Source organism: Zingiber officinale, chromosome 8A, assembly GCF_018446385.1.
Source record: "Zingiber officinale cultivar Zhangliang chromosome 8A, Zo_v1.1, whole genome shotgun sequence".
Taxonomy (NCBI): domain Eukaryota; kingdom Viridiplantae; phylum Streptophyta; class Magnoliopsida; order Zingiberales; family Zingiberaceae; genus Zingiber; species Zingiber officinale.
The window spans coordinates 74,918,145-74,990,233 of record NC_056000.1 but is presented as its reverse complement, the minus strand read 5'-3'; the positions used below and the strand labels follow the sequence as shown (position 1 = coordinate 74,990,233).

The following is a 72,089-nucleotide window of genomic DNA, read 5'->3' as shown; positions in this document are numbered from 1 at the left end:
CTTCAAATGGTTCTTCGACGACCATCATTGTGTCCCAATCCGTGTCGAGGAAGCTCTTCATCTTCACCATCCAAAAGGTGATGTCCCCAAGGCTTCCTCCTTCAAATTTTGGAGGGACAATAAACCCGACCATCTTATGCTTCCTTGGCGGTTAGTCCAACGGAGAGCGTCCTCGCTCTGATACCACTTGTTGGAGGATCGGTGGCCGGCTTGAAGGGGGGTTGGATAGACGGCGCCCCCAAATCGTTAGCTTCCTACACTATTGTTAGCTTGCGCAGCGGAATACAAACTAATACAAACAAGCTAAACTAAATACAAGATAAAGAAAGGAAATGCAAACCAAACCGCTAACACGTTCAATGTAACGTGGTTCGGAGATGATGCTCCTACTCCACGGCTGTCCGTAAGGTGGACGATCCCTCAATCCGTCGGTGGATTAGTCCCCGGAAACTCCGGCTAGCACAATCCTCCTTGTCGGTGGAGAAACCTCGCCACAACTCGATCAAGAACACTTGGATTGCTAGAGCACTAGATGACTACTAATTAGGCTTTAACCAAGTCTAATTTCGTCAGGTTGACCGGCCATCCCAAGCTCCCTCTTATAGAGCTTGGAGAAATCAGCCTTACTGATTTGCCCGTTACCAGTCGACTGGTTCTTGCACCAATCGACTGGTGCCAACCCAACGTCTCTCTCAACGGCTATCTATCAGTCGACTGGTCCCTGGACCAGTCGACTGGTCCTAGCCGTTTTGGGCACAGAGAGCTTCTGTACTCACCACCAGTCGACTGGTCCCAGTACCAATCGACTGGTACAACCCTAAACTTAGGGTTTCCCATCCCGAGTACATTTCTCTCATGCACTCGTACCCTCACGACTCACTTGACTCTTCTTTTGCAGCCTTGACCTCTTGCCTTCAAGCCTACTTCCTTTGGCTCTCGTCCCTCGGATGCATCCAAGCCCGCGGCTCGTCCCCAATGTCATCATTCGCGTATGCCTCGAAGTCGCTTCCCTCGGCCCTTGTCCTTACTGCCTTGTCCACGGTCCCTCGGATGCTCCATCATTCACCGGACCCGAAGCCGTCAACCTGAGTCACATGTGTCACCTGTAGTCCTGCACAACTCAAGTACACATATCAAATAACGAGGGTAAACCTAACTTAAATCCTTTGCCCAAACACTAAAATACATAGTCCCGCGGACCATTGGGATTGCTCCAACAGCTAGCACATAGTCCAAATCGATGATTTTCAAGTCATAAAGGATACTTTGTCAATGGATTTAAATTCGAGACCATGAAACATGGGTGTTACAAAGCAACATCAAATTATGATGTTTGTGTGTTGGGGAGCATCCTCAATGAGTATGAAGTGGACTGCTATGGGGTGTTGGAAGAAATTCTGGAATTGAAATATTATGGTCTTAAGGATGCTATTGTATTGTTTAAGTGTCATTGGTATGATACATCATATAAAGGGATGAAAATACATAGGTTGGGTCTTGTAGAAATTAATCATAAATCAAAGTTAAACACAAATGACCCTTTCATATTAGTTGCTCAAGCCCAACAAGTATACTATATTATATCTCCCGCCATCAAACAAGAGAGGAATGATCGGGTCACAGCATGCAAAGTGAAAGCTAGAGGAAATTTTGACATACCATTCCTTGAAGGGCAAGATGAAAATGTTTCACCTATTGTTGAGGTTGCTTATCAAGAAGAGGAGATATCCTGTCCACACCTTGTTCTCATAGATATAGATATTGATGGTGCTAACATTATTTGTGATGTTGATGAAGAGGAACTAAATTCAATGGAAATTGAGGAGCTTCGTCGTGTTATGAATGGCAAGCAAGTTATTCTAGATCATGAAGAGCTGGAGGAAGAATTGAAGATTTTGAATCAAACGAAGAAACAAAAGATGAAACAGATCACTACTCTAATAATAATGCTAGTGAAATGGAAAATTATAATTAAATATATTTACTATTTTTGTTTAGCAATCTTTTCAATTTTATTGTGTTGATTTTGATCTTCATTTTGAACAAAGTGTAATAAGATAACTTGGTTCGTAGTGTACTATTGTTTTTGGCAATTTTCTACAGAGAGTTAAAATTGATTCTGTTTTTGATCTTAGAGGTAAATTAATTCAATTTTTGGCTTTATACCTTTTACTGTTGTTTACTGCTATTAGTAGTGAATATAGATTTTTTCTGTCATCAGTTTTTGCTGTACTATTGTTCACAAATGCTGTTAGTAGTGAATAAGATTACTGCTGTCAGTTTTTGTAATAAGTACTATTGTTTACTCCCATTACAGTAAACAACAGTAGATTTGTTACTGCTATTATCTTTGCTGAATTCTGCAGAAATTGTATTTAGTGCTATTGTTACTGTAGAAATTGTGTTTACATTCTGTTACTGCTATTGTTACTGTTGTTTGTATTATTGCTAATGTTTATTGCATAATGTTTACTGCTGGTTTTACTGCTAGTATTTTGCATACTATAATCTGTATTGCATAGTGTTGTTCACTGCAGAAATTTGTTGTTCACTGCTGTTGTTTTTACTGAATTATGCAGAAATTTGTTTACTGAATTTTATTTGTTTTTTACTACAAATAAACAATACCTGCAGAAATTTATCACGTTTGCTATTGTTTACTAAATTTTACTGCTATTGTTGTTTATTGAATTTTATTTTGTTTACATAAATTTGCCAAATTTGTTGTTTTCTGCAGAAATTTTATTTGTATAGTGTAATATGTTCTGCATAATGTTGTTCACTACAAAAACTTATTGTTCACTCCTGTTGTCTTAGTTGAATTCTGTAGAAATTTTATTTACTAAATTTTATTTATTGTTTACTGCAAATAAACAATATCTGTAGAAATTTGTTGTGTTTGTTGTTGTTTATTGAATTTTACTGTTGTTGTTGTTTACTGTGTTGTTTACTAAATTTTATTTTGTTTACAGAAATTTGTCACGTTTGTCGTTTTCTACAAAAAATTTATTTGCATAGTGTAATCTGTATTGCATGGTGTTTACTTCACTTCAGAAATTTGTTGTTCACTTCATAAATTTGTTGTTTACTGTAGAAATTTTGTATACTGAATTTTATTTGTTGTTTACTACAATTATCTTTTGCTGAACTTTTTCTTGTATTCTCTTTTGCTGAATTTTTTATTTATGTGATGCAGGATGTCAAATAGAGGACGAAAGATATTGGATCCAGCAAAGGAAGATCAAGGGGGAGAGGACGACGTAGATGACAATCTCTTACAATACAAGATGAGTATGTAATGTATATTTTTTTTATTAATGTATTATAAATTTGAATAAAACATTGAGTTACATAATATTTACTTTAATGATGATCTATATAGGCAATATGATACAATGCCTGAACTTGACAATATAACAAATGAAGTACAAGTGCGTAAATTTTATCTTGATAATGTATTTATTAAATTACATATATTATATGTATTTATTTGTCCTAGGATGAGGTGGAAATACAAATCTCAGGAAATGATGTTATTAATGATGCTCGATATAAAGAAGGTAGTTTATCAGTAGTTCAACGAAGAGGACCTAATCAGGGTCTCAGATTCCATCAAATATTGATGAACAAACTAAAATAAACATGATTATGTATTTAAATTTAATAAGTTTTCTGTCTATTTTGTAATAAATTATTTTTCTTGTTATAATATTATTATTTTTGTTGTATTTAGATTTGTTGAAATTGATGTTCCTCATGAAATTATAAATGATATCAAAGGAATGATTAAAGGAACGTGACCAACATGGAAAAAGGTGCCTAATGATACTAAGGATTTGCTTTGGGAAAATTTTAAGGTAAGCAATATATTTTAAATTCTAAACAAAATAATCTCATTTTGTATGAATTAATTCACCGTTGATATTATTTATAACCATTGATTGTCTATTGAATTTGGTGCAGTTGAGATATAAATGGGATAATTTTACAGACATAGAAATGAAAAAGGTATGGAATGAAAATGCAAGTGAGTGGTACAGAGCAATAATTCATTTAGCTAAGAAAGCAGCATTATCATCAACACAAGAAGATTTAGGAAGGGAACCAAATATATTAGATCTGATAGGTAGTGGACTTGAATGGATGGAGGCTAATATCTGGAATGATCTAGTTAAAAATTATTGGAATACAAAAGATCATAAGATCAAATGTGATATTACACGTAAAAATAAAATGATAATGAAGGATGAGTCTATTACCAAACATACCGAGGGTTCAATTTCTTTTGGAGCACACCGCGAGAGAATGGTAAATCTCTTTTCTATATGTTTATTTCAATAATTTATGCATCACATTTATTAAATTTAATATTTAGATTTAAATTAAATATATCTCATATGATCTGGTATATATTGACATATGTTATATATGATTGTAAAAAAAAAAGATTTGGGACGAGAAGTGGATGAATTTGAGGTTTTTGAATGAATGCATAAAATGAAACAAGGTACCGGAGAGTTTGTGGATAACAAATCAGCCCGAGTTAGTGTAAGTTAACATAGTTAATTATTCATTAATATCATATTGACATCTCATTTGTTTGTTTTATTTTTATTAAACTAATATAAGTTATTATAATATGGATAGGAACAATATAGAGAGCGACTAAATGTTGATGATCACTTTACTCATCCTTCATTCAATCTCAAATCATGGTGTGATGTGATGGGTAACCAATATAAGGGAAGGGTGTATGGATTTGGACACAATCAACACTTTAGAAGATCATACAATGAAAGTTCCAATGAAATATGCTCCAATGAGAAAAACAAAGAACTATCACAAGAAATTAAAGACATGCATGCTACTAGTAAGAGGATGGAGAAAGAAATTATTGAAAGTAAAAACAAATTGAAACTCATTATCATAGAAAATAGGCAAAGAGAAGATAAACTTATCAAGGAAAGTAGACAAATGGAAGAAAAGCTTATAGAGGAAGGTAGACAAAGAGAAGAAAATCTCAAGAAGATGGTTCGTAAGATGATTCAAGAGGTGAGATATACAAATTATTTGTATCCAGAAGGATCTGGTCCCCGTGAGTGTCGTGATAAGTGAAATAAAGATTAGATTTAGTTAGATAAATAATATGAATATTTGGATGATGTGAAAATTTTGGATTAAAAATTAATTATTTCAAATATTTTTAATTTATTTGAAATGTGTGATTGTTTCTGCTAAAATAATATATAGATGAGAAAAATAAAAATATAATATAATAAAAAATTATTGATAAATTTAAATATGAATTTTGTAAACATATTTATAAACAAATTAAAATTATTTTTGATATGTTATTTGAGATAGATTAATAACAGATTTAAAACCAAATTAGAGACGAAATTTATATACGAATTTATAAACATGATTGTAAATAGATTTATAAACAAATTAAAATTATATTTAATATATAATTTGTGACAAACTAATGACAAATTTAAAATAAAATTATAAATGAATTTTATATATGAATTTATAAACAAGATTATAAACATATTAAAATTATATGTGTTATATAATTTGAGACAGACTAATAATGGATTTAAAATAAAATTAGAGACAGAATTAGAATTTGTATTAAAAATAATTTCATTTGGTCAAATTAAAAACAGATATATAAATGATTTTCCAATCCGTTTATGAAATTAGAAACATAATAGTTCCGTCTCAAAATTAGCTACGGAACTTTCAATAATGGAATTTTGAGACGGAATATTCCGTTTCAAATATTGTTTAGAGAAAAAAAAATGGCCTTTAGAAACGAAATTTTTCGTCTTTAAAGCCCTGATTTCTTGTAGTGGTGGGACCCCCGAATGTGGGTTTGAAGTTAAGAAAGTCGGTTGATGTGGGGTCAAAGTGAAAGAGGGGTCAACGCCCGGAGTTAGTACGAGCGTGCAACTCAATCGAATAGCTTAGTCGATCAGACCTTAGTCTGATCGAATCTCGAGTTCCCCCTGGCACGATGGAAACGTTCTTGGTTCCATTCAAGGTAGAGTCCCCAAGGAAGCAGAACCAAATCCTCCTGGTCTAATCGGGTATATTCAACGCAAGGTTCGACTGAACATTATTTTCGAGCAGATGTCGAATCCCAACATAAGTCCACCCCGCCCCAACATAGTTGGATCTATGGAGCTCAGCTCTCCACTCAGAGAAGCAAGGTTCCCAGTATAAGTCCACCCGACCCTAGCGCCGGGCGGATTTACTAAACTTAGCTCACCACTCAGAAGTGAGGCTCCCAGCTTATATCTGCCCGACTCTAGCGTCGGTCAGATCTACGAGGCTCAGTTCCCCACCTAAAAACAAGGATCCCAACTTACATCCTCTCGGCATCAGCGCCAGTTGGATCTAAGGGGCCCGACTCTCCATAGGGTTCTTAGCATACAACCGGTAGACCCTAGAGTCAGCCGAACTTCTTATAGGAGACAACGTTGCCAGAGAATCGCAATAACATATCAGAAAATAACAATTGCTCATCAAAGAATATTCCTCCATTTTAACATATACATACAATGAAACATTCTTCCAACCATGGGGAAGCTACCGTACACCCTACACTACCCGACATACTTTGACGCCAGACATTCTCTGTTGCCTCATTATTACGAAAATTATGAGAGACAATATAAAAAGGGAGTCTTCTCCGTTGGCGAGGTACACGTTACATGCGTACAAATATCATAACACACACACACTATTCTTCTTCTTCTCCATTTTGCTCGACTACTATTCTGACTTGAGCATCGGAGTGCCTGCACTAAGGACCCCCTCCCTGATTCTTGCTCTAACATTCTCATTGGCTCTATCTATGGTGTGCATAGGTCCATAGTTCCTAGCTCCAGGATTATTTAACGTCATCTCCTTTCAGCTCAGAGTATTCCCACAATCAACACCCAAGCTACCTCTACACCATATGCCTGTTGGAATGTATACTGAAAGCCTAAGCTTTATAAACATTTATTATGAATAAAGAATCACATTTGGTCTAATTGTCTACATTTGTTTGTAGTTGTTCATTTAATTTATATTGTAGATAACATAGTATGTGGTGTCACATACAGAAGATGATGTTATCAGTACCTTATAAATTATAAACAGTAGCTCACGACCAAAATGGAAAAGGAACAAACCATTAGAAGGTCGTAGTGTAATTAGATATTAGTTTATCTTGACTATATAATTACACTAGTACACTCAGAGTGTATTGAGTAGGACCATTTGAGGTCGTTTCTTTTATACTGACTTTATAAAGGAACAAAGACCTCAGTTATTATGGAAGTGTGTGCTCTTAATCCTAATATAATAACAAGCACATATATTTGATATTTATTTCTTTAATTTATCAATGGGTGAGATTTAGTTCGTTGAATCAATAAACCCGATAAGTTGGGAAATGGTATTACTTATAGTGTGTGTTGTTGATTATAGAAGTAAACTGTGTCCTAGAGATACTAGGTTGATAATGTCCTCGAGAAGCTCATAAAGATTGTCATGTTAAACCCTGCAGATGGACTTAGTCCGACATGACAATAAGGTTGAGTGGTACTACTCTTGGACTTAGATATTAATTAAATGAGTTGTCAGTAACTCACTTAATTAGTGGACATTCGATATCTTAAACATAGGGAGACTAACACACTCATAATAAGAAGGAGCCCAAAAATGTAATTTGGGATTGGTGCGGTAGTTCAATGATAGTTCTCTAGTGGAATGAATTATCATTGATAAAATTAAGTTGTGTTCTGGGCGAACACGGGATGCTTAATTTTATCGGGAGACCAAAACCAATTCCTCCTCTCGGTCCCTATCGTAGTCTCTTATTTATAGAGTTCTATACCCACCTATACCCACCTTCTATACCCACCCAATGGGGGCAGCTAGGGACCGGCCTAGGTATAAAATTGGGTGGCGGCCCTAGCTTGAACCCAAGCTAGTAGGGCCGGCCAAATAAAATTAAAAAAAAATTTAATTTTAATTTTTATTATTATGTGGAAGATATATTTTAAAGAGAATTAAAATTAAAATATCTCTCTTGTAAAAGATCTACAAAAGATTAAAGAAAGAGATTAGATCTCTTTCCTTATTTGTAGATTGGAGAGATGTTTTATTTTTTCTTTAAAAATTATTCACATGTTGATAAAATTAAAATTATAGAAATTTCCTTTTATCAACCATGAAGAGATTTTAAAGAGAAATTTTATTTTTTAAAATTTCCGGAAACAAATTAGGAAGTTTTAATTGTTGATTAAAACTTGTCCTCTTTTGTTTCCAATGATGTGGCCGGCCATCTCAAGTTAATTGGGAAATTTTGTTTTATTTTTCTCAATTAATTCATGTCAAGAAAAATTAAGAAAATTTTATTGTAATTAAATTTCCTAATTTGCCTAGGCCAAGGAATATAAAAGAAGGGGTAGGGGTGCCTTCATGCGATACAACCTCTATTGTTTTCTCTCCCTTTTTCCTTGGTGTTGTGGCCGGCCATTACCCTCTCCCTCTCTTCCTCTTGTGGTGGTCGAATACTTCATCTCTCTTGGAGTTCTTGTGGTGGCCGGATACTACTTGAAGAAGAAGAAGAAGGAGAGAAAGCTAGCATCTCTTGGAGCTTGGTTAGTATATTTTGATTTTCTTCTTTGGTGAAGTTCTTCCTTTGTGGTCGAACCTTGCTTGGAGGAGAAGAAGGTGGTTGGTGGTTTCTCATCTCGGTAGATCGTTGCCCACACAACGTCCGAGGTTAGAAGAGGAATACGGTAGAAGATCAAGAGGTTTTTCTACAAGGTATAACTAGTAATTTCTATTTCCGCATCATGCTAGTTATTTATGGAAATAATACCAAATACAAGAGGCTTACGTTTTAGAATTTCGAATATGTTTTTTCGAAGTTGTGTTCTTTTGTTTTTTCTTTTCCTTGTGATTTGATTGTTCTCTTTGGTTAACCTAAAGTTATTTTAGGAAATTAAATATTAGCTTTCTATTAAAGGTTTTGTCTAGTCGGTGGTGGTTGCTCCCATATCCAAGAAGGCCATGTGCCTCGCCACGTCAGTACTGGGAACCTTTTATGGAAATTAATATTTAATGAAATTAATAACTTAAGGAGACTTGGGTTGAACGTGTTAAGTTCCGCAGGAGATCCAAGTCAAAACCTAAAAGAACAAATAGATTAAGTTTTGGATCAAACGTGTTAAGTTCCGCAGGCGATCCAAAATTTAATTTAAAAGAACACATGGTAGCTAGGAAAAGGTTCAGACTTTTGTACAAAATTTTTGTACAGTGGAACCTATAGATTTCCCGAGTAGCAACCAATAATGCCCTACCGTGTCATCTCCACTACTTTCATACAGGATCACAAGGAAACAATTAACAATCGAATACAGGAAAATTTCACCTATTCCAAAAGTCAGCAACCACATCTGATTGCTCATTTATTATTATTTTTATGATGAGGTAAGTTTTTGATATTCGGAGTTTACCATTGAAACTATTTGCTTGGCACATTTGAAGAATGATGATAACCAACTCTTCTTCTAATGATTTCACTAAGCAACTCATTATATCATCAATAAAATCTTCCCATAGTGTACATGACAATAGATTATTCCTAAAAAATTTGTATGATCAAACAATTTTTAGGGAGCAAAACACCAAGAAAATTATGAGTCTTGATTTTACTTACTCAATGTCTTCAACTACAATATTGATTAGTTTTGTGAATCTGCCATCAATCTCTTTACTTTGGGGGACATCTCGGACAACAACTTTGCCTATAACATCTGATGAGAAAACATATTATAATATAGTAGTAATAAATTAGAAATTAATCTGAAAGAATTGTCAAAATAATAATAATAATAATAATAGTTAAAAGTAACTTACTTAAAAGAATTATTTTGTCAACCATGTCTTCACTTTTCAATTGAGCAAAGGGCTTGAATTCATAGATAAGAAATCGAGAGCCCATTAATTCTGTATGGAAATATACTAACGGACATCCCATTAATTAAATGTGATTTGGAATTCATTTTAAATTGTAAAATATTTGGAATATTAACTGACATCCCATTAATTGATTTGATTGTAATTGAAATTGTAAAAGCATTTTAATCGAGAGAAATTCAATGACCTTTGTACTATAGTTAAATCATTACTATATACATTGTATCGGAATTTTAAAACAATTTTGATGCTTTTATAATTTTAATTACAATTAAATCAAATCAAATAAGAAGGAGCTTGTTGGATTATTGAGATACTTTTCTGTTTTATTTGTAGAATACTAATAGACTTCCCATTAAATATGATTGGGAATTCATTTTCATTGAATTAGGTTTTAGAAAACTTTTCTATTTATATATATATAGAGAGAGATTTGATTGTTTACAATTTTTATTTTTATTTTTATTAAATTTATTTGATTGATTAGTGAGTTTGATATTATAAATTTAATTATTCATTTTGAGAGCTAAATACATATTTGTGGATATTGTTGATTAACATAGTTCATAATTTTGATTTATATATATTAATGAGGTGAATATAGTTTTGGCTTAATAAGGCCTATGTCATCTATGATTTAATATTTTAATATTATCTTATATTTAATTTTTTAATGTTTAATTTAAAAATTAAATTACGTTAAATTTATTTATCATTTTTTAAATTATTTAAAACTTAATCAATTCTTTTTTTATCCACATTAATCATTCAAAAACATGCAATCTCTTAGTACATATGTATATTTAAATTTTACACGTCATAAAAAAAAAATATCCTTCCGTGGCTCTATTGGTTATAAGGACATCTTCAAGTGAGGTTTTCTTTTTTCTTTTTTCTTATTTTAGATGTGTCATGTCATTGCCATATAAAAATAAAAAATCCTACTCTTCTCTTCACTATAAAAAAAAAAAAATTCCTATAACTTTTGTATGAGGCTCACACTTATAATTCACATATCTTATAAAAAAAATATAATTATTTGTTAATGGATCACACATATATCATCGAATTTATTATAAATAAAATTAGAATTTATAAATTAAAAAAATACAACATTAAACAACATTAATATAGATATAAATAAATTACATAAATGAAATTACAAATAACATTCACTACATGTCATATTTCTTTTTAATATTTTCACAAAATTTAGAATGCAATTTAAGTTGATTTTCTATCATCCTAGTAGTATCCTTCATAAATACTTCATACTCCCATATTATCGTCTCGTATTTTTGCATCTAAATTTGTTCTCTATTATCAAATTCCATGTTATAAATGTCTCTAGTTTTGAATTTGCTCTTCCTTTTCGCTACCTTTTGCCCCATTAGACGAGTATGAGCTTCACAATCATCTATGTCAATAGGAGCATCTGAATTGGATGAGGATGTGTGCCCCCTTAATTATGAGGTCTTGGATTGTTTGTTAGCACGATTACCAACTCCTCGTGGAACATATTTCTCACATTCTCTTAGAACTCGCCAAACATGTTCATAGTTGAAAGACTTGTTGCAATGATTTTCCTGTCACATTTTATACGCTCTTATAAGCACATCCTCATCGCTCCACCCGCTTTCACGATATGTATAAAAGTTGTTGTAGCCATAAATTCATTCACTATCAGATGGAGTCTATAGAAATATGATTTTACCTTCACCCGAGGTCGCTCCACAAATCTATCAAGTTGATATTTGTTGTAGTAATCTGCGATTCGTTTCTAGAAAGTTTGATCATTTTGATCGTTATCGACGATTGAATCAGTGCTAATATTGATCCATGCATTTGCAAGGTGTATCTCTTCGTCCATTGACCACATTACTCTTTTAGTGTTATGCACACCCAAACTCGTTTCTGTGATCAACTTTGGAACCTCGGATGGTGTTACTGTTTCTTTGTCGGTCTCGGATACATCCATGCTAGCTCTTCGTGTTTCGTCTGAGAGCATTAATGATGGTTGTAGAGAAGAAATTTCATAAAAAGGGGGTGACATTACAAATTGATTTGCCATGTACTGTCAATATTCGGGAGGATACATATAAAATGGAGGTTGAGGGACGTTACTTGGAGGAGCCGATAAGTTTTGGACACTTTGAAAATTTGGAAGAAATTATGGAATGTATGGAACATTTAAAAAGTTTTGGGGGTAATGTGTTGAAGTGGAAATTTGAGAATATTGAACATCAATAGTGCGATAACTTGGTGAAGTTATATTTTTAGAATTGAAAATATTTCTAAAACCTCTCCCATAATTTGGATTCATTTTGATAAAGGATGAAATGGATTTTAAAAATAAGAATAGGATGATTTTTAAGATTACGATGAATGAAAATAATAGAGAGAATATATATATATATATAATAGAAAAAAAATTGATAGAAAAAAATAGCCGTAGTAAACAATTCGCTCAAAACAGCGGTAGAAAAAATGGTCACAAAAAAAGTCACAAAAAATAAAACAGTAAAGCAAGTATAGTAGGAAAAAATGGCCACAAAAATTAATTGGAGAACAAAAACAAATGAAACTAGCCAACTCCCAAAAAACCAAATGGTCAAACCATTAAAAATTATTAATGGGGCCCACTAAAACTCAAAAAACCTGGGTTCAATTTATGGAACCAGCCAAAGGTTTTTAAAAGAAAAAACCTTGCCACAATAGTGGCTAGGTTTTTGATACGGCTTCCAAAAAAAAAATCTCCCAAAAAGTACTGTTGGAGATGTCCTATGTTGATTTTACGATTTATCTCTCTTGAGGAGATATATGGTGAAGGACCTTTGAGATATATGATTTACCCTCTCTTTAGTAGATGAACTGTGATGGATACTTGAGTCGAGATTATCTTTTACTATCATATGTATATTTAAATTTATTCATTTAATTTATTTAAATTGCTCATTTAATTTACAATGTCTATCAAATACTAAATGTATGCGAAGATTAGTTAAAGTGAAAATTTTCTATTAGTTTGCTTGGGACAGATTTTGAAAATAGAGTGCAAAATTTTATTCTTAAATAAATTGTAAATAAATTAAACATTTTGTTAAAATCCTAGATATTATAATTACTACCCTTGTTTGGATAAAGTCGGGCAAGGTTGTTCTATCGCCTCGCTCTTTCTCTCTGACTCCGTCGTCTCTCCCCGTTTTCCCGTTCGCTACTAAAATGCTAGCAAATCCTACAATCCGCCATGGGAGATCTCATCCTTCTCCATTTCCTCCTCCGGCGTTGCCCCTTTTCCATTCGCTCGGAATCAGCAGTCGCCCTCTCGCCTTGCCTCGCTGCGTATCGGTTCCTCCATTTCGACCGGAACATTTTTCTCTATCTTCCTCGCCGCCGCTGAAGTGGAAGTGGAAGAGGCATCTCTTCCGCGCGGCTCTGGAGTCGAACTCGTCCGTGGTTGGCGGCGCGGCAGATGATGTGGCCACTTCGGTGCTCAACAAATACTCGGTGAAAATTCCCTTCGGCAGTCGCCAAGTGAGATTCTTTTTAATTCTTTGGATTTCTTTCTTTATCCCCTTTTGTGGTCTTAGTGCAAGATTGGTCCAGGGTGATTTGGCCTTGGTTTGATTTCGTCAGTGGCTGAGGGGGAGTTGTGATTCCCAGTAGGAACGGCGCATTGCTACCCTCTTGTATTCTGAACAGGGGAGAAGAGCTACAAGAGGAGGAAGGTTCGACTCAATTTGTTGCAGGAGGGAGGTTTACGTGGGTGGTCTCGGCCATTGTTTGAGAGCGGAGGACAAGGCCGCAGAGGGCTGCCGAAAGGTTCGGCTTCCACTCTGGAACAGGAAGGGGTCAGCTAGAGGGGTTCTGTCTAGTTGGAATATCTTGGAGTTGAGGAGGGTGCAAATGGACGTGGCCACTTGCTTGGTCTGAGGCTGGTGAATTCCATAGAGGGCCATTAGTGACGTTGCCAGTGGCTCTGTCTTTTTTTAAAATTTCATGTTTGTCTTCTTTTACCCCAACCGGTAGGAATAGCCAGTTACACTTATGGCTGATGGAGAATGACTTGTCGCAGTTAAAGAAGAGGCCTCCTGCACGTTCAACCATTTCAATATTAGTGAGGTGTCAAACAGGGGGCAGATTGGTTTTAAGATTTCTGATGTATATGTGGGCAAGTTGTGCAGTGTCATTGAGGTACTAGGACGGTGTGTCTTCACTTGTACAAGTAAATATGACCTCTACTCAGAGGTGAAGGGGTTTTCCTCTTGGCTGGCCATCGTGAATGACCATGATTGCTGAAGCTCTAGTTCTCCTAGTTTCCCAAATCGTTTAACGTGAAATTGGTGGGCACACCTTGATAGCCAGATTTCCAATCCCGTCATATCTCGTGAAGTTAAACCTTAGGGGGTTCTATGAACTATGATGGGTCCTTCCAACTAGTACTTTGGTGTTGGAGTTTGAAAAAAGGTTTCTCGGCTAAGGATTCTATGCTTACCGCCAAAGATGGATGTTTGCCAAGGCCTTGTTGTATGTCAGACTTGCTTTTATCGTGCAGCTAACCTCTTCCCCTATTTGGAGTACAATTTTGGGTGACTGTTACCACCTGGTATTCTACTTCTCTCTTTTTATCTGTTTTTAGCACAATTTTGGCCATGTTATACTGCTTAGTGAGTGCCAAAAGGATGGATGCTTGCCAAGGTCTTTTGGTATGTTGGGGGTCTAACAGTGCTGCTATCCTCTTCCCCTATTCAGGGTACAATTTGGCTGTCTTCTACCTACTTGGTTAATGTAACAATCTAGGTGTTCCACTTCTCTCTATCTGCCCTTTTCTGGCATGTTCCTCTAACATCTAATTTTGAAACTTTTCTTGGCCTTCTACTATCTGCTTAGTGAGTGTTTGGAGATTTGTTAATGATTCTTGTCCATGTTTGGCTCCGATACCAACTTGTTACGTGAATAAATGCAAGCTCACGTCTAAGTGATACAGGAGGACTAGTAGATTTTATTATTATTTTTGGTAATTTTCATCTATTGGTATTTAAGGTATTTTTGATAATTTTTGTCTTTTATATTTTTGTATTAGGATTTTTAGGATTGTGAGTATGTTAATATTTTTTTTCTTTCTTTTAGAATTCCTTTCCTTTTTTTATAAGATAGGAATTGTAGTCTACATATTAGGATTTCTTTCCTTTTTTTTGGGCTTAGGGTTTAGAGTCTATATAAAACACTTGTATATCCGTTTGAGCAATAATCCTCTATTCTCAATAAAAGTCTCCTTTTAGTGGTTTCTCTTCTTGCCTTATCCTCAATTTCGTCTTCTCGTCAGCTCGCAGGATAATCTCTATTTTATCCGGTGTCAATTGGTATAAGAGCCGATCATATTCAATGGACGGTCGTTGTGGTCGCGGTAGGTAATTTTCGATGGAGGAAGCCGAGTACCGTGAAAGACGGTTGTGGAATGTTGATTTACAGAGGCAAGTTGCAGATTTAACCCAATGTCTAGCTGAGGTGATGCTAGATCATGAACTTCGCGAGGTATGTGGTCAAGAAGATCGACATGGAGATATTGGAATTCGAGTTGATCTACCCGAATTTTCTGGTATGTCACAGGCAGATAATGTTGTTGATTAAATCAATAAAGTGGAGCGATTCTTCGACTATAAGCAAGTTCTCAATCGAATGAAGGTGAAGCTGATTGCCATCATACTCAAGGGTCGAGCATTGGCGTAGTGGGAGCACTTGCGGTGCTCATGAGACAGACATGGCAAAACCAAGATCAAGGGTTGAGAGAAGATGAATAAAAAGATGAAAGATCACTTTCTTCCTTTTGGGTACCCTCAAACTTCGTTCTAAGGACGTTAGGTTTTGCCATGAAGGACGATAGCTTCGATGTCTGAGTTGATCTTGATCGATTCGAAGATAATTTGGAGGAAGAAGCCGATGAGGTACTTTATGGCGATGACTTTGAGACCTTAAGCGATCGTGAGAGTTTGTTGATTTTCAAGGATTTACCAGTAGAATCATATAAATATATTCACTAGTACTTTATGAAAGGCTTTGTCTCAAGCTCGGACTTACCATGTGCACAGCAACAAGACAATCACCCAGATCTTGATGAATCAGAACATGTTTGGGAAGAGATAAAGATAAATCAGATAGTATTCAAAGTCAAAGCTTTGGTTGAGGATGAAGATGCAAAAAAGAAATCAAATGCCAATGTGTTCAAATCCCAAGATCCCCTAGCTTGTGGGAATGATTTTGAGAAGGATAAGTTTAAAAATGAAAACATTTATGGAAAGATTGGCCACACCACCACCCACTCCTGTCGCCCTATTCTCGAAACACAAACCCAAATTTTCCCTTCGCTAGATGCCTTCTTGTATTAAAAACCCATGGTTGCCACCACTGGATCGCTAGAGCAATGGTCCGGTTTGCCATTGCCTCAGTCGTGAAAGACTAGCGTTGGTCCGACCTCGATGGATCCGCCCGCATCTCCGCCTCCGCTGCACATGAAGATAGCGATGAAGACACGGATGATGCCGAAATCGATCCTGTGAGTCCTAGCATTTCTCGTAGGATACCCGGACGTTGTGACCCGGCGGAGAGTCAGCGTCTTAGCACTGAGTTTGAGTTTTTCTGTCGTCGAATGGCTGTGAAGCTAGATTTGGTTATGAAAATCATTGTGAACCCTCCTCTGAAGATTCTGTCTCTGACGCTTAAGTAAAGCCAGAGTTTGATCCGATGAAGTCCATGCACTCGGGGATGAACGATGTCATGTGGGCGGATGAGGCAGGCGACGAGGAGGACGATGCATCATGGACAAAACAAGCGCTGCGGGTGCTAGCAGCGATGCAATGGCCGATGGTAAGAGCATCAATCCGGACGAGGGCGTTGCGTATGGCACCATCGTCCAAGCCATTATTATCAGCGGCGAGAGCAAAAAGGCCATTGGGAACGGCAGCAACATCTGCCATCTTGAAGGCGAGGAGGAACGAGATGTGCACAGAAGGAAGCAGAATATGGAAAGAGTTGTCTCAAATCTCCAGAAGAATCTGAAGGTATTCTCGCCGAAGCAGATTGAGTTTGCAAAGATGTTGTTACTAGGGCGACAAAAATATCTAATTGAGGATTGGCCAGAGTCAGGTGTTGATGATGGGTAAAAAAAGGATTTCTTTGAGCAGGTTGCTAGGCTCAATCCAAGTTCTCCTGGTGGTTTGAGTTCATATATTCAGAATGCAAAGAGGCTCTTAGCAGATTCAAAAGTTGGTAAAAATCCCTATGATGGCTTTACTCCTTCGGTATTGTCAATACAAGTTCTGACATTCGGAGATGATAACTTCATCAGGTTGGAAGAGGCTGGCATTAAAGAAGCCATGAAATCAGCATTTGTTCTTGTTGCAGGAGGCCTTGGTGAACGTCTAGGATACAAGGGTATTAAATTGGCTTTCCCCAGAGAAACCACCACTGGCCGATGCTTTATTCAGCACTGCATAGAATCTATTCTAGCTCTGCAGAAATCTCATTGTAGACTAGCACAAGATCAACATCAATCAGAGATTCCTTTGATAATGACTTCTGATGACGCTCATTCACCGATGATAAAGCTGCTGAAATCAAACAATTTTTTCGGAATGAAATCCACACAAGTGACATTACTTAAGCAGGAAAAACTAGCTTGCCTAGATGATAATGATGCAAGGTTAGCATTAGATCCCAATGACAAATATAAAATTCAGACAAAGCCTCATGGTCATGGCGATGTGCATGCACTGCTTTATTCTAGAGGACTTCTCAATAAATGGAAACAAGAAGGTATAAAGTGGGTCCTGTTCTTCCAAGATACTAATGGGCTACTCTTAAAGGCAATTCCAGCTTCCTTGGAGTTAGCGTGACAAAGGGTTACCATGTCAATTCTCTTGCTGTTCCTAGGAAGGCGAAGGAAGCTATCGGAGGAATAACAAAGCTTACTCACATGGATGGGAGGTCAATAGCCATAAATGTGGAATATAATCATATGGATCCATTGCTTCGAGCAATTGGGCATGCTGATGGAGATGTGAATTGTGAGACTGGTTTTTCTCCATTTCCAGGAAACATAAATCAGCTTATTCTGGGATTTGAGCCATACTTAGAGGAACTTAACAAAACTGGAGGTGTTATTTCAGAGTTGTTAATCCAAATTACAAGGATTCCACAAAAACTGCCTTCAATTCATCAACTCAATTGGAGTGTATGATGCAAGATTATCCAAAGTCTCTTTCTCCATCAGCAAGGGTTTGATTTCACTATGATGGATACATGGCTCGCTTTTGCACTAGTGAAGAATAACCCTGAAGATGTTGCTAAGGTGCCAAAGGGGAATCCATATCACATTGCGATAAGTAGTGAGGTGGCTATTTATAAGGCTAACAACATTATTCTCAAAAAAGCCGTTCAGAATTTTTCATTCCTTGAAAAATTTAAGAAGAAAGGCTATGAAGTTCTTTTCATGGTTGGCACGGTCGATCAATATGTTGTTGGTTATTTGAAGGAATTTGACCTTGTGTTTGCAACAAAGGAGGGATAAAGTTCAACAACTGGTAGTGGATTTTGCCGATTTAGTGGTAGATGATCTTCCTCTTGGTTTACCACCTGACACTATTCTAAACTCGAGGACGAGTTCTTTTAACTCCGAGGATCCGTAAATTATTATTATTATTTTTGGTAATTTTCACCATTAAGGCATTTTTCATATTTTAGGTATTTTTGGTAATTTCCATCTTTTTATATTTTTAGATTTTGAATTCGTTTAAGATTTTTTGGATTATGAGTAATATTTTTTCTTTTCTTTTAGAATTCCTTTTCTTTCTTTACCAAATAGGAATTGTAGTCTATATATTAGAATTTCTTTCCTTTATGTGGAGCTTAGGGTCTAGAATCCATATAAAACACCTATATATCTGTTTGAGCAATAATCCTCTATTCTCAATAAAGTCTCCTTTTGGTGGTTTCTTTTCTTGCCTTCTCCTCAATTTCGTCTTTTCGTCAGCCCATAAGATAATCGCTATCTTGCTCGACATCACTAAGTCCATCTCAACTTAATTTAGTCAACACAAAGGAGGAATTATGATTGAATAGGAGCTACCCTTTGATCTCATCTTGGGAGAAGAGCCACAAGAGGGAGAAGCTCAGCCTGGTTTGTCCTAAGATGGAGGTCTAAGGATGGCCTCAACGACTAGTTGATAACAAAGAAGAAGACCACTGTTTGATAGCAAAAATAAGGTCACAAAGGGCCTCGATAGGGCTGAAATAGGTAGGGTGTGAAAGGTTCAACCTCCACATGGGAATAGGAAGGGGTTGGTTGGAGTGGTACCTCATGTTGGGACGGACGATGGTTCTAGTTGCCGGGGACTCAAGAGATGGAGGTGATGGTCATTTTTGACTGGAGGAGTAGGTAGAGGTTAGTGGTGGGAAGTCTCTCACTGTGTGTGAGAGGGAGAGATTTTTTTGAGTACTCTACTCTTGATTAGTAGGTCATCCACACCTCTTTTACTCTTCTCCTTTTACGATTATCCCTCATGTGGATCCTACACTTTTGACTACGTCAAATTCATTGCACGACCTTTAAGGGTGCCCTTGTGGTTTGTTGCACTCTCTAGACTACCGCATCTTGAATATTTTTCATGATCAACTATGGCTGTATGTGTGTCCAGCAGCAATGTTGAATGTGATTTCATTTCTCTAACTCTTTCAACTGAAATTTTTTAAATCAAACAATTATCTCTATGCTTTTTTAATAAAATTTATTAATATATTTTTTATTTTTTCTCCCCACATCATGCATAGGCTTTCACCTAATACTTTAAATTGCATGTGACATTTTCTTCCTTTTGCTTCTTCGATTGGCAACCTTTTCTTTCCGGTATCTCCGTCAGTAGGAGGCTGATCAGTTACCTCTTCCATCCAAGCTTTCCTTGAGTGCTTCTTTCTCGTTTACTTGTTTGATAGCTTTCATTGAATGACTTCTTCGTGTACCCACTCCAGTTTAAACCTTCCCATATTATCCTCACTGAGGTTTCTTCTTGCTTCAAGGGTAAAAAAAATTGAGAATGCCTGCTATATATGTTGCACATACATTAATGATATCGTTCGTTTTCTTTAGCTATGGTTTCTGATTGGCATTTTCCCCTTTATATTCTGAATTTTTGATTTTGCACAAATATTCTTATTTCAGATATTGGTGGAAACAGGCCATATTGGCAGGCAGGCTAGCGCTTCTGTGACAGTCACTGATGGGGAGACTGTAAGCCTGTCTTGTTATTACACAATACTGACTCTGCTTCTTTCTTTTAAGAACTTGTATTTTCTGAAAGGTCACCACCTTAAAAAATGATGATGAATGTGATTTCCTTATTAATGATTTATAGTGGAATAGAATAGACCCAGAGGAGTTCTACAAGAAAAAAAAGTCTTATCCTCTTGTCATTGTTGTCAATCCAATACCTAAGATGCTCATGGTGACAACTATTCAAAAGTAGTTTGTTTGTAAGGACCTTGATAATGTTCATATTTAGCTCATCTTTATATTTGCACATAGTGCTGAGAACAATAGAACCATGGTTCAAGTCCTGTACTGCATTATTTTACGTGTTTGACAAAAGTCTTAAGGATTACTTGTACATGTCTGACAAAGGACTAAGGGTTGTATACAGCATATCAGTCTTCAGGCTATACGACTAGGTATCCCTCCATGCTATTTGGAATGTTAGATACCAACCTAAACTCTGGTTCTTCTTCATTTTTGCAAGAACTCCTCTCCCTTATTATTGCTCTTATTTTCGACATATTCTCCATGTTCTTTAGGCACCTACATTTGATGCCACACTATCTTTGCTTTGTGTGGTGCTAGTTGACTCTTGGGAGGTGAGAAGACAACTTCTGCAACTACTTCATTGCAATGCTCTTCGTCGATGAACATGCCACCTTCTTTATCTCCTTAGAAAGCTCTCGGGTATTCCTACACAATGACAAAGAATGAAATGTTGTTCCGTGCTACCTGACACTGACGGTTTTTATGCGTTCGGCGCCGCTTGAAGCGCCCTCGCCCTCCCCCGTGATCTGCCGCCCCTCGCCGCACGTCGCATTTTTTTTCTTTCTATTTAATTAATTTAAACAATTTCTAATGTAAGTGTGATATTTCGAACAGATTTTTATAAACCCTCATTAAATTATCCTAATAAAATATATAAAAAAATATATTTAAAATTAAAATAAATTTAATAAATTTTATTAATTAATATTCTAAAATTTTATTTTTTAATATTTTAAATTTTATTTAAAAATTTAAAAAATATAATAATTCTATTTATATTCTAATATTTTTTGTATTATTTTAAATTTCATTTAAAAATTCTTTAAAAATTCTAATAATTTAGATTTATATTCTGATATTTTTTTTATTATTTTATATCTTTTTTACTTGATATTTTTTTTACTATTTAAAATATATATTATTTAATTAATAATTAATTAAATGAATAAATAGTTAATTTATATAATTATTATATATCTTTGTATTAATTTATATACTTATTATTATAGATAGATCAATTTTAATTAAGTTATTGATAGATCAATTTTATTTAAAGAAAATTATATTTAATTATTTTTTTTAACAATATTAAGTTGTTCAATAATTGAGATCTTATACAAAATTAATATACAATTTATTTTTATACACACCATAAACATATTTATCTTATAATTACTATATATAAATAAAAAAATACCGAAACCATATCGGCATGGGACGATACGATACTGAAACCATATCATTCCGAGCTGAGACCGAAATCTTGACACGGATCGAAATTTTAAACCTTGCACAAGGAAACTAATTAGCACACGCTGCTACTTTTGGGCAGCATCAACTATGTCCTTAGTTCATGCTTATATAAAACTCAGCTTAGATACTTTTTTTGTATTGGAGAATATATTCCAATAGCACATAGAAGTCCTTAATCCTTGCTCTATGATATACAATTCAATTCTAGTGGAGGTCTAGTTACTTATTTTTGGGTTGGAGAATATTTTGGGCTTACTTTTTTTTGGTTTGGAGAATATTTTGGGCCTTACCAAAGCTTTTTTAAGCTCCAACTCTCAAAACTTTTACTTAGTCTTTCTTAGGTTGGAAAATATTTTGGTTCTTACTAAAGCCCTTTTAACCTCCAATTCTTAGCAATCTTATTCTTTTAAGGCTCAAAACTTCTGTAAAACTCCCCTAAATTTCCTTCAGTTCTTTTCCATGTTATCACTAGTTAACCAAGAGTTTAGATATTGGATAGTGTAATCATGCTAATCCTTCAATTTCTTCCACATTATTTTATAGTGACTCATTTTAAAGCATTTTTCAATTGTTTTTTCATTGTCAGTTGAGCTTGAATCCGATACTCTGGTGTTTATGATCTTAAACAAGCTTATAATTGTCTGATATACTTTATGCAACTGTGAATCTTAAAATTTCTAAGAATTTAGCAGGTCAAGTGCCTGAAAAATTAACTGTCCTGTTTGGTTGATAGAGTGCCTTTTCCAGATATTATTCGTTTTACTCTATATGTTTGGAGTTGCAGATTGTTCACTGCTCGGTGTGCTTATCTGATGTACCCAGCGAGCCTTCTGATTTTTTCCCACTCACTGTAAATTATCAAGAGCGTCTCTCAGCTGCTGGTCGAACTAGGTATGTATCGTACAGAATTATTTAATTTGATATCTTCCTTCTTGATTGCTGATATCTTTCATGGATCCAGTGGTGGTTACTTCAAACGAGAAGGAAGAGCAAAAGATCATGAGGTCAGGATAAACAATTTTTTTACAGAGTTGCAGAAAGTTCTATGTTGCTAAAAAAGTCATGGTATTTTTCAGGTTCTTATTTGCAGGTTGATAGATAGACCATTGCGTCCAACCATGCCAAAGGGTTTCTATCACGAAACACAAATATTATCATGGGTAAACTGCTGTGGTTTCTTCATACCTGTCAATTGGAATTGTCCAAATGTGATGCTTTTGTACTTTCATGTAGTAGTATATTAAAATGATAGTTAAAATATTATTGTTGCACTTCCCAAATGAGTGCAACTTATCACGAGGCATGACAGTTGCAAAACATAGTAGTTTTCTCTTAATTTTATAGAACAAGTTTATTGATCTTGTTCTGGATGCATATGAAATTTACATTTTTGTTTAGGAGAAAAATATTTTTCCTTCCAAAAAAAAGAAACTTGTTTATGCTTTTGTACTTTGTATTTATGAATGATTTCAATTTTTTCAATAAATGCCTTAACAAACTTTCTGATAACAAGCAAAGTCAACTACCTGATCTATTGGTAGAGGATGTTTGCTACACCATGAGACTGTGTTTCAGGATATCTTTAATTTGCTATCGCTAATTTAATGTTCATCTTTGTTAGGGTCGATTTGTAGCTAGAGAAGAGGGAGGGGGGGGGGTGTGAATAGCTCGTCGCGCTTCGGTTGCTTTCTTTGATGATATTGTTGTAGCGGAAAACACTCAACCAGTGCTCACAATGTTAACACAAAGATTTACTTGGTATCCGCCTTAAGAAGAGGTGACTAATCCAAGGATCCGACCTTCACTGACTCATCCACTATAAAAAATACTCCTCGGTAACTACCGAAGGTGGAGAAACCTTGTACAACCTCTCAATACAACAATAAGAAAAGAAGAAGCGAATACAAAGAATCTCTTACAAGATTTACATAAATGAAAACCCTAGCTAGCTTCTTCTTCTTGTGTGGAACGCCTCTTGATCTTGGAAGTGCAGCTACACTCTGCTCCAAGACACCTTCAAGAACTGGCGTAAACCTGTGAAAGATGATCGCAAGAAGTGGAGTGGAAGAACTGCCGAATCGCTATGAGGAAGAAGGCTTTTGTGCGCTTCTTTCGCAACGGTCATATCCCAATCGATTGGAGAGGCTTGAATCGATCGGCTGATCGATTCAGAGCGCCTCTGTGCTCTCTAGAAAAAGCATGAATCGATTGCCCGATCGATTCAGCGTTCCTCGTGTCGGGTCGCGTGCGATTTCCATCCCCCAATCGATCGCCCGATCGATTGGGTAGCATTCTGTGCTCGCGATTTTGCTTCCAATCGATCGATTGGGCTAGCATTCAATCGCAGCCCACCTTCAATCGATCGGCTGATCGATTGAAACACGGTTCAATTCGATCGGCTGATCAATTGACCTTCCTTTGACTTGTTTAACTCAAATCCAAGGTTCCCAAATCACACATCCGGTCAACCGTGATCTGTTGAGACTTCTTCATGCCTAGCATTCGATTGAGACTTCTTTACCAAGTGTCCAGTCAATCTTTTGACCCACTTGAACTAGTTTCCTCGTGCCAAGTGTCCGGTCAACCTTGACCCACTTGGACTTACCGTCTCGTGCAAGTGTCTGATCCTCTATGACCCACTTGAACTTCCTTCCATCAGATATCCGGTTACCCATAATCTATTTAGATTTTCTTGTGTCAAGTATCCAGTCACCCTTTGACCTACTTAGACTTCCCAACACCAGGTGTTCGGTCAACCTTGACCTACCAGGATTTCCATGTGTCTGGCTTCACTCACCAGGTTTTTCCACCTGCCTAACTTTACTCACTAGGACTTTCCGTCTGCTTGGCTTCACTCACCAGAACTTTCACCTAGCTTTACTCACTAGGACTTTCACCTAGCTTCACTCACTAGGATTTTCACCTAGATTCACTCACTAGGATTTTCACCTGGCTTTACTCAACAGGATTTCCCCCCAGCTTCACTCATCGGGACTTTCGCCTGCCTGGCTTCACTCATCAGGATCCGATCGATTGACCTTCCTTTGACTTGCTTAACTCAAGTCTAGGGTTCCCAAACCCAACATCCGGTCAACCGTGACATGTTGGGACTTCTTCATGCCTAGCATCCGGTCAACCTTGACTTGCTGGGACTTCTTCACTAAGTGTCCGGTCAATCTTTTGACCCACTTGGACTTTTCTTCTCGTGTCAAGTGTCCGGTCAACCTTGACCCACTTGGACTTACCGTCTAGTGCCAAGTGTCCGGTCCTCCATGACCCACTTGGATTTCCTTCCACCAGATGTCCGGTCACCCTTAACCCATCTGGATTTCCTTGTGCCAAGTATCCTGTCACTCTTTTGACATACTTGGACTTACCAACACCAAGTGTCCGGTCAACCTTGATCCACCTGGATTTCCATGTGTCCGGCTTCACTCACCCTGTCTTTCCATCTGCCTAGCTTCACTCAGTAGGACTTTCCATCTGTCTGGCTTCACTCACCAGGACTTTCACCTAGCTTCACTCACTAGGACTTTCACCTAGCTTCACTCACTAGGATTTTCACTTGGCTTTACTCACCAGGATTTCTCCACTGCCCGACTTCACTCACCGGGACTTTCGCCTCCCTGACTTCACTCGCCAAGACTTTCTAATTGCGTAGTTTCACTCACTAGGGCTTTCACCTGACTTCACTCATCAGGATTTTCCTTCTACTGACTTCACTCACTAGGACTTTCTATCTATCTGACTTCACTCACTAGGACTTTTCTAGTCAACTATCCGGTCAACTTTGACCTACTTGACTCTTCTTCACATCAAACTAGTCTTGACCAGAGGGGAATTGTTCCAACAATCTCCCCAATTGGACGATTGCATCTGTAATCTCCACATATTGTCAACCATCGAAACCCAAATATCAAGACTCAAGCTTAGTCAACCTGGCCAATTTGACCTAGGGGATATTGCACCAACAATCTTATCAGCTTATTTTGAGAATATCGTGTAGCTCAGTCTGAAAAATGTTAGCAACTTCTGGAATCTGGTTGCTAGTAGCAAAGTTAAATTTTTTCATCTGGTCCAACATATATAGCAGATACTAAATTCACAAGAATGCTTCTGATGCGGATATCTTTCACTTTGTTAGCTGATCCTGTCCTTTAGTTTTTTTTTTCCTTTCATCTCACTGGATCAGCTATTACTTCTTGTTATTGAAGTTTCCTATATTCTCTGAAGACATTGCTTCTTTTACTTGTAGTGTATTAAACCTGGTTAGTTTAGTGAAATGGATTTTGTGAAATTTTTAAATCCTCTTTCTCACTAAGTCTTTAGTTTCTGATCTTTTACTTACCATAAATGATCCCTTGCTATCAGTTTTGAAATTGTAAAGTGTGAGTGCAGCTTAAATTGCAAAATCTTATGTTCTGTAGGTATTTAGTTATGATGGCATTCATTCTCCTGATTGTTTATCTGTCACTGCAGCAGGCATAGCTGTGTAAGTCTATTTAATGCACATTTATGTATCTTTGTCTTGTTTCTACCGGAGATACTGTTATTAGCCTTTCAAGTTGTACCGTTGGTTAGTTACAGTGCAATACTTTGTGCTAATTATTGCTTAAACGCAGAGCTCTTTCGGAGGTGCCTAATACTAAAATAATTGCTGGAGTCAGAATTGGCTTAGTGGGAGATAAATTTATTGTCAATCCCACTACCAAAGAGATGGAAGATTCAGAATTAGATTTGATAATTGCGGGGACTGATAGTGCTATATTGATGATAGAGGTTCGATCTTTAGAATTTGATTCCCCGACATGAACTTTTGTAGTAATTCATCTGCAAAAGCAAACTAATAGTATCTAATATATTTTAGTATTCGATGCCTATCACCCTAATCGAGTTGAAAGGCCAAATAGCATCCATGTATCTAAACATAAATCTATAGGGATTAACATGATTTACAATTGCGCTATTATTCTTTGTCAACGAGTTAAGTTAGATAAACATGTAAAACAATTTGGATCATTGTGAGCTCATACTATGATTGTACATCTACTAACAATATGTATGGATCAAGATGCTTTATCCTTACTGCTTCTTTGTTTTCAAAATCATCCATTTTTAAAGTTATTTTTCTATATTTTAGTCTCGTTGGACTGAGCGTTGAATGGTTCACACAATTTTGGGGGCAAAAAGTATGGATGTGCTTACAGGCAAGGTTTAAAATTTTCACTCATGCTACAAGTTGGGTCTCTCTGAACAGAATGATATAGTTTTGGCATGATATTGGCCACTCTGATGGGTAGGGGAAAAGAAGAAGAATAAGAGGAGTGGGAAGGAAGCTAGCTTGAGAAGGTGTAGACTGTCACTGGAGAAACACGAGTCATGATCTCTCTACTACAAGATTCTTCCAAGTTGCAAAACTGGGAGAAGAAGCTCCTCACAATCATTCATAACATTTAAGGCTTTATGTCTAGAGGAGCCCACAAGCTTTGACGTAGATTGTGCAAGACATTAGAGCATGGATGGAGGCTCTCGGATGAACAATAGAAGATACACAAGCTTGGGGGAGGGTTGCAGACAAATGGCTGAAGATGCTTGGACTCAAGTGTTGCATTCAAGGTTGTGGATGAACTCGGGCTCCAGGGAGGGTTGTGGAAGAAGCTTGGTCTCATGGAGGGTGATCGTCACGATGGCAGCATAACAGAGTCTTCTGCACACATACAAGGTATTTGAGCTTATCTAGTGCTGGTCAATTGGTGGAATAAAGATGGAATAAAAATTTTTACCTGTCTGACCAGCTTGGATTGAGATTTGAGAAGATGTTTCCAACTTCATACCTTAAAATGGAAGGTATGCTTTGTTGTGTCAGTGGAGGTTGCTTCTATGTCTTCATATAGGTTATTGCATGAGGCGACTAGCAACATAGTCATTGATGAGTATTTTAGAGAAGAGCAGATATAGGTGCCTTGAGCTTAAAATGACTAGTGCACCTTGTAGTGCCAGTGGAGGCTGCTGCTATTGCTTCACATTGGGTGCCGGGAGGCTACTAGCAATGAAGTCTTCAACTAGTATCTGAGAGAAGGGCAAAGTATCTATGATCTCTTTTTGGTTTGTTGATTCAGGAGAAACAGATGAGCAAGAGTTTGGCCGTAGAGGTGCTGCAGAAACATGTGGTGGTGGAGGGTATGGTATCATAATCATATGAGAAACATTTGAAGACGGGACGAAGAAGAGATAACCGCAGTTGACACAACGTTTTGGCTAGAATGGTGGGATCTATGGTTAGAAGAATCTGATACCAGGAAGATAAAACCTGGATTTGTGTAGTTTGGATTAGATCTGGAGGCAATGCAACTTGTGTCTACTGCAGCTTGGGATGCAGATCTGGACTGTGGGCAATGCAAGATCTGATCTGAGAGGTACAGCCTGGATCAGATTACATGAAGAAGACACTTGAGAAGATGCAGTCTGATCACACAAAGTCTAATTGGCTGTGGCAAAAAGTTCCTAGGTGCCCATAATTCAAGGGTAGGGATAGAAATCATTGTGGAGGAGGATACATAAGAAGAGACAAGTGTACCACCAAAAAAATTAAGGATTTTAAAGGGAGGGGATACCTTCTTGTCTCATTATACTGGCTGCATTCCCCTAGGGGTATTGAAGATAAAATCTGTAACGTTGAGATAGAAAACATTCTCTAATACAAAATTTGAGAGGGAAACAAAAGAGAACCATTATACCACACACCACACTTGACAGTGGGCAATGCAAGATCTGATCTGAGAAGGAACAATACAGTCTGGATCAGATTACATGGAGAAGCTTACTTGAGAAGATGCAGTTCTCAAGATTCAGTCTATTTGGCTATGGCAAAATCCTTAGGTGCTCAGGATTGGAGAATAGGGATAGAAATCATTGTGGAGGAGGAGACATAAGGAGAGACAAGTGTAGTACAAAATGAAAAAGGATTTGAAGGAATGGGAGGCCTTGTTGTCGCATTATACTAGCTACATTCAATTAGTGGGACTGAAGATAAAATCTGCAACTGGGAGATAGAAAAAAAATATGGCAAATTAACTATAAATAGAAAAGATTTGCAAATTAATTCCATGTATTTGTATCCAGGATGAGTCACTACAAGTCTGTGGTAAGGGGGAAAGAATCTTTCAAACAACTTTTATATTACAGGATTTAAGGTGATTTTCTAGCAGAATTATTTGATGGCTTCATATTGGCAGTTCAATGATCAATATTCTAACATTCTACTGATCTTAATCAACCAACTTCAATAAAAAGTATTGATGCCTGCACCATGATTGGTGTCTCTTGGTACAAACTAGAGGTGGACTAATGGAGAGAGTCTACTAGTGCTCTTTATACCAAGGAGGATAAGGAAGCTATGATGACAATGTGGATGATGAACGAGTTAGCATCTTTTTTTATCATTTATTTTGGGGAAAATTCTTTGCTTTAGTGATACTACACTACTTCTATACCGTCATTATGTGTTGCATATGATTCCATACTTTCTCTTAAGCATAACTATGCTCGCCTAGTTGAACAAAGTGAATAAGTCAATAGTTTGTTAGCTTTAGGGTGGACTAGGGTTAATAATAATCTAAGTAAGCATCTAAATGTAATATTCTTTTATGCAGGGCTACTGTAACTTCCTCACTGAGGAGAAATTGCTTGAGGCATTAGAAGTTGGGCAGGTATTGTTACTAAGTTTCTTTTTATGTTTTTTTATTATTTTTATTGAAGTGTCAATTTCATTATATATGTAACTGTGGAGGTTGTTTGAGGATGTAGGAACTAGGCTAGTACTTCTCATCAATTCAGAGATGTGGCTGCAATTTAACATTTTTGGCTTTTCTTTATTGGTTAAATTATATGATGCAGACACGTGTGAAAAGAAAATTCTTATATATTATGTCCTCGTTGAATTGTGATAGCTTAGTTGTTGGTGTTTGAAACCAACAACTCCATTCATTTTCTGGTATGTTTGCTGTTATTTTTAACCTGGGGTTAGCTATGTAAAGCAGGTTAAATGCTACCTGAGTAGAAATGAGGGTGGTAAGAAATTTTTGATGTCTCAAAGTATTTGCCTAAGTACCAAATGTAGTCATTAAGAGAGGGCGTTATGAACAAACGAAGTTGTTCAGTGGAGTCCTCAGAAAATATAAATGAGTATCACAATCTATCTCCTCATGAACTGTGACTTGTGGCCCTGATATATCCTTTGAGCATCAACGATGCATGTGGGTATTTTTGATAGATGTGATCATTGAATAATAGTAGAAACCAGAATCTATCTCAACTAACTAAATTCAGTCTCAACTTCAAGAGACTTGATTGTTTAATATTGATTACTGACGACTGCATGGATTAACAGGCTAATTTGGTTGTGTCTTGGCTTGATCCTTCTCTTGTGCTCATTTTTGGTTTATGCCAACTGTTCCTTCATCATTTAATCATCAATTCATGCACTTATGTTCTTTGTCCTTGAGGTTAGCAGGAGCTTTTGAAGTTTTGTTGGATCATAGTGTGCCTCTTAGGCTAAAAAACATTTCATAAGACTATGGAATGATTCATCATATGGATTGTTGAGAAATCAGGAAATAACACATACAAATGTTTGTTTAGCATAGTTGTTGATGCTAAAATGAACTTGTGAAGTTACAAAAGAAGAACCAAAATAAAAATACTATTAGTAGCAATAAAGCATAGGTTCAATCGACAATAAAATGCTAAAAATAGATTAGGATGGTATCTTTGTTATAGCGGTACCTTTGTTGTAAATTCTATAACAAAGAAGTCGGCTAATAAATTCAATAATTAGATTTAAATAGTTTATAAAGGTATCTTTGTTGAAGAGGGAGACCAAAAGTTATTTAAGAAATATGAACATTATCTATTGATATTTTTTTGATAAGAAAAAATTTCATATCATAGTTCAAGAGTCTATAGTGGCTACTTATGATTGACACAACATCAAATCAGAGTACACTCCTAATGACCATAATCCTGAATATCCTCTCAACACTTAATTGCTCACTCTCAAAGATACATTTATTTCTAGTTCTCCATACATAGTGTATTAACGAAGACAACGCTAAGGACCGAGCCTTCGTTAATATCCTATTCCTACAGTAACATCTCCCAAACACTCTTAGAGCTCGTCTAAAAGAGGACATCTCCTGTTGCATATGGAGCCAAGTATTACTATTGATATACTTTTATGGAGGAATGATATTCATGTTGTTAACCCAAATGGTTGGGTAGAAATGGGTTGATGATATGATTTGATTGGTAACCATTCACCTAAAGCTTAAGCTACTAGGTAAGATTTACGATACATCAGTTAATTGGTATTCTTGCTGAATTAAATGGGTTGATAATTTTTTTTGTTTTGTTTTTGGTAGTCTAAGAATTCATTGCTAGATATTGATGCTTGAAGGAACAGGTTCTATTATTTTCAATAACATTGTGAAGTTATCTATGGGTCTCTTCCTATGTGTATTTGAACATAAGTTTTATCGTCTACATTATTTGTTTCATAAATTTTCTTCTACTAATTAATTATTATACAGATAGATATGTGCAATACTTGTTTTACTTGATTATCCATCTTCATTATATCTTCCGAGGAAAACTTTTTCACATCTCCATTTTTATACGCTGACTAGTTTTGTATCTGTGGTTGCCATCGTTTTACTGATTTTATTGTTAAGTAATGCATTGATTATTGTAATTTTTTTTTCTTTTGAAATGATTAAAGTGCTTTCTTTACCAGAATTCTGTACAGAATTCTTTAGTAATGTTTTTCAAATTTTTATGATTAAAGTATTTCCTAACATGATCCTTCCACACTAGGTTGCAATAAGAGAGATATGCCATGGAGCAGAGGCCTTGGTAAAAAGGTGTGGAAAGCAGAAAATGATTGAAGCTATCAAGTTACCTCCAAATGATCTTTATAGGCATGTTGAAGTATGAACTCTCTCCTACCTTACTTTCCATTGATTCATTGAGACAACTTTCCTAGAGCATGATTGAAAGTTTGCGGTGAAATTTACTTTTTTTGAGTGAATATCAATATAGGTTTACACTTGCATTGGTAGCTTGCTACTGTGTTTCTTGTGTCTGCCAAAACTATGAGGCTCCGTTTGGTAGGGATGATAGGATTAGTATTGAGTTAGTAGGATAGGATTGGGGATAGGATTATTAATCACTCCTCAAATCTAGGGATTGTGAATCCCACTCTTAATCAACCCTAATCCCACCCCTAATAAATCCTACCAAACGGCATATTAGTAACTTTTTGAAAATATAATCCTAATCCTATCACCCCTACCAAACGCAGCCTGATAGTATAATGCAGTACGGACCTTGTGTATTTTTGTATCAATTGAGATGAAAAGTCACTCTTACTTCCAGACAAAGATCATTGAATGAGAATGGACAAGATCATTAGATGAGGATCAGGTAGATGGAGATCTAAGCTTCCTTCAATTCTAGGATTTTTAGCTTGTAAGTGGGCATGCATGGCAGATGAGTACCACCACATGTGGTGGGTGATTGGCTTTGTTATAAGATAGCTTCAACATATACTTTTGTGGTGTTTGTATTAATTTATAATAATTGATACAAATGTTTAACTTATAACTTAAGTATAATATATAAACTTATAAAGTATATTTCTAATGTAATATATATTGATATTACTTATAAGTTATCCATAAATATGTATGTTATTATCGGCACTTTTTTATAAGTAAATTATATTGTTAAAATTATAAATTTTTTAACAATTGAATATAACTTATAACTCATGAATTAATGAGAAAATTATTGAATCTTCCCCTCTATAGGCCCCTCTACTTGTAGGCATTATTCATCACTATAATGTTAGCTTTAATCCTCTAAGTGAGAATATTTACAATTAGGCGGCCTTTGGTATTTACCTTTAGCTTTAATCCTCTAAGTGAGAATATTTACAATTAGGCGGCCTTTGGTATTTACCTTTAGGTCTCTAGCACTCCCTCTCAAGTTGGCAAAAAATTATTATGAATACCTATCTTCTTGTAATAAATAGACTAAGTCTTAGTATCTCTTAGGGTGCGTTTGGTTCAAGTCATCATGTATAACCTTGGTTATGTGATTACCAGGTAATCACATAACCAAGGTTATAGGGAATAAAACATAACCAAATGTTGTTTGGTTCAACTTAGGTAATGCAATAAAAACTTGTTTGGTTGAAGGTTTTAATGAATACCCTAGTTTAATATTTTACCGTATTACCCTCAGTTATAAAATCAACTATACATAATATTATTATTATTATTATTATTTTTTATTTTTTTTATTTTTTTTACTTTTCTTTTTCCTTGTATATTTTTTTTTACTTTTTTATGTGTTTTTTTATTTTTTAATGTTTTTATATTTTTATATTATTTATATTTATATTTTTTAATTTTTTTACATTTTAAATTTTATTTATTTATTTTATTTTTAATTTTTTTTTTATTTTTAAAATTTTAATTTTTTTTTATTTTTTAAACTTTTTTTAATTTTTTAAAAATGTTAAATTTTTAAATTTTTATAAATTTTTTTTAATCTTTTTTAAAATTTTTAAAAATTTTTTAACATTTTTAAAATTTTTATTTTTTATTTTTAAAATTTTTATTTTTTATTTTTTATTTTTTATTTTTAATTTTTTTATTTTTTTAAAATTATTTATTTTTTTTTAAAATAAATTTTTAAATTTTTTAAAACATTTTTTTACATTTTTTAATATTTTTTTACATTTTTTCTCTTTTTTTCATGTTTTTTCTTATCGGAGGGTATTTTTGGTAAAAAAAATTCGTTAACCCCGGAATCAACAAAAACCTTAGTTTTCTGAGGTTTTCCGATTCCGGGCTGCATGACCCTTTTGCTGACGTGTCGGGCATAGAACATTACTTGGGAATCATCGAATACCTAAACCAAACAAGGTTTTTGTTGATAACCTTGGATGGATAACCAAGGTTATCAAGAATAACCCCGAACCAAACGCACCCTTAGGGCTTTGTTAGCAAATCTATCACTCATGGTTTGAAATCTTGTACCTGCCAAAATATGTCATTTTAGTAAATCACCAAAACTCGATACCACTTGACATAAAGGTTCAAAATCTCGAGCTGTGTTGTAGTCTAAGTCTTTGACTAGAAAGATATTATTCTAGTATCATGCTGATGCTCTAATGCATTGTCACACCCCAGGAGTCCCTGCTAGAGAAAAATCCGACAGCATCTCCCCTGTATCGGTGACAATCTGAATCCATAAATACACAACCCTCAGGGTCTCTCAATCCGCGGGCAACACGGTCGGAACATAAATAATAATTTAAATAAACATTCCACGCAGTTATATATATATATATATATATATATATATATATATATACAAAACCTGTTTCACTACAGTGAGGAAAACACAACCCACAATGGAAAACCATTGCAGCGGAAAACATGGCCAGCATACCAAAATCTCGATATAGAATACACGAGTGCAAGAACTTCACATCACAAGTCTAGTTCACATAACAAGGAACCAAAGTTCGGAAATAGAAAACCATATCGACACAGAGTGGGGACTAGCAACTGGAACCTCTTGACGGCTTCAACCTGAAATAGGAAATAATCAACGGAGTGAGTTCAAGAATTTAGTGGGTATCGAGCAGACATGCATAGTAAGATATAGTTATCAGCAATAATCATGCAGTACAGTCTTCTGAATAATAACAGGAAATGCAAAACTGAACAACAGAAGAAGCTGTATTCACCAGGACCTCCTATCCGGATACAAGGGTCGTCAGACCAAATACCTCGTCTCCTGTATGCATGTCAATTATATGTAACCACCAAAATGCAACATCCAAAATGTAGCAATCACAAGCAATAAATGCAATCCATGCATATGATGCAAATGACATGGTCACCCCTAACGCCAGTCAACCACCTCACACGCGATGGTGAGGTTGAGTGGGTAGGGCTATGACAACTGTGCACTCTGCTATCACTACTCCTGAGTGACCGAGTGGATAGGATGTTATCGGAGTACACCTATCCTCGTACCCCAAACATAGTGGGGGAGCCTAAGTTCTCATCTCCCTGTGTCATAGTCAAGAGGAGGGATCTTTGCCCGCTACCATGCTGCAGTCACACTACCCATGAGCGGACCAACGGAGCCTTGACAGAGCAAACTGCACACACTGCCTGATGTACCACTAACCCATGAGTGGTTGTGTGTGCAGATCATGTAACTAGCGATGTGCTCAACTATAAAGGAGCCGACAATCGCTCAGCATGCAATCATGCAAAATGATGCATGACATTAAAGCATGTAACTCCTGAAAATATCAACCTCCATATAATATGTACCAAAAGGAAAACTGAGTCCATAACAAGGATCTAGGTATACATGCCAGATAATAAAATTAGGTACATATGCCAGATAATAAATCTAGGTACACATGCCAAGTATATCTAGTAGCTAGGCCTATATCTGGTAATGCATTGTATGTCACTACTTCTATGAACATAAATACACATGGCAAGAATCAAGAGGCATAAACATAAATGCATAACAGATAACAATATGGGCATACTACGAGTATCAAGTAGTGACATACCAAGCAAATATAAACATAACCATTATTACTAGCTATAACCTATTACGCATATCAGAATGACAATATCAAAAGAGATAAGTCAAAGGTACCTGCCTTTATTTGTCGATTGTGCTAACAATTCCACGTCGAGACCCTTGTCTCAAATTAAAGTCCTGCATCAGTATATACAATTTAGCTAGGTTATACATAAACCAATTAGCTAACCCTAATTGGATCTATCATACGCATTTACATCATGATCAGTTACTAACCACCAAATCTATTAATTAACCAAATTCATTACTCCAATTAGGCTTAACTCAAACCATTTCCATTAACTAACAATTCAAAACTGAATTGACTCAAATCTCAATCCTTCATACTCACCACAATCCAATGAGGTTTGCTGGTGGCTCATAACTGGAGATAATCAGCGATAATCAGAGTCTACTGCCGCAATGGTGACCATGGTCTTTGTTCTGTTTCCTGGACTGTCGGCAGACCTTCTGACCAACTGTGGTTAGTTAGCAAGGAGCCTTATCAAGGATCGACGTGTGAAGATGGTTGCAAGTAACAATCGAAACCTCCCAATACAACGATGGAATTCGGATCGCTACTAGTATGAGACCAACATGTCTTACCTCAATCTAGATCTGTAGCTTCCTCTCTAACGGAAACCCAAATATTGCTGTGGTGGTGAACCGGGCAGAGGAGAATGACGACGCTGCCTGGTTAGGCTCGACACCGTGAGTGGATCGGGAGCTAGGGCACGGAGACGGTGGATCTGAGCCGACGCGGCAACCACGTTAGGGTCGGATGCTTGGCTCACGACGAGTGCTTGGTGTCCACAGCCAGGAATGGGAAGATGGCGACCAGCTTTGACAATCGGAGACGAGAGGGAGAGAGCGACAGTGGATCGGAATAAGGCTCAGGCTGTGCGTGCCATCTAACGTCGGAATTATGATGGATGCTCATGAGAGGGAAGGCGTCGACGGATCGGGCGGCGACGACCCACGATCGGGCGGTGCAGCGAGATCGGGAGATGGGAGAGGAGGGTCGGCGGTGAAGAGGAAAAGGAGAGGGATTCAGGAGAAGAGGAAGAGAAGTGGCTAGGGCACGGTGAAGAGAGGAATCGGGAGTATGCGGCGGTGGCAGTGTGAAGAGGAGAGGGGAGGAGGAGATCGGAAGAAAAGGTTTCGGCGGAGATTAGGGCACAGTAGTTCACATTTATACTTAGGGTTTAATTAATTAAACCTTAAGTTTATTCCTTAATCAACTCCCACTTAAGTGGGTACTCCAAATAGGCTTCCTCCAAGCCCAATAAACTCATCCCCGTAAAATACGTCATACAAGCTTCAAAAAATTCCCAGAAAATTCCTAAAAATTTCTAAAAATTTCGTTAAAGTTATTCGTCCATTAAACCTTATTATTATTATTATTATTATTATTATTATTATTATTGTGTTACGGTATTTTACATGCATGGTGTCGGTGATAGATTGGAGGCCATTTAAATCATTCCAGCTAAACTCAAGATATGACTATGATGTTTGCTAAGTACCTATCAATTATCAGTTAATTGGAAAAGCAAAGGGTAGAAAACTATTCAATATTGACTTGTGGAAATGGATGATTTGACAAAGTGTGAATGTGGAACTAGTTGGTGAATAAACATAATAATGCGATATTAAGCATTTTCTTTATCTATATTTACACAGATATGTGCTTGTACATTTATGACTAAATATACTTGCATATTAACAAATTTTTCTTGTCTTTTGGTTAAACTAGGATTTAGTCCCACAGGCCACAGATGAATTTGCATTGCAATGCTAACCTTCTTTCTTTTTGTTTGTAAATAAGTATTTTTTGTATTCAGGACATTGCTGGGGATGATTTGATAAAAGCACTGCAAATAAAACACAAAATACCAAGAAGAAGGGCTCTTTCTGCTATAGAAGAAAATGTATTAAAGGTACTTACAGAAGAAGGCTACATTTTCAAAGAGGATACCTTAGGAGCAGCTGAAGACTCTGATAATATTTACGTGGACGAAGAGGAAGATGATCTTATAGTTGCTGATGGTGAAGTTGATGAAGGTGATGTCCATATAAAGCCTGTCTTGCGTAGACCTATGCCCTTGGTGAGTTTCCCTTGACTTTAAATGGTAATTGTTTGCAGGTGTATAACATATTGCTTTATTTCTAGTTTTTCTATTTTGATTGATTACTGTATAGCTTCTCTTTGAAGGACTGTGATTTGACCTTTGGTTTCTTCATCAACATCAGAGACCTGAGAAGTCTTTGGTAGATGTGCCTATTAAATTATCCTCCAATCAAGCTCTTTTTACTAATGTGTATAGTTGTTAAGCCGTGCCAATTATTTGAGGATGGCCATATGACTCTTATCCCTCAATCGCGCTTAATGAAAATCTATAATTTTTAAAAAATATTTAAATTAATTAAAATTATTGTTTTTATAAGATTGACTCTACCCTTGCACTTTCTTCTCAAATAGATTTAACTTTTAACTATAGGCTATTGATGATGCCATTTTAAATATTTTTTGTGCCAGGCAAACCATTAAACGTCTTGTTTCGGTAAATTGTCAAAATTCGAGCACTTAGCACAAATAATGTCTCCTTTCTTTATTTCATTTCCCTCTTCTTTTGATTTTCAATCTATCACCGACGTTATGAATCAGAACATTTACACGATATTGAAACACTATTGTTCCACTCAGATTGAAACTTCGGCAGGCAAACCATTAAACGTCTTGTTTCGGTAAATTGTCAAAATTCGAGCACTTAGCACAAATAATGTCTCCTTTCTTTATTTCATTTCCCTCTTCTTTTGATTTTCAATCTATCACCGACGTTATGAATCAGAACATTTACACGATATCGAAACAGTATTGTTTCACTCAGATTGAAACTTCGGCATTGTTCGAAATTTTGAACCTTGCATATTATAACTACAATTGTTATCTTGTTAATTTATTATTTTAAAATTTTAATTCAATTCATTTTTTATTTGCAACAGGATTATATTTGGAGGTAAATAAGTCAAGTGTAAGAGGATTTAGAAATAAAACTCATTTGAATTTACCTAAGCATATGCAGCGTGTGAGTGTTGGCATGACATACTACCAAAACTGTATTGTTTGGTTAGAAACCAGAACAAAACGATACCTTATAAAAATTTCTGTTATCTTGAAGGGAATGTGACGATGACACGAGAAGCTTCTCTGCATTTCAACCCTCTATTCTTTCATCATCTATTCCTTTCACATGAATGCTAGAAGATGCAAGATATTGAGTGCTTTTAATTACAAGGATTTCATGAACATCCCTCTTAATTATTCCATCAATTTTTTTATTTTAATTGAAATTGCATTTCTTTTATTCAATTTTTGTTCTACTTATCTATACCTTTAGTTTCCTGCATTTTGCTTTCCACAACTCAAGTTTTACTATAAACTAGGAATTTGCATCCGTCTTCACTGGCTGTATTTGAATATAGGTGCTAGATTCTCCTAGAATAAATAATGTATATACCAAACAAAGAGCACTTGGAACTGTATTTTTGAAATATTTGTTTCAAGCACATTAATCCATGACCTTATACTAGATGACATTGTATTATATATATTAGGTACTCTTAGAATAGATATTGTAGATACCAAACAAAGTCCACCTGCAATTGTTTTTTAAAGTATTTGTTGCACGTATGTTGATCTGTAACCTACTAGCTGGTGGTCAGTTGAGTGCCTTGATTTCTTCATTAGATTGCTTAGTTAATTATCAAGTTTGAGTCATGTCTAATTAGATTTGGAATATACATATTGTCTTTGATATGACAATTTTGCTTTCTTAACTTGGTTAATATATGGGCTGACATTTGGGACTGACATTTGGTTCCTTCTTTTTATTCTTTTTTTTTCTTCTTGTGCGAATGGAGAACAACAGTCATCCTATTTTGTCCTCTTTCTTATCATTGGAATTCTTGTAGGTGAACATCTTGTCAAGTGCTAACAGGTAAAAAGTACATGCATTAGCTGGATTTGACATTGGGAAATTTGCTTGCTCTTATTATCTTCAGTAGACATGGTGAAAGAAACTGTTTTGTCTAAGCAATGTAGTTATGGATTAGGCTGATATCCTTCTATTTCAGAAGTCATTTTCTCTTGTATTTTGCCTCACCTTTATGTTCAGTTTTAACTGAGAAAAGAATTGACAGTGTGCCAACACTGTCAACATTGCTTTGCAAGAGTGTGCATTTAGCTTCTATTGATCTACACAAATCCTTGCATTGCTTATATGTAAATAATTTTGTTTTATATGCCCCTTTCTTATACTTCTACATCTTTAACATAGTCTATCTTGTCATAATATAGTTATTCTCTGAAGTTGATGTGAAGCTGGTCTTTAAAGAAGTTTCATCCAATTTTCTCAGGAAGCGGATTGTGGAGGTATTGTTTTCATTATACCGATGCAGTTTACATACATGTTGAATCTGTTTATGCTTTCACATGACGAAGTACAAGATCCAAAAATGTGAATTCCAATAAGAACAAAAATCCACATTTGTAGAAGGCAAATAGGTCCTATAGATCCAGACACAATTCCACAAGATGGAATACCAAACAATTGCAAAATCTTAACCCCAACATAAAATGCGACCTAATCGGCATACTTTGTAGCTCAATCAACTACCCACATCAAATACATTACATTTCTCTTGGGTCAAAATCACAATAAACCAACTCCCTCACATTTTCTCTCTGACATCGATTGATCTGTCCCTTGACATATAATATGCCATAAGTCTTCTCCACTACATACACAATATCTTAAGCGCACGCACACACACAACTGTTAGAAACTTTTGCAGCACACGATGGGCCACCGAACCTAATCGCTGATATAACCTTGAGATAGAAAGAGGGGTTGTAGATTGCGCCTTGACATGATATTTTTATTTTGGAGTTGAATCGTTGGTTGGCTCAGAAAGATCTATTGGAAAATTATTATTGTGTGATAATAACAATCTTACTGCTAAGTTTGAGAACATTGAATATCAATGTGATTTTTGGGAGTTTAGCTAATACTCTTTATTGAGATAAAGTACTATCATATATTATTATGTGTGATAATAGAAGTACTAAAGCTTAATTTGATCACAGTGAGGATAAGGAGCCACTCACCACCCCTCAATTACACACTTCAGCAAATTCCAATCAATCAAACATATAGTTGAATCATAATCAATCACATGGAAAAGAAAGGATATCATCTTAGATATAATTAATTGCAATGGTGCCATCACTAGGTCTGATCCTAAATAATCAAATCCAACTATAAACCAAATTTGAGTTGTAATTTAATCTCTATCCAAATCAATTTGATCCTGATTCATTTCGATTTCAACGCACAAGTAACCAACCAAATATTAAAGTATAAGTACAAATTGCATTGGATAACATTTCTTTCTATGAAAACCTAAATGCAAAATACAAAATCAATAGTGTGAAAAAATAACTCAAACTTGGACAATTGAGTCTTTGCTGCAGGCTTTTTTTGGTTAATCAGATAATGGGAAGCATCTTTTGGTTGCATTATTCTCAAGAAAATCACTTCATGGTCCTTGTATTTGATTGTGCTCGTATAAATTGTTTTGAAGATATTTTTTAATTTAGATTATGTTTTTGTTTCCTATAACCTTTTTCCTAGCGTACTTCATGCTTTAAATGTACATGACAGTTACTACTTCTAAAGTAATATTTTATAATACTGGATCTATCTCAGCGTACAATTTGTATACTCAACATCAGTAGTCTTTTTACATTATGTCCTTTAAATTATCTGCTTCAACGTTACTCTGTTAATTAATCAATTCATCTATTCCTTAAATTCGAGAACTCAAGAATGGCGAACATCTACTATCACATTCTTAACTCATTTTTTTTTTAGCTTTGTTAAAGTTTGTATACACTTCCAAGCACAGGACGGAAGACGTAGTGACGGTCGAACACCAACAGAAATCCGCCCAATAAACTCACAATGTGGATTACTTCCTAGGGCACATGGAAGTGCATTGTTCACTCGTGGAGAAACACAGGTAAAGTGAACTAAAGCTCTACTTTTCAGTTTTCAGCATTAAGATTCTCTTCATGTCTTTTCTTTTTGTTTCTGTTTAGCTGAGTCATGTTAAAGTAAGCTTTAACTGGCAGCTGGGAATTAATGTATAGCTTAGTTGTTACCATGTGATCACATAGTGGTGAGTAGTTTTTCTTTTATTAATTGAACAATAGTATTTTCCGAGGTTCAAAATCTTGATTGGTGCGAATATTTTGGTTTTTGAGTGGAATGATATTATTTTAGTATCATGCAGATATTTTGATGTATAGTGTCAATGAAACATTAGGCTTGGAAGGATGAAGAAAAAAAAGAAGATAAGATAATTATATACTTAATTTAAATTTCATTTTCCATCTGGCATTGCCTGATTTTGATATTATTTTTGTATTGACACAAACTTAAAAAAAATATTATCTCAAGTTATATTGATTAGTGTGCTAAGAGGTGAAATGACATTCATCAACATGAAATGTTATTGGCACAATGACATGGGAGACATTGTTTGTGCTAACTATTATTTGAGTTCTTGTAATTTATTAGATATTAGACTGTTTTACTTGGCTTGGTATACCATTCAAATCATGGTTCAAAATACTTATGAAGTTTTAAACATACTTTGAAACTGTAAAAAGTTCAAAAATATTGTTAAAAAATTTGAGTTCATAAATGATTGCAAAAACAATAAATACACATAATGATATCCCAATTTTTGTCCATGAATATGTTTTGCAAAGGATTTTTTGTTTGTGCTGTTGTTCCATCTAGATATTTTTGTTAAAAACAAAAACAAAAAACGTGGTATTTTTTTAGACAGTTACTTGTTGGTCATTTTCAACCAAAAGGCTCTAGTTGGGTTTTCAACTTTATGAGCCCTAATCTTGGGGCAATTCTCCATGTTTTTCAGATAGAAGGATGTTCTTGAGATTCATGAAATCTGCCTTTGACGTTATGGTTTTTCAGTCACTTGCAGTGGTCACTCTTGGAGACAAGCAAATGGCACAAAGAATAGATAATCTGGTAGATACAGAAGAACTAAAGAGATTTTATCTTCAGGTGTGTCTTATTTCTGTGGAAATTCATATCTATTAAATAATCTTTGAGCAGAATATTATTTCTTTTGTTTTTATTTCTTTGATTATATATATATATATGATCATGCTAATTGACCATTACATGTTAATTCAATTGTCACAGCAATTATAAGATATGATGAGAGTTGCTTCTTATATGCTTCTTACCTTTAGGGTGCGTTTGGTTTAAGTTATCATGCATAACTTTGGCTGGTAATTACATAACTAAGGTTATAGAGAATAAAATATAACTTAATGTTGTTTAGTTCAATCCTATGTAATGCAATAAAAACTTGTTTGTTTGGAGGTTTTAGTATATAACCTAGTTGAACATTTACTGTATTACCTTGGTCATGAGCTCAACTCGGGGCAAATGGAGTTTGCTTTTCGTTGGATTTTGGTTGATATCTATGAATTTTAATGCTTAGATAAAAATTTCTAATAAGGTGTAAAATATTATTTTATGTGAAAACATATAAAAGTAAAATTAAATTATCTTTGGAAATAATTAGAAATAATAAAATTATGAGTATGGTGTAAAATTTCTAAATAAAATTAAAATGTACAATGTAGGTGGTAAATTAAAAATTTTTTAAGACTTTTATCAGAAAATAGTACAATTTAGTGTGAAATGAAAAGTTAGAAGAATTTTAAAAAAAAGAAAGTGCTAGTGCCAAATTTGAAAAATAAATTAAAATAATAAGAAAATAAGGAGAAAAATATAGAGGATTTATAAATCTTTTAAAAAATAGAGAATCTCGATGTAATTTATTATGAAAATTTAAGATGCCAAGACCCTTTAAAATCGGGTCTGGGTGTAAAAAAGACAAATGTGTAATTTTTCCAAAATTCTATCCCCCTTTTAATGAAAATATTATATATAAACAATATACACCTAGATAACAATGTTCAAAAAATTGTCAACAAAATATGTCTGCTAACGAATTTCCACAAACTTTGTGACAAAAATAAGGTAACTGAACATGAAAGTGTGATGGCTAAGGAACTCGCAAGAATCAGAACTATGGCCATCACAAGAATCAGAACTTTCAAAATTGTAATAGATACATGTTTTTATTCCAGTTTCATATCTTAGAAGCAACAAAAATAACTGTTGTTTGCATTTGTCACTTTCAGAGATTTCAGTTCAATTTATATTCAGTTAACAAATACAACATTGATGATATCTGTAAATTTCTCCTTAATGGCTGTTTTGATGCCACTGCTTATTGAATCTGGCCCACTGTACCTCACGCTGCAATCCCCACACTACAGAAACCACTTCTATGATACCTCCGTAGTTTCTGATAGCAGGTCTCAATAACATTTCCAAATGGTTATTTACTGCCTGATGTGAGACATGAATAATAAAAAATCAGCAGCTGCCAATTATTTGTTCGCTTATCATTTTCTTTCCCTTACAAAAGTTACTACCTAATCCAACAGTTGTTTCAATATTGGCCTCCTCAACTTGCTGGATATCCTTGACATCCTTGACTGCTTCACCACAACTTTTGCTTTAGAACTTGTTTGATGCCATCTCCATGGTTGTTGTTGAGCTAGGACAGCTTCCACAGGCTCCTGTTATTGTTTAAAGAAACAAATGTTAGTTGAGAGAATAGAAGATTACTACTTTTAATGAAAAAGGATACCATTTATTTATCACATGCACAGGATTGGTGTTTAATAAGAGCAACTATAATTTGTTGGCACTATTAATTACTCCTGCACATCACACAGGATAAGAGGTGCAAAATGGAGAAGAAAACCAACCTGACCTGCACATCATCAACGATTCTGATAACAACACCAATACATAAATAGTTTGATTGATTCACATAATAGCTGAAAATATATAGATTTGAATGCTTCATAAATTAACAACAAATAATCTTAGTGAATATATATTTTGTAAGAACCACACCAACCACAAGCATTGAAAATGTTCAAACTCAATGTAAATGCTAGAGACAACAAAACGTGCAAACTGATCTTGTTCTACTCCTAAAACTGATCACCACATCTTACAGGAGATAAGCTTACCTGTCCAAAAGTATATCAAAATATAAGTATCAACAACCTAATTAAAATATCTAATTCATTTTGGATGGATCTAATTCCCTTAAGACTACCATTTGCCGCAGATCCTTCCCAACCCGGTAGAACATTGCTAAATTGCATGTTTGGTGTGCGTACACCTAACACATTGGTTGCGATTTCACCTTTTTCTATTCAATACCTAAGTCTATCAACTGCTCGGACATTGACATTAATATAAGTCTTATCTAATACTCCGAAACAACCCTACACTCAGAGAAGTAACATAAAATCAAATTAATTTACTGTGTACATTAAAATGATTAAAAAATAAATTTATAGAAATTATATACTTGTACCTTAAACCATTTCCACCTTTCATCCGTGTAATTTTTTGGGATTGGTTCCGGCTTCTTAAGCAAAATGTTGCGTAACCGCAAAATGGAGTTCAAAACTAAATGAAATTGCCTACTAATTGTCTTGTCGGATCTAGTTATTTGGCGTTTTAGGACCCTATTCTTCATATTATGTGCAATAATGTGAAGAAAAGATATTACAAGTTCACCAATTGACAATTTTCCATGAGTTGTTAGCGAAGAACAAAGTTTGCCTAAAGACCTATCCATCCTACGGTTATCAACATATTGTTGATCATTATGAAAAACCATCTCATTTAAGTTTATAGACCTAATATTATTTCTAGACAATGCCTGATAAGCATATGATATGCTCCTCCTCAACCTTGCACTCCTCTTGATCGCTAAAACAATTGTTAACGATAAAAGCATAAATAACTTGCTTTCCATCATCTTCATGTGCCTAATGAGTACGGAAATCATCTTCATCTCCTGCCATACTGCTAACCGAGCCAGTTCAGCCTATCATGTAAATAGGGCAACGAACATAGTTAACAAGCCTAAATTAGACAGAGAATTACGTCTCAATGAATCTAATTAAAGACATAGCTATATGATAGTTCAGAGGTTGATCTTAAAAGACTATGCTAATCCAATGATACTTCATTAAATAGTATTTGTGAACTGAGCATCAAAATATAAATTTCCCAGATGAATGTTAAGCTAATGCTATTAAATAAAATGCATAATTATAGTTGCAGGACAATAAAATGCATAATTATAGTTGCATAAGTAAACAGAAAGAAGCATATCAAGGTAGCTATCACAAAGAAAAAAATGGGGAGAATCTGAGAAACTACTGATACTAGGAAGTACAAAGGATAAAAGAAAATTGCATCACTAATCTTTGAGTATTGTTAGTTGAGCCTGATCATAAAGATAAAGAAGAATAAAAAGGCTCAAAAATGCAGATTAGACAAATGAAGCAGGAGCAAAGAAAACGCCATCTTTCAAATTGTCATACTGCCCTGAATCTTTCATCCAGGGTGGCATTTTAAAAATGATTCCTTAAGTCTTTTAGGTTCAACTTACAAGTTGCAAGATTTAGCATTATCCCTGAACCAAGAGATAGTTGGTAGGAAAATATCAAAGTAATAACATGGACATCAATGGATACATCATTATTTCTGAGTATGAAGCAAACTAGCAAGAACTAAACAGAACTTAACTAAATCTTAACTAAATCAAAACTACATGATCACCGAGTCAATGAAATTACATAAAATGCAATCATTGGTATACATAGCTTTGCTGCAAGTACAAAAGGGCAATAGGACAATGCTAAAACAAACAAGCCGAGTAAGAAAAACCTAGGTTCCACGACGACCAACCAAACAGAAACAGATCTGTCGTTTCTGTAAGGAAAACAAGAGATGACAAAGACAGAGTTATGCACTCACCTAAAATCTAAACAATCTTGCTGTTAATCAAATAAATACCTGTGAAGAATGCCGCTAGGGTTCTTCGTGATCGCGAGTCGGGAAAGCTATGCCTTTGCTGGTGGGACGCTTTTGCAAGTGGAATGCTTCTAGGGTTCTTCGCGGAGTGGGGGTGCCTTCAAATGCCGCTAGGGTTTCACGGACGACTTCGAATACCTCTGCTAGGGTTTCACGAGTTGGGTTATGCGATCGTGAGTCAGCAAGGTTGGGTATAAGTATGGGCGGATTGTCATTTAATAAATTGTTAATCCCAAAGGGTAAATATCGGAGGATAATTTTGGAAAGAAAATTTTGTTAACCACAGAATTAAGAAAACCCCCACTTTTTTGAGGTTTCCCATTCCGGGTTACATGCCCCATTTGTTGATGTGTCAGGCATGCATCATGACTCGGGGACAAGGTTTAGGGTAATTATTAGCAGTGACTCAACTTCAAAGCTTTTAACAAGGATAATCTGAACTATGAACTTCCAATTTTAATAACTGTGCAACTTTTTTTCTTGAGTTGTCACATTCATGTTAAATAGATAACTTTTTTCATTAGCTTGTTTCTTTATAAGTTAATATAGACTTGTATATGATGACTTTACTAATATGCAATTTGTCCTGTAATTTAATAATTTATAAGGAAATTTCATTTCACCGCCAAAATTTTATTTGCTTTTTCAAAATGCTCCACATAGTTTTCGTATCTTGGATGGCAGAGTATGAAAACAAACACAATGGTCTGTGATACATGGACAAATAACAAGATGCTATTCCATTGGCCCCATTCAGGGTACAATTTCTCATATCAAAAAAATAAGACGCCGGAAGAAACCAGTTTAGGACATTTAACGTTGGTCAAAACAATAGCTTGATAAAACTTCCATAATGTTGCTTTCTTGCCAGTGTTGCACGAATCCAGTTAAGAATCCTAATCTAACAATTGAGATTTCCTTGTTATAATCCTAGGTTCAGTTGTACCAGGTGTCTCACTGAGAAACTTGAATCAGATCTTGAAGGGCGCTTAATCTAGTTGATCACGAAAACAGTAGTATATCTAAGTGCATTTATCTAAAACAGGAGTTTATGTTTGTTCTCTTTCTCCATGTTTGATTGAATCTAACCGTCAATTAGGATTTGCAAGTTGAGGCTAACAAGATTCAATATGTCAGATCTGATCCCTTGCAATGTTGTATTATATCTGCGAAACTTTGTTTCAGTACTCATTTCCACCATCATGTGTTGGTGAAGTTGGGCGCTTAGGAGCTCCCAGTAGGAGGGAGGTTGGTCATGGAATGCTTGCTGAAAGGGCAATTGAACCTGTTTTGCCTTCTGAAGAGGATTTTCCTTACACTATTCGAGTTGAGAGTACCATAACTGAAAGTAATGGGTCATCAAGGTAATCTTTCATTAGCAAATTCATTTCCTGTATGATGTGCTTAAATCTCTCTCTCTTCTTGCAAGCAGTAAACTCTTTGACAAGTAGCTTACAAGTGTGTGTCTGTGTATTTATGTTTATATTTGAAGTGATAACTGTAGCAAAGTCCTGTTTTTTTACTTTTTTTTTTCTCTATCAATTCCAGTATGGCATCGGTCTGCGGTGGTTGCTTAGCACTTTTAGATGCAGGAGTTCCTATTAAGTCTTCTGTTGCTGGTATTGCAATGGGTATGGTCATGGATACTAAAGAATTTGGAGGAGATGGGACCCCACTTATCCTCTCTGATATTACTGGATCTGAGGATGCTTCTGGAGATATGGATTTTAAGGTACCTGGTTGCTATTTTCTTCTTTAAATAATATTATTCGCTTTTGAATTTGTATGCTTTTTTATATTCAGTACTAATATATCTCCATGACAACTTCATTCTTAGTTATTTAACTTTGCAGGTTGCTGGTGATGAGAATGGTATTACTGCATTTCAGATGGACATCAAGGTTGTCGATTGCTCTGAGAACCATATAAGTTTTTTTTTTCATGTCATACACACCTATTATGTTTGCATCAAGTCATCTGTATGAACTCAATATGCATGTGGAGGGTGTTTAGGTTTTCATTGACTTCCTGCTCTTTTATAGGTTGAAGGGATCACTTTGCCAGTAATGCAGAAAGCACTTATTCAAGCAAGAAATGGGCGTAAACATGTTCTAGGTGAGCTACATTGTCTGCAGAGTGCCATGCTATATTATGGTAACTTTATTGCATAAATTTTGTTACAAATGATTCACTACATCTCCAAATGCCCATATTACTATTGACTAAGGCAGACTATATCTATGCCTTGTAGTCTCAAGGCTTCCACTAGTTTCTACTCTATTCAAGAACACATTGTAATTTTCCTCAAGTTATTGGTAGTACATAGGGGGAACAAAAGCATTTTAAGTGAGCTCAACTAGCTTTCTCAGAGGCTACCACATTATTACTAGCCTGATTATGGACCATTCTAGAATATTTATCCAAAATCAACCATATCCAATATGTTTATTTACTAGATGTTACAATGCAATAGAAAACTGTCTATCCAGTTCTAAGTTGAGATTGAAAAAAGTTAAGAATTATGTTACACACTGACAGCTAGACTACCAACATAAAGTGTATCTAGAGTTTGTGAGCATTGGTGTTAATCGGATTTGTTTTAGGGCTATGTCATCAGTCACATGCGACACAGTGCATACACCTAGGATTCTCCTTTGTTGGCCAGTGCAAGTCAATGCATGATTACGAAACAAATAAACCTAATATACTTCAGGGAAATATTAAATAGGTCAGAGAAGAGACTAGAAAATAGGCAATATATGTTTAGAATTTGGTATACCTAACATAAAAATGAGTAGGTATGATCATAAATAAATATTAAGAATAAAGTTGTAAAAGTCAAGATAATCGGAAAATTAGTGTACTTTATGCCCCTTAATTAAGACCGGGTCATTAAATCAATATGAATTTTGAAAAATCTTAGTGATATTATTCATAATATACTTATGACTATAAACCTACACTCAAGCAGGCATTCTGGGACAGCATAGGAAAATATTACACATTGAGGCTTTGAATTTGGGGAAGAAACAGAGCAAGTAATATGATTTCAGATTCAATTACTTTTAAGACTAACAGTAATTATAGTCCCATCAGTTTTTCTCCTTTCTAGAAAAGTAGAAAAAATTATGTGCAGAAAATGTAAAGTCATACTTTGGGTATGCTTAACTAATCAACACCTATAAACAATATGGATATAGGTCATTGGAAATGTCAACAGTAATGTGTTAGTTTCAACTGTTTTGTGTATGCTAGATGCATGTTATGCCTCCATAGTCTTGCGAAATGTGAAAACCAAACAAAATGTTTTACAAGATGATGATATTTTAAAAATAATGTCAAAGGTGGAATGAATAAAGAAGAAATCTGGAATGAAAAGATTGATAATAAAATAACGAATATGATAATCAAATCTTGGCGTAGCATATAGAGAGTTGCTGTTAGGGTGAAGTTGTATCAATTCACTTGAAAAATTTAAGTAATGAAAATTGAGGTAAAAGGTTGCAAGAATTAAGTTCAATGGACATTCAATGGATAACTGTCATGCAACCTGAGAACAAGAAGTGGTGAAGGATATTGCCGGACTGCCAAAGTTAGGTAAAGGTTTTAGAGATTTAATAACTATAGATGCGTGAAACATGGAGGTCAAAATGATAAAGAAATCAAGGAAAGAAATGAATATTTATACAAATCAAGGAAAAAGTGGTGCTGGCGATGGGGTATGAAATAAAATTTTACCCATAATATGTTAAATTGTAAGCGGTCGAACTTGACCTAGGGAACTCTTATCCAGTTGTTCAATGCCATAAACAACCAAGGTGGATTCCAATAACTAGAGATGCAAGTGCAGTAGGACTTGCCTTTTCATTCTCACATAATTTTTTTGTATATCGTATCAAAAGAAACCAGTAAATCAAGATTTTATTTTCAGATGAAATGATGAAGAGCTCCCCCCAACCATCAAGGAAGCTTTCGAAATATGCTCCAATTATTCATATTATGAAGGTAATCAATTGAGTTTCCTTGTTCTCTTTAATAATATTTTTTATTTTATACTGTTGCAGTGCCTTCTATGCCAAAGGCTCATCAACTTCGTTTCAGGTTAAACCTGACAAACTCAATATAATCATTGGCACTGGTGGAAAAAAGGTTAAAAGCATCATTGAGGATACTGGTGTAGATTCTATTGATACAGAAGAAAATGGCCTAGTAAGCATTGTTTGAACTGTTTTTAGGTACTCATTCCACATCTGACATTCACATGGAATAACTTCATCTCTCAGATTAAAATTACTGCAAAGGACCTGTCCAGCTTAGAGAAATCAAAAGCTATCATAGCCAATTTGACAATGGTTCCAACTGTTGGTGATATTTACAGGTAAGATCTTACTGGTAGAGTACTTGGAAGATAGATATGGGTGCTTTAAACCATCGTTTTTCATAAGGATCGTTATTGGGTTGTGTGGTCATTCATTGTTTACCAAGACCAATTAGAATTTAGGACTATGTTAATTATACCCCTCCTATACTTGTGTCTGCATGACACAGTACAAGCACAAAAAGATTGTCTCAAACTGGACTCATCTAAGAAAAGAGAATGATGTAAAGAATGAGTTAGAACAAAAGCAAAGAACAAGGGGAGGAAGCTTACCTACCTCTTGTTGGGTTTACTTACCCAAAATCAAGGGAGAAGCTCTCAATGAATCCTAGTTTCCAACAAGGAGAACAAGAGGTTTTGCTCACTTCTTCCTTACAAGGATAGAACCCAAGGTTTTGCTCTTTGTTGCCAAAAGAGCTCTTTTTGTCATGCAGGATATGCAAGAGGAGGCATAGCACGATGTTGGATAGCACACAAAGGGGCAACACATGGTTGGATCACAGTGGAGTGGGCAGTTGAGTCAGCACTTGGGTGGATTGGCATTGCACGATTACTTCAAGTGACTAAGGTGGCACTATAGAGAATCCAACTTGTGCAATATATTCTCTTGAGAGGGTGCAAGTGAGCAGTGCCATGTAACAAGTACCAACATGAGGGTTTTGTCATTTGCATGAGGATGTGGGCAGTTGTTAGAAGTGCTGTAAGCAACATCACATTAGTAGGCATACACCTAGGTCACCACAACGATTACAGGCTGCATGAGACGAAAGAAGAAATGACTCTGATACCTACCACGTTGGAGTGAGTGAGAATATTATTATGGTTTTCTTGCCCTAAGTATTTATAACTTTACAACCCTGTGATTACGTATAGGTCCGTTTAGACAGGTATCTAACATGAAGATTACCTAGGAAGTTTTCTGTGCTAATAAAATTTCTTGATATGAATTTTGCATTTCAAAGATTGAAGATATTAATTGTATCGAGTTAGGTATTTCAATTATGGCTGCAATTAGTGGATGAAGGGAATTGTTGTTTTGTCTCATGATATCATTCCAATATATATTTTTTTTCAGAAACTGACACATTTTCTTCTAATTGAACACAGGAATTGTGAAATCAAATCGATAGCACCTTATGGAGCCTTTGTAGAAATTGCACCAGGAAGAGAGGTTGTTGGCCTTGATTTGATGCATTGTTCAATGCTTACCGATAGAATCAATATAATGGTTTTTTCATGATAATTTTTCTTACTATTGATACCAAAAATATTTTAATGGATACTCTTATTAGCCCCAACATATGGTTAGTAAATGTATTGTAGTCTCTTAAATGCTACAATGAGAAGTTCTTTACATCTATGTTGTCTATTATGATTCTTTGTGAAGATGTGGATGGCTACCTTTGTGTTGTTACTTCTGCTCTAAACTGCTCGCCATTCTATTATTTAATATATGCTGCCTTCTTCATTTACTATAGGGCCTATGTCATATCAGTGAACTTAGTTCTACTTGGTTGGCCAATGCTGAAGATGTAAGAACAATATTTCTTCTTGTTTATCATACTTGCACGCATCATGTCCAGTGAATTGATCAATCTCATTTGTTTTGTACCTCATTTCAGGTTGTAAAAGTGGGAGACCGCATCGATGTGAAACTTATTGAGGTTGGTTGACTATCCACATTTACTAGATGCATTTCCTGTGCTTCCCTCTTAGCTTAGCCTTACGCTAAGATTTTTAGTTTATTCTTAGTCTGTTTCAGTTAATCCTTTTGTAATACAATTTAAACTGCATTAAGAAGAAAGTTACACTCCATTAACCTCAATATTAACAATTTTAAATGTACAGACCAATAACCTTCTGATACTTAACATCTTTGCTGTTTATAAAATTCTGTTTTCCCTACACATGCACAAATATATGATTTGTAAACTAGGTAATATACCTGATATACCAGATCCATCCTCGTATAACATGGATCAGAATTCTTGGTAACAAATGAGGAACTTGAATAAAAGCTATTATGCTGTCACTTAGTTTAGTGGTTTGATCAAAATTATCAGCTTCATGTAGGTATAGTGTAAACTTTTAAGCTTCAGTTTGAGAGATGATTCTGAACAATGTTGCATTGTCTAATAACTATTGTAGTTATACTTTAATCAGATATTTAATTTCTTCTACTTTGTTTGCTGGGTTGATTTGTAGGAGAATGTTACCCAACACACCCATCTGTGAGTACCCCGTGAGCACCTAGTATTAATTTTTTTTAGGGCTTAGAGTTTAGGGTATAGTATTTAGGGTTTAGGGCTCGTTACCCTACACACTCATCTATGAGCATCTAGTGTTAATTTTTTTTAGAATATAGTATTTAGGCTAACGGAAGTGAAAATAAAATAAAATTAACACTAGGTGCTCACAAGGTGCTCGGATGGGTGTGTAGGGTAACAAAACTCTCTCTCTATATATCATATATTACTTTAAAAGGGATTAAATTGTCTACTGCCGTCTAGGGCAAGGAATTTTGCTTGTTTGTTATACGAGTTGTTTATCAATCTCCCTAGTGCTCTTGATGTTTATATTGTCTTTATGCGAAAAGTGTAGACAATACACAAGTTTCATATAAAAGAAGGTATGAGGCAGTCAATCTGGATATATCTTCAATTTTGTTAATTAAGCATAACTAATCATACTTCATATATACAAGTTGGTGCTGCATTGGCCTTTTTAAATATTGTGCACTCATATTACTTTCATTTCCTACCAATTAAAGATTGTGAACTGGCGGGTGCTTTTATTCTCTTAATTTTATCTGGACTTAACCTTTGTGAATTGACATTATGATGACAATATTTGGATTCTAGATTAACCAAAAGGGTCATCTTCGATTAAGCCGTCGAGCCCTTCTTCCTGATGAAGATCTGGACACCAGTGGTAAACAAACAAATAACTCCATGAAAGAGAACATTCCTCCTGTAGATAGTCCTACTACAATTACAGTGAAGAAGCCTTTGAGAAAAGATAAAGCTGGAAGGACTGCAGAAAAATTTGAGAATCCTAAGAAAATGATCAAAGTTCCACTTAAGGTAGTTACCTCAGCTCAAGAAAGTATGAATGACAGATCCCAGGAAAAGCTGAGTAAATCAGTTAGCCCTGTTAAAGATGGTATGTCGACAAAGACTAGCTGATGATCACACATAAAACAAATGCTGCTGTGGTTCCATGGGAAGACATGGACAGAGATAACCAAGTACGTCTGACTAGTTTGAAGTACCAAACCCTGAAATTTATTCATATTCCTTTCTAGCTTAACTCAGAAGTCCCAAGAAATGGAATATAGTCCAGCAAAAGATTTGAAGGTGCAGGAAAGAAGATGCTAGTTTCTTTTACTCTTGAATATATTCTTTACCATTGTCATTCCCTTCATGCTTGAGTAGGAACTAATTAGATCCTCCAATTGAACTTTGAAACAGGATTTATGGCATTTCAGTTCAGAGATTTTCCAAATACCAGTTCATTGATGCTTGAATGCATTAACATATCCCCTCTTTTGCATTAGTTGAAAGTCAATATGCCCACTGCATCTTTATTTTGATCCGACCAGGGAGAGATAACCAAGTACAAAGAAGAGCAACTAAAGCACTGAAGCAATGGTTTTGGGTGAGAGGGAGAGGAGAATGTGAAACTAAATTCATGCCCTTCATAAATGTTTCATTAACTTATTTCAGACGTTTCTATAACAACTGAAATGATGAATGCCTAGAAGGTAGTTTGTTTTAGTTGTTCGTGCAAGGAATACCAAAATAAACTCATATCCTTGTCAAATGCTTCATTAACTTATTTTTCAACAACACTATGAGTTGATTCAATGTAGTTCGTTTTAGTTGTTACATACAGTGGTTCTTTAAAAATGATAATAGTTGGAGATTCATTGTTTTGACTAAATGCTATCTACCTGTTTATATTTTAGTAAATGTTGGAAGTTTAAAGTATTCTTCTATAGTAACTGAAATATTGAAAATATAATACGTTGGATAAATTGTTTCTATATCATATCAAAAAATTTAAGCAATTTAGACAAAATTCCTATAACTTAGTGATTTAATTAATTTAATCTTTAAACTGTTTCGATTGATTATAACTTATTGCATTTAAATGATCCAGTAAATGAAGACAATTGACTTATGAAGTGGTGCAAATTTATGCAACCTTGTTTTAAACTTAGTTCTCTTAAAGTAAATCAACTATGAATCAATTGGAGTCACCAAATCTTACCTCCCTAACTTTGTATCAGTATGAAATCTAAATGATATGGTAAATTGTGTAAAAATAAAAGTTATGCTAGATTTGGAGGGAAAAAAATGGGAAAAGTAATATTAGATTTATGTAATAACCGTTGTGCCGTGCGAATGGTCATTATGAGATAAAAGAAAGCTATAATCTTTATCACATTAAAACCATATGATATTTCTGTTTTTTTTTGTCAATTGAGAAACTAAACCGAATTGATTCTTTTCATTATTTGAAATAATGTTTTATTCTATTGGAAGAAAAGTGAAGGTCTAGTAGCTAGCGTATGAGGTGTTGTTATCATAAGTTACGTAGGATAAATATCTCCTGAGGACGATCTAATAATTAGCGCATGAGGTATTACAACCATAAAATATGAAGTTCAAATCTCAGCATAATCGAGATAAATGTCTCTCTTATATGTCAGTCATTATTTCAAATACTAATAATCATTTATAATTTACTTTTATATGTCAGTCATTATTTCAAATACTAATAATCATTCGTAATTTACTTTATATTAATTTTGAAATGGATTAACGGAGATACAGGACCGAACATAATTATCTTTTTACCATCATGAAAAGGGATAAATCAGATAAGACATATATCCTACTGCAGTGCCCAATGAGATATTGAAAATTAATTCCAAAACTATTGGAGCAATAAGTACCACCTAGGGCAATAATTTTATATTCTGTACGCAACGCATAAAATTATCAACTAATAATTTTATGAACTTTTTTTAAAAAAATCTTTTATTTCCTCAAGATTTTTTTTAAAAATCTTTTCTGGTAGTCTCCAAATATTTAGCGTTTAATACAAATAAAAAAAAAAATCAACATCCTCGTTAGAGGTCTTATGAAATATTTGCAGTTGTAATAGTTAAAGTAGGAATAAAATAACATTTGCGTTATTTGCTTTTGTAGGTTTGGTGCGGTTGAATATACATTGAAAATTTATTTTATTTTTAACTTGTAATTATTTATTTCCAGCATTACTAATTACAAAATAATCATAGTTAAGACACCAAACAAAAGAGAGTCAATATTTAATTATCTTCTATCACTAAAACTTGCATAGGCAAGATAGACCTTAAGCAAAAGCATGACAATTTTGATTTAGCAATCTATAAAATAGTTGCATATGAGAAAAATATTTAAGGAGCATCTCAAGGGGCTTCAGAATATCAACACGCTAGCCACTATGCCGCCATCCTTAAGCATGAATGCAAGTCATGCTAAAAGAGTTGCTTGATACAAACATATTTCTTGCTAAAGAGGACCAGTTCCGATGATCAATCAGCTGTCCAGCTCTGCTCCACTATGTCACGAACTTTCCGGTTGTATTCCCGTTTGTTTTCGCTGAACATCCGAGCTGCCTCAGAATTCGCAGGTGAGTTCGGGTTTGGATCACAGAGAAGTGACTGCATAGAAAGCTCAGTATAAATCCTTAGTTGTCAAATGGAAAATTATTGAAGCAAGTTATCCCATTTTTCTTCTTCTGAAGCCTCTTCTAGTGGGTCAGAAAAAAACTTCCAAGATTGGAGCTAGGAAGTTAGAAGAAAAATACTGATAAGAGAAAGGGTTTAAGGTGGATGATGATCCTTATCTTGACTAAAATAATTATATGGTTTTAAGGCAAATTACCTACTGCATCAATAACGAAACTGATTTGTATAAGACAATCTTTTTTAGTAAAACTGCAAATTGTTCTAGAGGGCAATGGCTAATTGGTTTCAAAATAAACTATTTTCCGAAACAGCTAGGGAAGGATGACAAAAAAAAAAAAAAAACTGGCCTGTATAGAAGTGAGTATTGCTGCAACATCATATATGGGACTCCACTGATTCTGCAAAATGTCCAAGCAAATGCTTCCATCTGCATAGACTGATAAGAGAGCAGAGACAACGTTTATTTTTTAAAGTGTTTTCTCGTATATGTGATGCACTAACAACCCAAGGAAAAAAGACTGAAGATGAATTAAGTACTCATACTGTTTGGATGGAACATTCGGGAGACAAATCGGACAGTAGGTGGTTTGTTGGGGTAGTCTTCAGTAAATTGCAAAGTTAGCTTGAACGTCCCTGGTGAATCATTATAAACAGTGAGAAACTAACAATGAGAGGAAGAACCTATAGCAGTCTAACAAAGTCATGCAGGTATATAAACCCCTTGGATAGTCTCTAAAGCAATTTATATGGAAATCCATGCCACTGGCAGATTAGTGAGCTGAGATTTTCAGCACAATAAAGAAAGACCAAATGCATGTGATGGGATATAACCTTCCATGACTAAGAAGGGAATTCATGTAAATCATGAATTTGTGTTAATCACAAGCAATAACGTAGACTTTGAGATTTGCAATAAATATAGCCAAAATCAAATATATCTTATGAAAATAAGAAAATTGATTAAGGTTTTCAGAAACATGAATCAATAAGAGGCAGATAAGGTATATGAAACTTGACTACACTATTGCAAATACAAGCGCATTGTTCAGTAATATTTTGGAATGAAATAAGGGTAGTTACACCCCTTTGTCTGAATGTCTAAGACAGACTTCTCATCTGTGAACCCATCATAACTGAAATGTTATCTCAAAGCAGGGGGATAGCATTTAATTTGATTGATTATACAGATGGTTCGACAACTCTATAGAATAAGCTACTTGCCAGTCATTTAAATTCTGTAGATAAATAAATATGAAAAGGTCATGAAATCCTTGTCAAAGTGAATTGCTAATAGTGAAATGAGCTGTATAAGCTAGAATTAGAAAATAAGTTTGATCCACATGACAACCGTATTCAAGAACTGAGCTGAAAAGATTGACACTTCACCAAGCTTGCAATAAATTTTTATGCTTGATCGAGTCTTTTAGGTATAAGAACTTGTTCCATGTGATAAGGAACATTCCTTGTGCAGTTGAAAATTAAAAAGTTCTATATTGTGAGTCTTAGATTAGGAAGTTTTCAATTTTATAATTTTTTTAAAAGTTGTAAGTTATTATTTTGAAATACTCAAAGCAAATCCAGGAAGTTAATATTTTATTTGGATAAGTTTAGTAATTCTAATTGGGCTCTTCATCTACCTATACCCATGCTAGGGTCCAACACTCAAATACCAAAACTTCGAACCTAAAACTATAAGTGAATAGTTGATATTTCCATTGATTACGTGTAAAAGAAAATTTTGAAAATAACCATGACAAACACTTGGATTCACAAACTTGCCGAATACTTGTACACAAGTCCAAGTAACATAATTTACAGATTAGTTGTCCGGTCACTAAGTTGGTAGGGGAAAATTTGTTTATTTCTAATTTTTTTAGCTAACACCAAGTATCCAGCCCTCAGGCCTACTAATCCGGGAGATGATCGATAATCGGACTAGCTCCACGGAAGTTTCCCACTGACTATCAGGTAAATCAAGAAGTGCTTGCAACAGGCGGCCCAACAACCTAACATCCTAGGTTTATCATCCAAGGGAAATGCAATGTAGTACGCCGTAACTAGGAATTGAACCATGGGTGCTTGGGAGAATGCATGGGCATCTTGCCGTTGCATCATAGCCCGAGGGGAAATTTATTTATTTCTAAGATTGAGTAATAGATGGACCTTTACATAGGATCCCAACCCACTCTTATTGGATTACGTTCCAATTAATTAAATTTTGATTCACTATAATTGTTTCTTCTTGAGAGAGACTAGATGAGCCACACAACTTTGTGACATTTGTTGATTCAGGTAGGTGGATTAATCTTCTTCGAACTTTTACTACACCAATTGGTGTCAAAATCAAATCCTTATTTGGCACCATCCACCTTTTGGCAAATTCTCTCTCCCCACATTGTTTTGAAAATGTCCTCTCTCTCTATCAAGGTTGTTGAGATTGAAATCCGGTAGGATCACAAGGTCCTAGCCCAATTAAGATTTACATCCAATATAGATTGCTTATGAAAATTTGGACCATATGTCATAAATCCCAAATTGTAATTGTGACTACCATCCCTAAAGCTATTGTCACATCCATCCCTCAAAAGCTCAATCTCCATCAAGAATGTTTCTTTGATTTGACAGAGGATACATTTCTCTCAATCAATAATGGCCTCAAAATCACTCCCATGGGTGTGGTAAAACACTCCGAGGAACAACAAGAGGAACAAAGTTTGAATTCCAATTGGAATGAATATCTTGGTGGTTGGCTTCTTAGTGTGGATAACTTGTGCTCTGGATTTACCTGATATGCAAACCAAGGGATAAGGTACTTCCAGGATTAGTTAGACGAAGACCAGACATCTAGATTATCAAAAAAAAAAAAATTGTGGCCTCAAAATCTCTTTCCAATAAACACTTGGATGTCATCTTGGACCTAGCCCCAACGAACCCATAATATCAATAATGTAATGTAATTAACTTGATCAAAAAAATATCTTGTCAATGCTGTGTGTTACTAATCTAATTTTTATTAACTATACTATTTATACACATTTTTTATGTGTTTTATGTACGCTTATCATGATTTAACATCGTTGAGTTTTTATTTTTTTCTCTATTTTGATTTTTTTTCTTATTGATCCAGATTTCATCAATCTAACACGGTCGGTATTTAGACTTTCTACCATTTGATCCCGCAAACAATACTGGTTTTGACAATAATGCAATTAAGAATCATTATACAGGTCAAAATGGAGGGGAGAGAGAAAATGTAAAGAAATTCTTGAGGCTCGAAGGTTTTCAGCAGGAGAAAGAAACAAGATAAACAACAAAAGACCTACAACACTTTCTTCTGCTTCAGTAAAAACAACTTTAGATGAAGCTTTCAGAGGGATCAAGAACCAACTGATCTTCACTTTTGCCCCTTTTTTGTTCTTTCTTCTTCTTCATCTACTTATTTCTATACATCCTAACTCAACAATGTTAAAAAAGAATTATAATTATAGGATGCTCATCTCTAATGTCCAACTCTCATCTGCACAATATTGTTTATTTAGACCCTTGAAGCAATGATCTTAAATACACCCAATATTATCATTTTGTTCTTGAATTTCAACCCAAAATAAGTACTGAGAAGAAAAATTAACCTTTATAAGTTTGCTTAATCAAAATTTAAATCCTGAGCAACAGTAGTAGAGATCCTTCTCAATTCAGAATTTTCATTAAAATATGCATGATAGCATTATCAGGATCACAAGTTTCACAACTTCATCAAATGAATGGAAAAAAAAATGAAGCATACTCATAACACTACCTTAATATTGGTTGTTGAAGATTGGAAATCGATCCATTGGAGGATCGATAGGAGATTCCTGATTTAAGGGATTGCAATTTGCTATTATTTTTTTGGAAATTACTTATCATATTCTCCGATAATTGCAAGATTTGTCTTTGTTTTTTTTCTTATTTTTGAACAACCATCTTGTATTTATTCCTTTCAGAATGTTGGAATAGATCAATTTTTTACCCTTATTTCCTAGTACTAAAGCTCAATAAAACATAGTTGAACATAACATTAAAAAAAAAAGAAAAGACAATGATCAACTCTTCTTCAACCACCATCACTCCATTGGCAAGCCTCCTACCTAATCCTACACCTTGTCTATCCCTTAACAACTACTCTGAGAAACTTTAGAGAATGGTTTGGATATGCTCTTCTCGTGATCAAAGGAAAAGAGAAGTATTTGGATATCTCTTTCAGACTTACCAACCTCCATCCATTGAGGCCAAGGTCTCGATCTCAAGTCATGCTAGAATTTCGATATTTGACAGAAATGATGTCATTTCTGCACCATGCTAAAGTGCCAACACATGGTAGAAGTGACAAGAGGAAGGAGATAACGAAGAAAACAAAACAAAAATGGCAATTACATACTTAGAGGCAAAGTTTATCTCTTCATGCAAGAGTTTTGGTCCCCCATCAAATGGTATTGCTTTGGCACCATATTGTGTTGATATTTGACATGCTTTGGTATCCATCATAACATTACCAGAATGAATTAAATGAGTTATATTCCTTTAATACTCTCTTTAATCTTCTAAAGCATTAAATAGTCAATTGAATTAAATTTTGTTATATAAATATTGTATCGAGATATCTTAAAGCATGTTAAGATGATTTCAAACGAATTTTAATCATTTAATCATCTTTCACTTAGGTTTTTTACTTTTAATGAGACTATATCAATTAGTAATTAAATTTAAAATGAATTTATTCATTTCTACGTCAATGCATGCAATGATGACTCCTATAAGTTTTACCTATGATAACCACATAGCATTTAACTTATTTCTTTATGAAAAAATATATATAGGAACTGAATAATAAATTTCTTCATGTGTTTTGTTAAATTTAAAGGGAAAATAGTTTACCTTCTCATATTTGAATAGATTAGGAAGAGAAGACAATAATTCAAAATTTTCTCTTTTTTCCAGTGAGAAAATATGTGTTTTCCAGTGAGAAAATATGTGTTTTTTATCTGGACAGTGCCTATACTATGATTGTACTGAAAGAAGAGACCTCACAGTTATTATTCCATGTTCTAGTGTTCTTTATGGTCCAAACACAACTCACTCGCTTCCGTTTTCATTTGTTGCAGATCAGATTTCTTAAATTTAATGAATTGCATAACCAGGGAAAGAAAACAGCCGCTCTATGAAGATATTAAGCAAAACAATAACAGCGTCTTATAGGAGGAGAATGAATAAATTAGGAAAAAGGAACAAAATTGACCAATTAGCAAAGGGGATCATACAAATCCAGTCTACGAAACATCTGATAACCCTAACTCTTTACCTAAAAGCTCGATCGAGAAAAAGAAAGGAAAAACTCACCTCCGTCCCATGGGGTATCATCGGGGCTGCAAAATCCAGATCAAAACCCAATTTTAGCAGAAAGATCCAAGCTTTCAGTGAAAATGAAGGGGCGGAAGCGGAATACTCACCCAAAGATCACGGCGTTCCATAGCATGATGTTATTTTCATGCGGCGCGCCGCTGATCCCTGCCGGCGGATCCTGCTGCAACCTCTTGAAATCCCGCATCAGTCGCTTCCTCGCCGGCGTCGACATCGACTCCCCGTCGCTCCTCACCAAATTTCTGAAATTCCCTTCCCTTTCTTATGCTCCACTCTCCCAATCTCTTCGTATCTTCCTGCCCAGCAGAAGGAGAATGATCGCAGAAAGGGAACCACTTGGAAAAGGAGAAAATAAAAAAAAACCCCTTTATGGCTCTGTGTTTACAAACGCGGAAAGCAGAGGAGACAGACAGACGCAATGGAGGAGAGGAGAGGAGAGGGGAAAGCATCTATTGACTCTGTTTACATGGGCAAATGAAATGAAACAAAATGCCTATTCTCATCTTTGTTGTCAACTTCTTCATTATTGACTCGTGATCTCAACAATGCAGATTCGGAGGTAAGGACTTTTAACGTATGAGACGAGAGATTACGAGTGAATTATAGTTTTAGATTTTATGTAGACTTTTTACTAGATGTCTACTGATAAAAAATATTTGTTTTAGTCCGGAAAATGGTGCAGTGGTAGAATATTTTTTTAATTTTCTAGACATCTAAGAATTAAGAATTGAGTCTCAATTTCAATAGATTAGTAGAGAATTTCTCTTAATGAGTGATTGATCTAAGAATATTTAATTGATGGGTCGTCAACTACGAGTACTTTCTGATTTATCCCAATGGCTGATGGAAAATTTGCATAGGGTTAGATCGATCAATCCCAATAGTAGTCGATATAAGTTGAATACTTGATGCCAACTTAAAAAAAAAACATGTGTTTGAAATCATAATCAAGGATTCAATCGTTTGAAGGTCAATTGAGAAGTTGAGTTCATAGTTTGTAGAATTGTTATCCTATATAAAATCGATTCAAGATCAAAATTAAATCAGTCAAGATCGGATCGGATCAGATCGTAGAATCATATTATCCTACTAAAAACTCTTAAAATTGTATGTTACATAATTAATAATTAGAAAAAATATTTTTAAAAAATTATTAACATATAAATAGATTAATAATTTTACATATGTGCAATCGTTGACATTCAATACCTCAAATTATATTATCTATACAAATTTAAATTAAATAGTAATTTAACTTGTATTCTAATGCAATAGCATTCAATAATATTTTTATTTTTATATTATAAGATGAAAAAGTATAAAATGTATATTAACACAATAATAATAATATTATTATTATTATTATTATTATTATTATTATTATTATTATTCCATTCAACCTCAAGAATGTTCTTTTATTTTACAAAATGACCCAATTTAAAGACCAACAAAATAACTAACGTAGCGAAAGCAATTAAATTCTTTAATTCAAATACAAATGTAGGAAATAATCTTCTAAAGACCCGTTGATTCGGTAAAATATCAGACAATAAACATATAAAAGCTTATCATTTTGAAAAAAAATAAATGATAGAATATTATGGATAAAAAACTTACTAAAAAGCAACTAAACATATATTTAAATAACCTCAAAACCCTAACTCTAACTTTGCAAAAGACGAAAAAATAATAAAAAAGGACTAAAAATCTTCAAAGCCTCATAAAAGACTTTAAATGATATTTTTTAGATCTAAAATTGGACGATTAATAAAAAACCTTAAAACTAACTATAGATCTTTAAATAAGTTTCAATTTGACATATTATAAGTCATGTGATTTAACCTGAATTAAAAGTTATGATCACTCAAAATTTCTACGAATCTTGCTCTGATCCTATCGATTATGTTTTGATCTTACCAATCTTGCTTTGATTCTACTACAAAATCTATTATGCACGATCTAGTACCAGTTTGTGCTTTCAAATCGTAGGATTGTAGGATCGTGCGATCCTACGATCCAGGATCATGATTTTATAAATTATGGTTGGGTTAATTGGAAAGTTGGCTCAAGATGTTTTAAACTAACCTTTTAAAAATAGAAAACAAAAAACTATAAATAAATCAAGAAAATATCATAAAACACTAGAAAATATATTAGGTGACATTTGGTTTGGGTGTAGGAATAAGAATAAGAATGAAAATGAATTTAATAGAGTAGACTGGAATGAGAATGTGTTTAATCATTCCAATGCTCTTATTTGGTTTATAAACTCTTATTAGGTATGATTGTTAATACTGTTGTTTGGTTTGCCAGAGGTTCAAGAATATAAATGCAACAGATATCATATTTATCATTAAAACAAATATAATATTCTTATAAGTTTTCTATACATTTTAGCTCCAAAATGACTTCTATGGTATTTTGTAATTATTTATTTGCTATTCATAATAACTCAAAACATATTTTATTATTATTTTAAAATAAAATCAGTTTTAATGATTCTTCTCTACTAACTCCTATACAAACCAAAAGAAAATCAAGCGCAGTGGATTGAGTTTTTCTAAATAGAACTTGGAATTGGACAGCTGAACCAAATTGTGAGTCATGGAATTTAGCATCCTACTAACTCGGTACAAATGAGCTTTAGCATAATATTTTATCAATTTTGGATCAATGACACTAGCTAAGAAAAATTATATCACAAAATCTAGAATAATACTATTCCCTAAAGTTGTTTCTGTAAGTATCCCAGGTAAGTTTTGATGTAATCAATCGAGTTAAGTTAGATCTTTTGTGTTTGATGCTTTGTGTCTAAGTGTGCAGGAACTTAGGAGCACAACAAGTTGAGCGGAAGATGTAGTGGATGAGAAGGATGACACAGGAAGCGAATTGACGGCTTAGTGCATCCGAGGGACGAGAAGCTGTGAAGAGTACATCGGTGGACAAGAAGGATGCACACGACATATCCTAGGGACAAGAAGCCAGGGAGGAAGCCTGCTCGAGGAGAAGGTCGAAGTTGGGTTCGGGTGAACTTAACTCCGGTTGACCGGAGCATCACCCATGTGAAGAAGATCAGCTTGGAGGCTGATATATCTACTGAAAGGTGTCTCCAAGAGGCTTGGAGGTGCCCTCGCGCCTCAAGGAGAAGGTGCCTCCAATGAAGTTGGAGGCGCCCTTGCGCCTCCAATGTAAAGAATTGTTGGTGCAAGTTGCACTAGATTCAAACCTAAGTTTTGATATTGTCAAAGGTTCAAGTTAAGTCTTGTTGTGATCTAACAAGTTGACTGAGTGTGCAGGATGTTTACTCAACCGAGAAAGACCTAGTTGGAGGCTAGGAAGGAGAAATCTAGCAGATCGTGGAACCCAGGTGCAAGTCCAAGTGGGTCGAAGGGACCAGATGCTTGGCGGTGTGATCGAGAGGTCTGGAGGATCAAAGATCAAAGGAAAAGTCCTGGGGAGCCGATCAAGGCTGAGTGAAAAGTCCAAACTAGATCTGGAGGATCTAAGTTTGGCAGGTAGGTTGAGGTAAATAACTGGAGGAGCGACAGTGAGGTCGGGTTCCCGAAGGGAATAACCTTAGGTCGCTGATCCAACTGAAGAAACCGGGAAGGTTTCAAAAGTTGAGATCAAGACAGTCCTACTGTCTTGCATATTATTTCTGTTTTATATTATTGCTCTTACATCTGTTTTGCAGGAGATTTTTTTGTCTAATACTGTTTTGCATATCTGAGCTGATCGGTCGACCAAATAGTAGGATCGGTCGACCGAACCAAGCAGAATCAGCACAGAAATCAGATTAGATCAGAACTGAGTCAAAGTTAGATCAAAGACTGATCGATCGACCGAATCATAGTGACTCAGTATAGGACAGATCATCAGCATCGATCAGCAGCAAAGGAAATAAGCTGATCGATCGACCGAACCTGGGGATCGGTCGACCGATTCAATCAGCATTTATTTAGCATTAAATGATGATCTCGGCAGAATCACGATGAACAGGGAAGGAAGCTGTTCGGTCGACCGAAAGGAATGATCGGTCGACCGAACCATTAAAGACCAGTAAATGCGAAAGATCGAGCCAGCTTCGAACTTAAGCCAGGAAGGAAGGGAGCGGGTTCGGTCGATCGAACAGTGGGATCAGTCGACCGAACCTCCAGTACATCTATAAAAATAGGCTCGAAGACAGAGGCAAACAAGGACCTTCTGATCAATTCTTGTGCTACTCTGCAAGCTGCTCACGCTACTCATCTTCGTCAGCTCAGCACGCAACATTATCCGGAGTGCCAACCTAAGCTTCATCTGCAATTCATTGTCGGTATAATTTAATTAAAGCTTGCTTTGTAATTTTATTTAAGCAAGATAGTAGGGTGTTACTATCTTGCTCCATTGTACGATTCACTTCTTTCCGAGGATTTCGGAAAGAAGGATTATAGTGCTTTGCCCATCGGTGCGGTCAAGGACCGCGGACCTTCGAGTAGGAATCGAGCTAGGCTCCGAACGAAGTAACCGAATTGTGTCTTTTTCTAATTTCCGCTGCTTAACTTTGAGTGTTAAAAAAACGATAAGAAAAGTTTTAAAAGACGCGATATTCCCCCCCCCCCCCCCCCCCCTCTATCGCACTACTCGATCTATCAATTGGTATCAAAGCAGGTTAGCTCTGAAATTTCTTAACCTATTTTCAAAGCAATTTTTTAAAACTTTTCTCTTTTCTTTTAGAAGCATTTTTTTATTTATTTTATTTTTCTTCTCAAGCACTACTAATCCCAAGACGAAAATCTTGGAAATATTTTTCTCTTAATTCTTATCTTGCAAGGATGTCGAATTCTTATCAAGAAGGTTACAACACCGTAAGGCCTAGACTGTTCAAAGGAGAAAACTTTAGTTATTGGAAAAATAGAATGAAGTGCTACTTGAAGTCCGACATCGAGCTCTGGTTCACAATCCTAAAAGGTTACACTCTACCGACGAAAGACGGAACAACTTTAGAACCAGAAGAATGGACTCCTCAAATGATCAAGAAGGCTCAACTGAATTACAAGGCAATCAACACCATTCAGTGCGGGCTCACAATGGAGGAGTTAAACCGAGTCGGTCCCTACGACAACGCCAAAGAATTGTGGGACTCACTAGTCAAACTACACGAAGCAACCGACGACTCGAAGGTAAACAAAAGGGATTTACTTTTAAGCAATTTATTTAATATAAAAATATTTCCTGGAGAGACGTCCTCACAACTACATGCTCGTCTAAAGGACATACTCAACGGCCTCCACCTAATCGGACACAACCTGGAAAACCGCGACACGATAAGGTACGCTTTGAACGCCTTTCTGAGGAATGCTTTGTGGGCATCGATTGTAGATGCATACAAAGTTTCCAAAGATCTTTCAATTCTTAAGTTAGATGAGTTATTTTGTGAATTGGAATTACACAAATAGTATAACACAATCCATGTCGAGAAAGGTGTAGCGTTGTATGCAGGTTCAAGTAAGGAAACAAAATCAAAAACGAAGGTCGAGTCAGAAAACGAACCAGACTCGGACTCAACGAACGAAGAAGAATTAGTCAACATGGTCCGAAGGTTGTTGACTAAGAAGTTTAGAAGAAGCACCAAGAAGACCCCACCGAACCAGATCCAAAATAAATCAGAAGTGATCTGTTATGGATGCAACAAGAAGGGCCATTTCAAAAATGAATGCCCAAATCGGAAAGAAAGGAAGACCCAAATTAACAAGACGAAAGAAGGCTCTTCAAGCATCTTGGGAAGAAACTTCTTTCGACGAATCCGACACGGAGCAAACGAAGGACTCGAGCCATCTTGCATTTATGGCAAGAAACGAAGATTCCGGGTCCGAGTCCGACGAAGAGTACAAATCCGAGATCGACATCGAATCCGACGAAAGCAACGGATTAGAAGATCCAAATATGGTAACAATTTATTCCAAGTCTAATTTACTTAAAGTAGTTAAATGTTTGCTTAAGGTGGTCCATTTCCTTAAGTAACAAGTTAACTTAAGTGACTCGACTAATCAAGTTCAAATCGGAACTTCAACTCAAGTTAAAAAGCTTGAGGAAGAAAATTCCGATTTGAAAGGTCAAGTCGAGCGACTCAAGAAAACATTGGAAAAGTTCGAAATGGGATCCAAGTGTCTAAATATGGTACTTGGTGTTAGGACCAAAAGTAGCTAGAGGGGGGGGGGGGTGAATAGCTCGTCGCGTTCGTTCGTTGCTCGGCGTTGCTTGTTCCTTCAAAGATGTGCAGCGAAAATACAAAGAAACAATCACACAACGCTAACACGGTTGGTTTACTTGGTATCCACCTCACAAGAGGTGACTAATCCAAGGATCCACACCAACACACACACCCTCCACTAAATAAAACTCTCCTTTATGGTAACTACCAAGGGCGGAGAAGCCCTACAAGACTCAATACAAGAAGAGAGGGAAAGGATACAAGAAATACAAGCTTACAAGCTTACAATGAGTATAAACCCTAACCCTAGCTTCTCTTCTTGGCTTTGATCCGCCTCTTGACTTGGAAAACTTCCAAGATCCTTCAAGAACTGGCGATCTGAGCTTTGTGAGTGCTGTGGAGGAGCTGGCGAGAAATCTGGAGTGAATCGGAGAAGAGATGCCGAAGGAAATGAACGCCTGCGGCCTTTATCGACGCCAACGGTCGGATCCCGATCGATTCGAATATTCCCAATCGATCGGGGAGGCTTTGGATCGATCCATGGATCGATCCAGAGCGCCTCTGTGCTCTGGAAAAGCGCCTGGATCGATCCACGGATCGATCCAGCGCTTATCGCGCGAAGCAGCCGCGTCCCAATCGATCCACTGATCGATTGGAACATCTGGATCGATCCACGGATCGATCCAGAGGCTCTCTGTTCGCTTAGGAGAAGCCTGGATCGATCCACTGATCGATCCAGCTCCTGGATCGATCCACTGATCGATCCAACACTTGGTTTTTGCCCAAAACCAAGTTTCAAGCCTCTCAAACCAACATCCGGTCAACCTTGACCTGTTGGTACATCATGCCTAGCATCTGGTCTCTCCTTTGACCTGCTAGGACTTTCCACCAAGTGTCTGGTCAATTCCTTTGACCCACTTAGACTTTTCTATTCATGCCAAGTATCTGGTCACTCCCTTGACCTACTTGGACTTCCATCAGATGTCTGGTCAATCCCTTTGACCTATCTGTATTTCCTCGTGCCAAGTATCCAGTCAATCCTTTGACCTACTTGGACTTCCCAACACCAGATGTCCGATCATCCTTGATCCATCTGGATTTTCCCTTGCCTGGCTTCACTCACCAGGACTTTCACCTAGCTTCACTCACTAGGGTTTTCCATCTGCCTAGCTTCACTCACTAGGGCTTTCACCTGGCTTCACTCACTAGGGTTTTCCTTCTGCCTGGCTTCACTCACCAGGACTTTCACCTAGCTTCACTCACTAGGGTTTTCACCTGGTTTCACTCACCAGGACTTTCACCTAGCTTCACTCACTAGGATTTTCACCTGGTTTCACTCACCAGGACTTTCACCTAGCTTCACTCACTAGGGTTTTCACCTGGTTTCACTCACCAGGACTTCCCTGTCAAGTATCCGGTCAACCTTGACCTACTTGACTCTTCTTCAATCAATTTCTTATTGTCAAACATCTAAACTCAAACCAAGACTCAGCTTGGTCACCCAGGTCAACCTTGACCTGAGGGATGTTGCACCAACAATCTCCCCCTTTTTGATGTTTGACAATACCACAATAACACTTACAATACCACATGTAAGTTAGGATAATCCTATAGCCTCAATCTTCATGCCACTAGGTAATGAACATATAAATTAAGCTCTTCATTCTCCCCCTACGAGGGCACACTCCCTCTAGGTAATGAAAGCCTAACTTACACCCATTCATAAGTCCTTTCATTCTCCCCCTAGTGGCACACAGCAACCCATCTTTGGGCACACATCAACCCATGCCCCAATTTTGGGTACACATCAACAAATCCATTTGTTGACGACTCTCCCCCTGAAGAGTTACTCATCATTGTTCACAACATCACTCGTTGTGATCAACACGATAATGAAGGTCTCATACCCTTCATTTATCCTTAACTTCTCCCTCAATGTAGACAAATACCCAACCTTGAGCATTATCTAACCACTTGAGTTCCCACTTGAAATAATGAGGATATCCACTCCCCATTTCAAGTTCAAAAGCTCATACATGAGCATTTTCTTTACAGAAGGTTAACCACCTTCCAAGGTTCATGAAAAGTAATTTTTCATGTCTTTAAAGAGTCCCTCCCCCTAAAGACATGGTGGTGACTTCTGTCATTGCACCAACAATGACTTGGAATCCCTAAACCTTTAGGAAACCCAAATGTAGAAGTTTTGAGGTTCAAATACTCAAAATTTGAAACAAACCTCAACCTTAACTTCAATAAAGCCTTCCTTAACCAATCCATCCTTGTTTTCACATGAAAACACCCTTTGTATGTATACAAATGTATTTTAGGAGTTTGGAATGGTTACCTAGACTCAAAGAGGTTCAAAGATGCTGAAATCAAGCCTTCCCAGCCAAAATCAGCAACTTGGATCGATTGGAGTTGGGTTCCAATCGATTGAACCTTTCTGAATCGATCCACTGATCGATTCAGACTACCTGGATCGATCGGCTGATCGATCCAGCGAGCTTCTGCTCGCGAGACTTGCCTTCTGAATCGATCCACGGATTGATTCAGGCACTCAATCGATCCATGGATCGGAGCTCGATAGTTGCTGAAATTCCATTTCGGTCAACGAAACCCCTAGAAAATTCTACAAAAATCCAAAATCATGAAATTTCGTGTAGACATTATTTAGGCATACTTAATCATGGAAAATAGCTTTCTATGAAAATACATCATATTTTCAAAGATTGACACAAACTTGAAAACTTACAAAAACTTTAGTGTTTTTCTTCAAGTTTGTGTCTAACTATTCAATGGTGATTACTATCAAAAGATAGCCTTCACCAAGGTTTTCCAAAAACATTTTAAAACATTTTCAAAACCAATATCCCATCATGTTCCTTGGGCATAATGCACATGACTTGTACATTAGCTTTCCCAATGATGGGAAAACACATAACTATGTGTTTTGATGAACCTAAAACTCAAAAGAATGCACTAAATCAACATCTTGAGCTTTGTTCATCATCCTAACATCTCACTTGTATCTAATGTGCACTAATCACATACAAGTCACCTTATAGTCTTTGTGAGATGTAGATTTTGGTTTTTGCCCTAATCTAGGGATCATGCATATCTATCTAGGCATTTTAGAAATATTAGACATCCACCTAGGATGTCACTTGTCAATAAGTGTCGTTAAATGCCATTTGTCCTTAATTACAAGGAATTAAATTTAACGCATGATTATGTTATGGCATACATCAAAGTAAAATAATTTTCAAAAGAAAAATATTCTATAACTACATGATGTATGAATGTCATGACATGGTATTTTTGGATTTTTCATAATAAAACATGAATGCAAAACTAGACATGATGTCATGACATATGATGGGCAAACAATCATGGCAAGATTTAGCATACATAAAATATACCTAGATTAACTATCTAAGTATCCTTAAAGTCTTAGCTAAACTTACAACTTAAACCTAGATTGCCCTAAAGTGCTTCAAGAGAATGCCAAAGCCTAACCCAATTTGTGCCATTTTAAGATAAAATCAGTTTTTCACCATTAGACACATTTTACTCTTTCAAGGAGTAATCAATAGGTCCATTTCATTTTCAAAGGTTAACTAAAACCTTGAAAATGCTCCTTGAGTGTCAATTTCCTCAAAGTTGGGTTAACTACCCTTCTAATCGGAGTTGACACTCTCTAACCCATCTATGGGGTAGAGAAGATGCTCCTAGGAACCCAACACCTATTGGTGCTCCTTGGATGCTCTAGGTACTCACTAGGGATAACTTCCCTAGATACCTTCCTAGTG

General features: G+C 35.6%; 2 protein-coding genes, 1 long non-coding RNA gene and 1 pseudogene across 4 annotated transcripts; 2 read left to right on the top strand and 2 right to left on the bottom strand.

Moving 5' to 3' along the window:
• The first annotated feature begins 13,122 nt into the window (after positions 1–13,122).
• Positions 13,123–54,892, top strand: LOC122009571 (probable polyribonucleotide nucleotidyltransferase 1, chloroplastic). 2 transcript variants are annotated; one of them, XM_042565779.1, is made up of 25 exons: positions 13,123–13,518; positions 20,198–20,266; positions 22,593–22,699; positions 22,770–22,812; positions 22,885–22,968; positions 26,236–26,300; positions 26,431–26,587; positions 29,461–29,517; positions 31,679–31,792; positions 37,333–37,596; positions 39,849–39,923; positions 41,459–41,572; positions 42,553–42,645; positions 47,758–47,936; positions 48,121–48,304; positions 48,426–48,473; positions 48,615–48,687; positions 50,504–50,577; positions 50,674–50,781; positions 50,856–50,950; positions 52,058–52,121; positions 52,429–52,482; positions 52,573–52,614; positions 53,812–54,197; positions 54,421–54,892. In XM_042565779.1, the coding sequence occupies exons 1-24, from the start codon at positions 13,207–13,209 to the stop codon at positions 54,133–54,135; spliced, it is 2,799 nt and encodes a 932-aa protein (XP_042421713.1). In that variant the 5' UTR covers positions 13,123–13,206; the 3' UTR covers positions 54,136–54,197; positions 54,421–54,892. The 2 variants fall into 2 exon arrangements, with proteins under 2 accessions (XP_042421713.1, XP_042421712.1); XM_042565778.1 differs by having other exon boundaries at positions 53,812–54,306.
• On the top strand, positions 15,050–18,621 carry LOC122009572 (annotated as a pseudogene).
• LOC122009573 lies at positions 34,322–37,326 on the bottom strand. The gene is made up of 4 exons (XR_006119588.1): positions 36,095–37,326; positions 35,841–35,967; positions 35,564–35,626; positions 34,322–34,467 (listed from the first exon to the last, which is right to left on the bottom strand). It is a non-coding gene; the product is annotated as an uncharacterized LOC122009573 (long non-coding RNA).
• Positions 54,893–56,287: 1,395 nt separating the features above from the next.
• On the bottom strand, positions 56,288–62,436 carry LOC122009570 (ubiquitin-conjugating enzyme E2 2-like). The gene is made up of 5 exons (XM_042565777.1): positions 62,177–62,436; positions 62,067–62,092; positions 57,234–57,323; positions 57,038–57,126; positions 56,288–56,663 (listed from the first exon to the last, which is right to left on the bottom strand). Exons 1-5 carry the CDS (start codon positions 62,299–62,301, stop codon positions 56,535–56,537), a joined length of 459 nt encoding a protein of 152 aa, XP_042421711.1. The 5' UTR covers positions 62,302–62,436; the 3' UTR covers positions 56,288–56,534.
• Positions 62,437–72,089: the final 9,653 nt, after the last annotated feature.

Excerpts from the sequence above, each read along its gene's own strand:
- LOC122009570 (XM_042565777.1), bottom strand. The coding sequence starts at position 62,301 with ATGTCGACGCCGGCGAGGAAGCGACTGATGCGGGATTTCAAGAGGTTG. Across the intron at positions 62,093-62,176 it reads TGGAACGCCGTGATCTTTGG|CCCCGATGATACCCCATGGG; the intron begins GTGAGTATTCCG and ends TGGATTTTGCAG. Across the intron at positions 56,664-57,037 it reads CAATACTCACTTCTATACAG|TCACTTCTCTGTGATCCAAA; the intron begins GCCAGTTTTTTT and ends CTTTCTATGCAG.
- LOC122009571 (XM_042565779.1), top strand. The coding sequence starts at position 13,207 with ATGCTAGCAAATCCTACAATCCGCCATGGGAGATCTCATCCTTCTCCA. Across the intron at positions 26,588-29,460 it reads GTGCTATATTGATGATAGAG|GGCTACTGTAACTTCCTCAC; the intron begins GTTCGATCTTTA and ends TCTTTTATGCAG. Across the intron at positions 48,688-50,503 it reads TGGGCGTAAACATGTTCTAG|ATGAAATGATGAAGAGCTCC; the intron begins GTGAGCTACATT and ends TTTTATTTTCAG.